This window comes from Zingiber officinale, chromosome 9B (genome assembly GCF_018446385.1).
Source record: "Zingiber officinale cultivar Zhangliang chromosome 9B, Zo_v1.1, whole genome shotgun sequence".
NCBI lineage: Eukaryota > Viridiplantae > Streptophyta > Magnoliopsida > Zingiberales > Zingiberaceae > Zingiber > Zingiber officinale.
In genome coordinates this window covers 7,675,268-7,747,356 of record NC_056003.1, presented here as the reverse complement: position 1 = coordinate 7,747,356, position 72,089 = coordinate 7,675,268, and the positions used below count along the sequence as shown (strand labels likewise).

Sequence of the window (72,089 nt, the reverse complement as noted above, 5' to 3'; positions counted from 1 at the left end):
AGCTTAGAATCAGTTCAGAAATTATAAAAACACTTGTGTGCTTTTCACTGTTTAGATTAGCTTCTTTCTTTTTGTGCTTCAACGCTCTAAGAGGCTTCTCCGCCTGAAGGAGATTGATAGTGCGCTTCATCTTTTCCTTGGATTAACAACCTTCCCGGTTGTAACCAAGTAAACAACTGTGCCTCTTTCTTTTCTGCTTTTAATTTACTGCTTTGATTATTTTACAAGTGTTAGTTCGAAAAGTCGGGAAGAGTTTATTTACTTTTTCAGGGCTATTCAACCCCCCCTTTAGCCGGCCCAACGGTCCAACAGAACAATGTATTCTATGGGAATAGTTCATTGAATAATAGTTTTTATATTCTTAACTTAGATGAACTGATTTATTGTATTGAAAGTAAGGAATAAAAATTTCATGACTCAAACTTGACATACCTTTGGCACTGTAGATTTAGTCATATAACCCAGAAACGTATTGTTAGATTACTCAATAATGAGTATTTAGTCTCTTTTGAATTAAAGTCCATAGATACATGCGAAGCATGTTTATAAGGGAAAATAACCAAGAAACCTTTCACCAAGATAGGTGAACATGAAAAGGAACTACTAGAACTCATATGTAGTAATGTTTATGGTCATTGCAAATTCAGGCTAGAGGAGTGTATACCTACTTCGTGACTTTTACTGATATGGATATATCTACTTAATGAGGCATAAATATGAAACTCTAGACAAGTTTAAGGAGTTCAAGAATGAGGTAGAAAATTAACATGGCAAGAAGATTAAGGCCCTTTGGAGTGATTGAGATGGTAATTATTTAAACCAAGACTTCATTGATTACCTAAAAAAGTGTGGGATAATTTCCCAACTTATACCTCATAGAACGCCAGAGTAGAATGGTATTTTAGAAAAGAGAAATCGCACACTCATGGATATTGCTAGATCAATGATGAGTCATGCAAGTCTTCCAATGTCATTCTGGGGCTATGCCTTAGAAACAACAGTACACACACTTAACTGAGTTCCAACCAAGACAGTAGATAAGACTCCTTATGAATTATGATTTAAAAAGAAACCAAATTTATCTTACCTTAAGATATGGGTTGTGATGCTTACGTGAAGAATGAAAATTTTAATAAGCTTGCAGCAAGATCCATAAAATATACGTTTGTAGGTTATCCTAAAGCTATAATGGGATATTATTTTTATCTCCCAAGTGAGCATAAAATCATTATTGCTCAATATGCTTCTTTCTTGGAAAGAGAGTTTATTTCTAAAGAAAGTAGTGGGAGTAAAGTGAGTCTTGAAGAAATTATAAACTCTACAAACATGTTGAAAGATGAACAATTGGACAATGAGACAATGTCACAAGTACAAGTGTCTCTTTCATCTGAGGCTGCTCAGGAAACGCGATAATCCTGTCTAAAATCTGCAAGAAGGTGCGCTGGCTCAGAGGAACGGTGGCTTCGAGGAAGATGAACTCATAGAGATCTGGAAAAGCTCCTCAACGATCCTGTGCATGGTGAGATGAGCCAACAAAACGTTAGTGACCTAAGATTGGGGTGGGGATCCTTGGCCAGACTCTCCGATGCTCAAGTTAATTCTCTCTCTCTCTCTCTCTCTCTCTCTCTCTCTCAAAAGTGGAAGAAGAAGAAGAAGTACAGTAATGAAATACTCAAAAGTAAAGTTTTGGATGCTAGAGTTGTTGGTTACTACTCGGAAAACCTAGAGGTTCCACTGTACAAAAATTTTGTACAAAGGTCTGAACCTTTTCCTAGCTACCATGTGTTCTTTTAAATTAAATTTTGGATCGCCTGCGAAACTTAACACGTTTGATCCAAAAGTTAATCTATTTGTTCTTTTAGGTTTTGACTTGGATCTTCTGCGAAACTTAACACGTTTGATCCAAATCACCTAAGTTATTAATTCCATTAAATATTAATTTTCAAAATTGGTTCCCAGTACTGACGTGGCGAGGCACATGACCTTCTTGGATATGGGAGCAACCACCACCGACTAGACAAAACCTTTTAAGGAAAGCTAATATTTAATTTCCTAAAATAACTTTAGGTCAACCGAAAAGAACAATCAAATCACAAGAAAAAGAAAAACAAAAGAACACTATATCGAAAACAAATTCGAAACACTAGAATCGTATGCCTCTTGTATTTAGTATTATTTCCAAAAATAACTAGTATGATGCGGAAAGAAAAATTACTAGTTATACCTTTTAGAAAGACCTCTTGATCTTCTACCGTATTCCTCTTCTAACCTCGGACGTTGTGTGGGCAACGATCTTCCAAGATGAGAACCACCTAGGCACCTTCTTCCTTCTTCCTTCAAGTTTCGGCCAAGCACAAGAACTTCCAAAGGATGAAGAATTTTCCACCAACCAAGCTCCAAGGGATGCATGCTTTCTCTCCTTCTTCTCCTTCCTTGATCCGGCCACATCCTCCAAGCTCCAAGAGATGATAGATTTCGGCCACAACAAGAGGAGAGAAGAGAAAGGGAAGGGCCGACCACCACGCCAAGGAAAAGAGGGAGAAAAATAGAATAGAGTCCTTAGCCTTGAAGCCTCCTCTATCCCCTCTTTTATAATCCTTGGTCTTGGCAAATAAGGAAAATTTAATAAAAACTTCCTTAATTCTTTTGCCATTGAAAAGGAAAATTTATTTAATTAAAACAATTTTCTCTTTTCAAATTACAATGGCCGGCCATAACAAATAATATCTCCAAGCAAATAAAATTTTAAACACCAATTAAAACTTCCTTATTTGCTTCCGAAAATTTATAAAAATTTCTCCAATAATTTTATCCCTTCATGATTGGTTTATAAAAAGGAAATTTAATAAATTAAAATCTTTCTTTTAAACATGTGGATAAAAAGAAAGTTATCTCTATAAATTAAAATCTCTTTTAATCTACAAATAAGGAAAGATATCAAATCTTTTCTTAATCTTTTGTAGAAACTTATAAAAGAGAATATTTAATTTTAAACTCTCTTTTAAATCATGAACATGGTTAAAAAGGAAAGTTTTCTTAAAATTTAAAATCCTCCTTTAATCAACAAATAAGGAAAGATTTCAAATTTTAAACTCTCTTTTAAACATGTAGATGATTTACAAATAAGGAAAGTTTTTACCAAAAATTAAAACCATCCTTTTAAACTACAAATAAGGAAAGAGATTAATCTCTTCTCTTAATCTTTTGTAGAAAGCTATAAAAGGAAATTTTTAATTTTTAAACTCTCTTTTAAAATCACGATATCCACATAAGAAATAATTTTAATAAAAATCCTTTTTAATATTCTAGTGGCCCCACATGGCTCATCCACTTGGTCTTGGCCGGCCCTAGCTTGGGTTCCAAGCTAGCTTGGCCGACCCCATTGGATGGGTAAGAAGGTGGGTATGCGGTGGGTATAAATCTCTATATACTAGAGGCTACGATAGGGACCGAGAGGAGGAATTGGTTTTGGTTTCCCGATAAAATTAAGCATCCCGTACTCGCCCCGAACACACAACTTAATTTTATCAATAATAATTCATTCCACTAGAGAACTATTATTGAACTACTACACCAATCCCAAATTACATTTTGGGCTCCTTCTTATCATGAGTGTGTTAGTCTCCCTGTGTTTAAGATAACAAATGTCCACTAATTAAGTAAGTTACTGACAACTCACTTAATTAATATCTAGCTCCAAGAGTAATACCACTCAACTTCATCGTCATGTCGGACTAAGTCCACCTGCAGGGTTTAACATGACAATCCTTATGAGCTCCTCTTAGAGACATTCTCAACCTAGATTACTAGGACACAGTTTCCTTCTATAATCAACAACACACACTATAAGTGATATCATTTCTCAACTTATCGGGCTTATTGATTCATCGAACTAAATCTCACCCATTGATAAATTAAAGAAATAAATATCAAATATATGTGCTTGTTATTATATTAAGATTAAGAGCACACACTTCCATAATAACTGAGGCCTTTGTTCCTTTATAAAGTCAGTATAAAAGAAACGACCTCTAATGGTCCTACTCAATACACTCTTAGTGTACTAGTGTAATTATATAGTTAAGATAAACTAATACCTAATTACACTACGACCTTCCAATGGTTTGTTCCTTTCCATCATGGTCGTGAGCTACTGTTTATAATTTATAAGGTACTGATAACATGATCTTCTGTGTGTGACACCACACACCATGTTATCTACAATATAAATTAATTGAACAACTACATTTATCACAAATATAGACATTTGACCAATGTGATTCTTATTTCTAGATAAATATTTTATACCAAAAGCTAGGCTTTTAGTATACATTCTAACAAGAGTTGCATACCTTGCCAATAGAGAGGATTCCCCTTTTTATACTATCTTATATAACCTCTGTAGTCATGAGGTAGTTCCCGGTTTGTTAGAGTTTGTTAGAAGATGGAGTACCACTTTAGGCTTTGTGCAATAATCCCTCAAAGAATCTTTTTTGTACCCCGTATGTATCTCTTTTTTCGTTTATGACTCATATTCCTAATGAAGTATGTATAGGAACACGTCCTATAACTGAAGAAGCTTCTAGAGAATATTTCCCGATAAATTTGCTAAGCTGTCATACTTGTATGCTATCTTCTGCTAAGTTTGAATTAGGTTGATTAATTGATTACTTTTTTTTTTAAAATTGAGTTTAACAAATTTTTACCTAAATCCATCTCACCCTTTTCTAGATTGTCAATCAAGGAGCCTTATAAGTTTTTGTGAGATAATTAATTTTATCTTTAGTTTAAATTGAAGTCTAAGAATTGATTCACATTTGAATTAGACTAAGGTTTAACAGTTAGTCAATTAAATATTCATTTCAATAATTGACTTCTAGGCTGTGGTGAGACATTAGACCTTCTTGGGTATCGGATCATCAACCACTTCTAGACAAAGTCTTTTAAAGAAATAAAATATTTAATTTCCTTTATGAAATTCCTAGGTCTAACTAGCCAAGTGTAAATCATGCATAAGTCCTTATCTATCCTATTCTAAGCATAAATAATAAAAAGCAGTAACGCAAACATCACACAAATTTATCTAATGAATATGGTCTTTCTAGTAACTCCCCCTAGATCATAGCCTCAATAGGGTCTATCAAGGTAATGTATTTGACTCTTGGGATCCAATATTGATCAAGTCTAATTTGATTAATCAAGTTAGACTTGGGGACCCATGGTTGAATTATTTTTCTATTTGTTCGGTTAACAAGTGATAAATAAGATCTAAACTTGCGGTTAGCCTTGTATCCAAGTCTGGATCGATTGTATACGGCTCTTTATTTTCGAAGAATCAAATCAAGATTCTTGGAACCCAAGATGAACTGTTCCAATGTATTCTTCAATCCCTTGACTTGATTTTTCAGCCTGGATTTTTTTTTTCTCAAGCTCTTGGACTTGAGTTGAAGTTCCAATCTAAACTGATTCAGTCAAGGAACTTGGGTTAGTTGCTTCCTTAAAGGTTGTTACCTCCTCTTGGAGTGACTTGACCTAGAGATTGGACTTAGCTAACTTTCTTGATAAGTAAGAAATCAAGTTATGTGATCTAATTAGAGAAGTACTTACATTGGTTTAAGAACCTTCTGAATCGGACACGGATCCGTAGCTTCACTCAAACTCGGCTTCTGATTCTGTCTCAGATTCAATGACTTGCTCTCGGATTGGAAGTGTGAGGAAGCTTGTTTGTTCGCAGTCTTCGTCAGAGTCTTTCGATGATGATTCATCCCATGTTGCTTGTAACACCTTCTTTTTCTGTTGCTTCCTTCTGATTTGGACAGTTTGCATTAATATGCCCCTTTTTGTTACAGCTATAGAAGGTTACTTCAAACTTCGTTTATGAGTTTAGGCTTGGTTGCGTTGTCTTTGCCTGGATCATCTTTTTGATCTCATGTTTGGTGAAGCCCTTCTTTTTCTTGTACAATTTTCGTACAAGATTGACGAGCTCGGTGGTGATCTCGTCGTCATCTTCTTACTTTGATTCATCTTCGAGCTCAGGTTCAATTAGGCGTTTGACTTTTGATTCCTTTATTTTGTTTGTACCTGTGATAAAGGCAATACTTTTCTCGACCGAATGTGTATTAGTCTGTTCATGTAATTCAAATTCTGAAAATAATTCATCTATTCTAATTGTTGAAAGATCCTTGGATACTTTGTAAGCATCTACCGTCAATGCCCACAAGGTATTCCTCAAAAAAGCATACCTGATGACATCGTGATTCTCCACTTTTTGTCTGATCACGTGGAGTCCATTCAGAAGATCTTGGATGCGAGCATGTAGCTAGCTCGCTGACTCACCTTCTTGCATTTTTATATTATATAATTTGTTTAATAGTAGATCTCATTTGCTTACCTTCGTGTTGGAAGTACCCTTGTGCAGCTCGATCAATTTTTCCCACAGCTCCTTTGCGCTTGAAAATGGACCGACTCTATTCAGCTCTTCTTTTGTCAGGTCGCATTATAGAGTACATGTTACCTTGGCGTTGATTTCGATCTTCTTCATCAAATTTGTGTCCCAGTTCTCGCATGATACTCATTTTCTGGTGCTGTCTAGTGGAAGTACCGTGCCAGTCTATATGATCATCCACATCTCGATTTGCGTCTAGAGGTGATATTCCATTCGACCATTCCAGTAGTCGAAATCATCGCCAGAAAAAAAAGACGGGCGTGCTGTGCTATACCCTTCTTAGTGGGCCATTTAAGAAATAAATCTTGCACACAAAAAAAATAATGAAACTTATTCCAAGACTTACTCTTGGATTAGTAATGCGGGAGATAAAAAAATTACTTGAGTAATATTACATGAATTTCGAAAAAAAAATACTAAAATAATAATAAAAAATATGCACTATTTCACAACTTTTGACTAACGATGAAAAAAATGAAAGTAAATTTTTTGAAAAAGGAAATTTAGACAGAAAACGAAATACGTAAGAATATTTTTTAAACAAACGCGATATATAATTTACTTTTTCAAAAAAAGACCCCCTATTCAATTGGTGGTTTCACCAATTCAGAGCGGCCTTGCTCTGATACCAATTGTAGAATCGATGAATGCTAGAGGGGGAGGGGGTGAATATCACTCATGACTTTTTTACTCATTTTGAAAAATATAGAATAACACAACAGAATAAAGAGAGAAAATAAAACTAACACCTTTACTTTTACTTGGTTTGGAGCATGTGATGACTCTTATTCCAAGGTCTGCGATCGTTGATCGCTTATATTGGGCAATCCACTATCAATTTGTAAATTCTTTACAAATATGCAAGTACAAGTATTGAAAAGACAAGGTATACCAACAACGAATGATTAGCAGTTGTTCGGTGATTGTCAAAGCAGTGACTGAGCATTGTTGAGTTGTTTCGAAGCAGCGCGCACGTAAGATGATTGTTTTGAAGTTGCTGGTCGACCCTCCTTTTATAGCCGAGCCAGACCTGATCCAAATCCACTGATCTCGGGATCAGTCTTCGACTCAACGCTGATAGATCGACCGATCCTGATGTTCGATCGATCGAACCCTCTGAACCTGCCCAGCTTCTCGTCCACATGCTTTTGCTCGGATAAGAGTCTTCATTCAGTCAACCAATCCTGCTGACCTCGTTGGCCTATCTGATCGGATCCACTCGGCCCGACCAAGTCGATGTCTAACCACCGTTCGGTCGACTGAACCCTAGGTTCGGTCGACCAATCCTTCCGTCGAACCCGATCAGTTGGCTAGACATCTACTCTACTTGCTTGGAGGTTCGGTTGATCGATCAAGGTTGTAACTTCAACCTATAAAATGTTAGTTTTCCTGCAAAATAGAGTTAGACAAATAGTAAATAATAGCAATATATAACTTTTGACAGCCTTCGAGCTGTCAAGTTTTGACTTTTGGATTCCCTTCGGCAACCCTAGGTTAAACTGAAGCTTACTATTTCCTCTTCAAGGAGCGCGTCCTCATCTATTCCTCTCAGGAGAAATTATCTTTTGCCAGATCAGTCCTCTAAACCGACTGGACTTTTGCTCAACGCCCAAGACTTCAGGACTTTCCAGCTGGACGTCCGATCCCCGACCCGTCCATTCTTTCACCTGGTTCGCGACCACCAGAATTTTCACCTAGAGTCCTCGACTCTAGGATTTCGCCCAAAGTACATGACTCGCCAAGACTTTCCATAACCTAGGGTTACCACCCCCCTAAGACCTAGGGTTACCTCCCCTAGGGTTTTCCACCTGCCTAGAATCCACTAGGACTTTTGCCTAAGTACACTTAGGATTTTCCTGCACACTTGGTTCAACACTTATTAGATCACAAGACTGTAGGATCGAAAAGAATTTAGATATCTCCACAATTGCATGATATTGTCCACTTTGGGCCTAAGCCCTCGTGGTTTTGCTCTTGGGCTCTCCCCAAAAGGTCTCATGCCAATGGAGATATCTTTTCTCTTATAAACTCATGATCTTTCCCATGTGTTTCCAATATGGGACTATGTTTGCAACCTTGCAACCCCAACAATCCCCCCTCAAACAAAGGACCATAGGCTTCCCACGTCCGATCCTCGACCCACCAGGTTTTCCTGCCCCTCGATCCACCCGACCTACTAGGACTTCCTTGCCTAGTCGCAACTAGGACTTCCTGCCTGGTGTCTGACCTTCTTGATCTGAACATAGGAGCCCCCACTTTCTTTGTTCGAGGTCAATATTGTACCCACATGGCTCAATCAGACCATAGCTCTTGTGCACAGTCGGCGGTTAAATCTTCTGGCAGTCCGGGCTCTGATACCAATTGTAGGATCGAAAAGAATTTAGATATCTCCACAATAGCATGATATTGTCCACTTTGGGCCTAAACCCTCATGGCTTTGCTCTTGGGCTCTCCCCAAAAGGCCTCATGCCAATGGAGATATCTTTTCTCTTATAAACTCATGATTTTTCCCATGTGTTTCCAATATGGGACTATGTTTGCAACCTTGCAACCCCAACAAAGACAACTTAACTTTAAACCCTTTGTCATTATCAAAATACATGTTCGATCATCTAGTGCTTCATACACCAACAAAAACCTCTTACAAGCTTGATTGCAATAATATAATAAGAACTAAGAATGCAAAGACAAATGAAATAAAAAATGATTTTACAATCAAAATATTATTTTGTTTGATCTCTTGTTTCTTCGAAATTCACTTGTTGACTCTAAAATGAACCAACACTTCACCGTAGAATCTCTAAGAATTAGTGCTTGCTTTCTCCATGAAAACCTTCTTTTCTAAGGTTGTAATCGGGCTGAAATATGCCTTCTAATCGATTGATCTTACTCCCAATCAATTGCTGTATCATATCCGACCGTTCAAACCTACAGAATGACTCTTTTTTACTCAACCAATCTATTGGTGAGTCACACCAATTGATTACCTCAATTGATTCCACATCCTTCCGTTTGCTCAAGAAAACGCTACCAATTGATTGTCTCAATCGATTGTTGGATGTCAATTGATTGTCTCAATCAATTCTGAACCCTTCTGTTTATTGGTCATCTCACCAATCGATTTACCGTACACCAAACCCAGAATTTCAAGTTTAGGGTTTGCCAATCGATTGACACTTCCAACCTGTTGGAGTGTATACTGAAAGCCTAAGCTTTGTAAACATTCATTATGAATAAAGAATCACATTTGGTCAAATTGTCTACATTTAGTTGTAGTTGTTCAATTAATTTATATTGTAGATAACATAGTATGTGGTGTCACATGCAGAAGATAATGTTATCAGTACCTTATAAATTATAAACAATAGCTCACGATAAAAATGGAAAGGAACAAACCATTAGAAGGTCGTAGTGTAATTAGGTATTAGTTTATCTTGACTATATAATTACACTAGTACACTCAGAGTGTATTGAGTAGGACCATTTGAGGTCGTTTCTTTTATACTGACTTTATAAAGGAACAAAGACCTCAGTTATTATGGAAGTGTGTGCTATTAATCCTAATTTAATAACAAGCACATATATTTGATATTTATTTCTTTAATTTATCAATAGGTGAGATTTAGTTCGATGAATCAATAAACCTGATAAGTTGGGAAATGATATCACTTATAGTGTGTGTTGTTGACTATAGAAGGAAACTGTGTCTTAGAGATACTAGGTTGATAATGTCCTCAAGAGGAGCTCATAAGGATTATCATGTTAAACTCTACAGGTGGACTTAGTCCGACATGATGATAAGGTTGAGTGGTACTACTCTTGAACTAAGATATTAATTAAATGAGTTGTCAGTAACTCACTTAATTAGTGGACATTCGATATCTTAAACACAGGGAGACTAACACACTCATAATAAGAAGGAGCCCAAAAATATAATTTGGGATTGGTGCGGTAGTTCAATAATAGTTCTCTAGTGGAATGAATTATTATTGATAAAATTAAGTTGTGTATTCGGGGCGATGCTTAATTTTTCTGGAGACCAAAACCAATTCCTCCTCTCGGTCCCTATCGTAGCCTCTTATTTATAGAGTACTATACCCACCTATACCCACCTTCTATACCCACTCAAAGGGGGTGGCCAAGCTAGCTTGGGAACCAAGCTAGGGCCGGCCTTGGGTGGCCGGCCCTAGCTTGAACCCAAGCTAGTGGGGGCCGGCCAAATTAAATTAAAAAGGAATTTTAATTTTAATTTTTATTATGTGGAAGAAATAATTTGTTAAAGAGAATTAAAATTAAAATATCTCTCTTGTAAAAGATTTACAAAAGATTAAAGAAAGAGATTAGATCTCTTTCCTTATTTGTAGATTGGTGAGATATTTTATTTTTAAAATTATCCACATGTTGATAGAATTAAAATTATAGAAATTTCCTTTTATCAACCATGAAGAGATTTTTAAAGAGAAATTTTAATTTTAAAATTTCCGGAAACAAATTAGGAAGTTTTAATTGTTGATTGAAACTTGTCCAATTTGTTCTTCATGATGTGGCCGGCCACTTGAATTTAATTGGGGAAATTTTATTTTATTTTTCTCAATTAAATCATGTCAAGGAAATTAAGGAAATTTTATTGTAATTAAATTTCCTAATTTGCCTAGGCCAAGGAATATAAAAGAAGGGGTGAGGGTGCCTTCACAAGACACAACCTCTATTATTTTCTCTCCCTCTTTTCCTTGGTGTTGTGGCCGGCCATCATCCTCTCCCTCTCTTTCTCTTGTGGTGGCCGAATACTTCATCCTTCTTGGAGTTCTTGTGGTGGCCGGATACTACTTGGAGAAGAAGAAGAAGAAGGAGAGAAAGCTAGCATCTCTTGGAGCTTGGTTGGTGTTTTGATCTTCTTCCTTGGTGAAGCTTCCTTATTGTTGGCCGAACCTAGCTAGGAGGAGAAGAAGGTGGTTGGTGATTTCTCATCTCGGAAGATCGTTGCCCACACAACGTCTGAGGTTAGAAGAGGAATACGGTAGAAGATCAAGAGGTCTTTCTAAAAGGTATAACTAGTAATTTTTCTTTCCGCATCATACTAGTTATTTATGGAAATAATACCAAATACAAGAGGCTTACGATTCTAGAATTTTGAATATGTTTTTCGATGTTGTGTTCTTTTATTTTTTCTTTTCCTTGTGATTTGATTGTTCTTTTCGGTTAACCTAAAGTTATTTTAGGAAATTAAATATTAGTTTTCCATAAGAGGTTTTGTCTAGTCGGTGGTGGTTGCTCCCATATCCAAGAAGGCCATGTGCCTCGCCACGTCAGTACTGGGAACCAATTATGGAAATTAATATTTAATGGAATTAATAACTTGAGGTGACTTGGGTCGAACGTGTTAAGTTTCGCAGGAGATCCAAGTCAAAACCTAAAAGAACAAATAGATTAAGTTTTGGATCAAACGTGTTAAGTTCCGCAGGCGATCCAAAATTTAATTTAAAAGAACACATGGTAGCTAGGAAAAGGTTCAGACCTTTGTACAAAATTTTTGTACAGTGGAACCTCTAGGTTTTCTGAGTAGCAACCAACACAACCAATCGATTATTAACCCTGATTTCAGCCTTTTCAAGGTTGAATTCACATCTTTCTCAGTATTTGATTGATCTCAATCTACCAAAACTTATTTTGCTTAACATTTGGTCACCCTTGACCTATCGAGACTTTTTATTGCCTAATATCTGATCAATTTTTACCTATTAGGACTTCATTGTTGCCTAGCATCCGGTCAAATTTGACATGCCAGGACTTTCAATTACTAAGTGTCTGACCACCCTTTGATCCACTTGGACTTTACTCTTATCAACTTCTCGTTAAACTTCCGATCACCAACTGTTTAATTTTTCTTGATCCACTTGGATTTTTCTCTTGCTAACTTTTCACTAGACTTCCGATCACAAGCGTCTAGTCCTCTTAAACCCACTTTGACTTTCCTCTTGCTAACTTCCAATTGGACTTTCGATCACCAAGTGTTCAGTTCTCCTTGACTTATTTAGACTTTTCTTTTGCCAATTTTCCGTTGGTCGTTGGTCTTTCCACTTCTAGTCAATTTTAACTTACTTGACTTTTTATGAGCATATTAATCAAACATCGATACTCAACCTAAGTCAACTCGAGTTTGATCAACCTTGACATGAAATCGATTGCACCATCATCTAAAATATTAATATTTGACTTAAATGACTGAGTTTAACAATGTTTAAATTTATTTATTTATTTAATCAAATTTATTTAAATTTACTAACAGCGTTATTGTATTTATAAATTAGGTTAATTATTTATGAGTTAATATTGTTTTTATATATTATAAATAATTTAAATTTATAAAACAAATGTAAATTTAAAATATATAATTAAATGTTATATTAATAAATAAATTATTGATGGATTAATAAACTAAATTTATTAATATTTAAATTTATTATATATATATATATAATTTTTATCAAACCAAATATTAATCACGAATATTCTCTTCATTTAAAGAGGATGTTTCGATAAATTACCCATATATTATTTATTATTTCATGAGCATACGTGTAAGGACAAATGCATGTTCATGATCTTACGTCTGAGTTAATTCAATTATTGTTGGAGAAACTCGGTCTATCTCAGCCTCCCTCACAACTCATCCCGAAATTATGGGAAGAGCTCTGTCTCATTAATGCCAATAAGAATTGTAACTATTTTTCATAAAATAAATATTTTCATATTTATTGTAAAAGGAATTAATAAATGCCGAATTTAATAAAATTATTATAGCAAAAGATGATTATCCTTAAATAAAGAAAGATAAAGTATCTTAATTATGTGAGAAAAATAAACCACTAGATAAATTTATAGTCTATTGTCAAATTGATTAGGGGTACGTCTATTGTAGTAAATCTTCCTCCTCTAATCAACTGGAAATCTAATAAAATCATGAACTTTGAATAAAGAATAATTATTTCTAATCTTTTTTAAATTATTTTTCTTGAGCAATTCTTTAAACCATGTAAATAATACATTCAACTCACCTCAAACGATCCTCTTCACATTAAACAAATTGATTGAGTTAGAGAAATTAAATAAATCAATTACATTAGCTAAGCAAAGTAGGTCAATCATATCAACTAGATCAAATAGGAAAGTTGGGCAGGTAAATCAAGACCCTGGTTGAATCATGCGAGTCAATCATGCAACACTTGGTTTGGACCCAATCTACTTAGCTAGTCCAAGGTCAGTACGTAGTGACCGAGTGTAAATTCACTAAGATTGAAGAGTCCCATTGAAGTCTAAACGGATAAATCTTTGTATTAAAATTATAATTTAAATAAGATTAAAGAATAATTATTTATAATATTTTTTTAAAAAAATCTTTAACAACTCTATCATTTAAATAATAAATCCAACTAACACAATTTATCCTCTCGATATATAACAAATTGATTGAGTTAGAGAAATTAAATAAATCAATCACCTTAGCTAAGCAAGTCCGTCATATCAACTAAATCAAATAAGAAAATTGTACGAGTACGTCGAGACCCTTGTTCGACCAGATGAGTCAATCATGCAACACTAAATCGTATGTGAATCTCTCCATTAAAAGGTTTTTTTTTTTAATATAGAAACGAGTCAATAATAGACACATCATTTGCATTCCCACCTTCCCCGTCCTCGCTCAGTTGCTCATCAGCTCGCCCATTAAATACTACCGAGTCCACCAGACGTTCCGCTACCCCAGCTTGCCGGCCCCGAAAAGCACCCACCAAAGTAAACCATTTAATAGGACAATGCGGAATGGGACCCCTCCATTATTTTTAAACTCCTATTTTTTTTAAAGTAATTCGAACCGATTAATTCGGAGGAAGATGACCTAAGATATTTAAATAAATATTTATAAAAACTTAAGTAAATATTGATTAACCATTCTGGGATAACTTGCTCCTGTAGCTTTAGTATAGTAATAAGATGTCTAATTATCACTAAGATTTTTATAATTCAATTTTTAATTATAATATAAAAAATAATTTATAGTTCTTAAAATTTTTTTCCTATTCTTACAATGTATACATGGAAAATTTTTTGGTAGGATCGAATCCTTGACACGTACGATATGCGTTTTAATAATTTCCATTCAATTTATTTTTTTTTATTATTTTCTAAATTTGTTTAGAGAATAAAAAAATAATAAAGTTTTCCACGAACCGAAGACTTGTAACTTAATTGTATTGTATTGTATTGGGAGCACAACACAATCGAACTTGCAGCGCTTGCTGGGAGAGCGTCGTTGGGTCTGCTCCAGGAATCGATCGACCCATCGCCACCCTTCCCGCCATGGATGCCGCCGTTCCCGCAGGAGACGGCGACGACCTCCGTCACTGCCGCCTTCTCCTCTCCTCCCTATCTGCCGCTGCCGCAGGCGCACAGTCGTTCCGCGGCCGCTGGACCTCCATATCGTCCGCTGTCGCTCGCCTTTCCGCCTCCCTTGACGACCTCGCTCCGCTCCCACCTACCCCCCTTGTCGCCGACCTCCTCCGTTCACTCTCCCAAACCCTCTCCTCAGCTCTCTCACTCGCCGCCATCTGCCGCTCGCCGGATCTCCCAGCGGCCAGGCTCCGTACCCAGAGCGAGATCGCCGCCGCCTCCGCCGCGCTCTACCAGCTTGCTGCCGATGCCGATCTTATCTTACGCTCTGGCGCGCTGGCCTACCTGCCGTCGCCTCCGATGGAGGCGGGGAGTTCTCGACGAGAGCTCGTGCGGGCTGAGGCTAGGAGCCTTGTGACTAGACTTCAGATTGGAAGCTCCGAGTCGAGGATTGCCGCGTTGGATTATCTTCTCGACCTGCTCCACCAGGACGACAAGAACGTCGTGGTCGCTGCTGGACAGGGTGTGGTGTCAGCGCTAGTCCGCCTCTTTGATTCTGTCACCGGCACGGTGTCCTGTCACGAGGCGAGGGAGAAGGCTGCAGCTGCGATCGCGAGGATCTTGGCGGTGCAAAGCTGCCACCATTTTATAGTGGCAGAAGGCGCGCCCCTCCTACACCACCTCGCTCGCGTCCTTGAGTCCGAGGGTGGCGCTGCCAAGGAGAAGGCTTGCATCGCCCTCGAAATTCTAACCCAAAATAGGGATAACGCCATCATCATCGGGTCCCGAGGCGGGATCGCCGCCCTCCTGGAGATCTGCTGTGCTGGAAGTTCCTCTGCGCAGGCCGCTGCCGCTGCGGTGCTGAAAAATCTCGCCACATCCCAAGAGCTCCGGCAGAACTTCATCGAAGAGAACGGAGTCCCGGTCCTCATCAGTCTTTTAGCATCAGGAACACCTCTTGCCCAAGAGAACGCTATCAGATGCCTCTGTAATCTATCTACTGGTGGGGAATCCGAAAGCATAAAGCTATCCATCTTCAAAGAAGGGGCTTTGGAATGCCTGAAGAACTACTGGGAAGCAGTCGACAGAGGAGAGGATCGAAATCTTGAGCCTGGGGTTTTCTTATTAAGAAACTTAGCATCTTTCAGGTACATAGCTGAGATCATTGCCGCAACTGGATTCCTTCTTCGCACCATCACTGCACTAGAGAGCGACAAGGCAGGAACAAGAACAGAAGCAGCCAGGGCAGTCACCGAGTTGGCTTTGGTTTTAGGGAGGACAAGGAAGGAGTTTGAGGATGCAGTGCCTCCTCTGGCGCGCATGTTGGAAGCCAAAGCTTTGGAGGAAAAGGAAGCTGCCTTAAGGGCTCTGGCTTCACTGATGTCATTCCCTGGCTATCAGAGACTACTAAGGAAGGAGGAGAAGGGGATTGTAAACATTGTTCAGCTCCTCGATCCCTTAGTCCATATAGATAAGAAGTACCAAATATCAATATTGTTATCAATTTCGCACTCGGGAAAGTGCCGGAAACAAATGGCGGCTGCAGGAGCTTGCAGATTCTTGCAGAGACTTGCCGACATGGAAGTGGATGGTGCAAAGAAACTACTCGAGAACTTGGGAAGGGGAAAGATACTGGGAGTGTTTCCAAGAACATGACTATGGAAGTCAGCTGTGAAGGATACCCAGCTTGAAGCTGCTTCATATGTATGTAAAATTAACACTACTTCATCCATTGTTCACCTTTGTGTAGATGATTTTGTTCTGATTCAATGTTGGTGTACATGCTTTAGATTGTTGAGTCCTTGATGAGATCGTTGGTGTTTAAGTAAAGATAAAGGAAACCTCTAAGATGATCTTCCACTCGTTTACAACAATTCCAAAGTACAACATCTATAAGTAGTTTCTGTGCTGCATTACAAGTTGTAAACACAATTGCCACAAGGGCAGTTCTCTTGCTTAACTGGACAATAGGTCAATTACTTGGTCGTTAGTGTAGTTCAGATACTTTTCTTTCAATAAAGAACTGGAAGATGTTAGGTGGAATTGATTATAGAACACTATACCCAGTAGGGGCCCTTGCTTTATGAATGAGAATAGTGAACCTGTTTCATGTGTGTGTGATCACTTGCTTTACTATTCTTCGTAGGAAAGAGCAACTTTAATCTGATTTAGTCAGGTAGGTGGCATTGATTTGGATCAGCCACAATTGGTCGGTTTCAAATTTAATAGCTGAGAACTTTCTACTTTGCCTTTTGTTTAAAATAGCAGTTGGCAGTTGTACTTATTTAACCTGTTTTTTTTACTTTGATTTAATTGTTGTTATTGTTATTCATAATTTCAACTAAAGACCTGATGAGTGATGAGTGACGAGTGACGAGTGACGATTGAAGACAAAGATACTTGCAACTTTCACTTAAGTTATAGCACTATGAAGTTATGCCATCTGGCTCTGATTGCCAGTATTGCTTTACTTTAAGAATTGGGTTTAGCTAGATGATAGTTTAGAAGTGGCTAAACCTTTCCCACCTGTCCCAGGCAAATGCATAATGTCTAGTGGTCTGCAGGACTTGAACTCAGAGGAAACCCAGCTACTTTAGGCCATAAATAATGACTTCTTGCTTCATGATATCTTTGACAAATCAAATATACATTTGTGATTTTTCTTGCACTTCAATTTAATTCCTTTGACTAGACTATTCATTTGCTATAGTTGACTTTGCTGAAGTCTTCCACAAGCACAATCCCAGGCAAATCCATTTGTCTTTTCTGTACTTAATTTTCCAGAATCATTCAACTATGTCACTTCTTAAAATATTCTGAAGTTCATGAGCTTTAAATACTGTCTAGATAGGTAACTTGCATCCAATACAATTCCTTCGCATGATTTTTTTAATGGAACAGATGCTTGTCCAACCAATAGGATTACGGATTTAGGTTTCTATGGCCATCTATGAAACATATTCCACACATGCCTGGCAGATGAAGGAGCTGCAAATGAGTTCTTAATTGAGAATGATGATGGACCCTCATCCCATAGGAAGCATGTGGTGCTTCTTTAATGGCAAATGTTAACTCCATCCCAGGGGAGATCCATATGCTAAGGCATCAGTGTAGCTTTAGCTAAAAAATTTACTTGTAAAAGGTGATGAGAATTTAATGGAGCTAAAATTAGTTGAAGTGGAAATCATATTAACCAGTTGGGAAGTCAAGATTTTGATTCTTCAGATCTTATGTGTCTCCACACTAAACCTTTTCAATGTGCAACTAAAATATGTTTACATCCAACTGCTATAGGATTCTGCATCAATAATAAAGGTTGATATGGTTGAAAAGTGGAAGGTGAGGAAACTGATGTGTGACCTAATATTATGGCACAACTTTAGGAATGTCGAGTGGTAGTAGCTAGGAGAAAATTTAAAAATCAGATAATTCTGAGTGTTTTGACAATTGCAGCTTCTTACATATGCAACTCCATCCTTGTGATTCAGGATGAAGACGACGGTTTAGGATGCCATTTAGAACACATTCATTCTTTACTCTGTTGGTTTGCGACTCCATACTTCTTTCCATGTCTGAAATGGATACGGATGGCTTCATCTTCTCAACTTTTATAGGCTTTTGAATTCCAGGCGAATTTGGAAAGATTTCTTACATGAAACCATCTGTACCGAGTGATGCGAAGTCTTCACATCTAGTCCAGATATTACTCGTGTGAAGATTAAGATAATGGTGATGTTGCCAGAGTTTGCTCCCGCATATGAACTAATCATAGCCTGAAAATACAACAACAGGATGTATACTTGCTTACTTGGGGGTGAAATAGTTTAAGGAATTTCAGCATCTGTAATTGATCGACAACATCAAGGTGGTGGAGGAACTCCAAGTTTATCTCTCGAGCCAAGATTTCAAGTAAATAGAACCAAATAGAAAAGTATCTGCAGAATCCGAAATTGATTGAAAACAAAAAAGGTTTCAAGTGTATGCTCGAAACACTCTACATCAAAATGGGGAGGAGTGTTTAATTATTAGCTATTCTCTTGGACTTGGGTAAGGATTCACAGAAGGATGAAAATCCTTCCAACAACTGGGGAGGAAGTGGAAGCGTAAATGGCGGAAGAACAACTGCTGGATCTCCTTCGTTACCTCCCCCGGCCAGGCGAGGAAGAGCAAGTGCATCTTGATTTTTATTGAGTCCTTGGATGAGAAATGAGAATGCTCCAAAGCTGAGGCAACTCTGCAGCAGAACTCCTGGTGAACCTGCCATTGGAACAAGTTTGAGATATAGCCATATACGCTTCCACTGAAACTATTGGTTGACTCTAACCAAATCAATGACAATACGAGGCCAATTCATAAACTTTTTGTAATGAATATTAGATAATTATGGTTCAAATAATAATTATGGTACAAATGACACAAGTAACAGAGGAGAAATAATATGTACCTGGTACACCGAAAGCAAGACCAGTACAACACCCGGCTATGCCTGCATTGATAGCTGCAAACAACATGATGATTAAACTTAAAACCAGTAGCTTCATTCCACTGAAATTATTCAACAGCATTTTATTAGTGCTATACCATCATCCTTTCCTCTGAATCTCTTTAGGAAACAGGAAACAAGACTATGGACACCAGCTAAAACTGCAAATGTCTAGCATACGAGTGTGCCAGTTAAAAAGAGGAACTAATGAGGAACCAAAACAGCAAATTAGAAATCATTACTAGTAATGGTACCTTAGCGGACGATCCCACATCAACCAAGGATCCCTTGAATCCTTTCTTCTTCATCAAGCCTGATCCTAAAGTGAAGAACATCAAAGAAGCCAATAATCATTTGTCGACATGGAAAAACAATTCAAAAAGATCCAGAAATCAATGAACTGATAGGACAAATAAATACATAATAATAGAACAAATTTTGCAACCCTATTACCACCTACTTTTTCCCCTTATCCTATTTCTCTTGATGTGTTGTTATAATGAGGAAGTTAGGTCCACAAACAATCTTACCACTTAATTGCCAATATGTAGCAATTAAACAAATGAACTCTTCAGTGAAGAAGTGAACAGTGCCTCTTTAGAAATTATATGATAGCTCTACAGCTTAAATATAAGTAGATATTTCACAGATGCATGCATTCTTGGATCATCATGGTAATACAATAAAAATTAGGTCACCGAAGGTGCAAAATAACTTGTAGAAATCACCCAAGGGAACAAAAGTTTTTTACTCCTACATGGAAATCCAAAAATCAGAGCACATTCATATCAAATAAACTATGTTACATTACAAGACGTTGGCAACACTATTTGACTCAATTTTCTCAGAATGTCAATTTTGTACCACCCTTATATATATGCTACTTCCATTGGACAGCTACATTTCACAACTTTTTATTGCCACACAAGTCCTAAGTGGAAATACACAAATCAAAGCACCTAATGCATCTGTCATTTTCTTCGAATTTCAAAGCCAACACCATTGGCATCTTGATCCTTCCACTTGAACAATCAATAGGGAAAAGATGCCTAATCTTCCTCCAACATCAACTTCTAAAGTGTTTCTATATATGATAAACCATAACCATTTGCTAGATGCAAATATGCTTAACAGTCGAAGGCAGGATGGCTCCAACAATTATTTAGGCCTTCGTACCGCATGCCTCAAATGTCCCAACCTATATGGAGCAAAAGGATGAATAATCAAGAGACAACATCTCTAGCTACCACTATAGTTCCTTCCAAAATATCAAAGAATCATGACCAGCTTCAGTATTATTTTAGTTTTTATTGTTTGTCACTGTATCTCATTTCATCAGGATATAGAAAATATAACGCACCAAAATCAATATCTTGATGGTACATGGTAGAAAATTTGGCAAAATTTATTGTGCTATCACTGACCTTCCATAAACAAGAAAATTTAAATATTTGGAGATGAAACTCAAATCCTTGTCTAATGACCGGGAGACTATATACTACATGGAAATCCTAATTCCATTGACTCAAGCATTCTTCAAGCACAGATCGTGATACAGCAGGATGCTTCCCGCGTCATTTACTCAACAATTCTACGTCAAAGACTAATTGCAGAAAGAATAATGCGCCGCCGCCACCAGAGATAAGAAACTACACAAAGATTGAGCAGGGAACAAAAGAACTATCATATCAAATTGGGAACAAGAACAGATGGAGATGAGCGGAGACTAAGATGGAGCCTACCGAAGCCAATAACAGATCCCATGAGAGCCCCAGCTGCGGAGTCAACGGAGAAGCGCAGGAGGCACACGACGGGCGGTTCGGCGCCGACGGAATCCGAAGGCTTGTTCTTCGGCTTTGGGCCTCTATCTCTGCCATAATCTCCCCCTTCCTCGTCGTCGTCGGTCTCGTGCTCCGGTGGATATCGCGCCGCCGCTTTTGCCATCACTGCTCTGCCGGAGTCTCCAATAATCTCTCTCGCCCTCCCTCTCGCCTCTCGCCTCTCGCGCAGTAGCGACCTCGGCTTCGGTCTACTCGTGTGTGTGGATAAGTCCGGAGCAATAATTCTTGACTCGATTAATATCTACCCTTACTTCACCGCCCTTGTGATTGGAGGAGAAGGAACAAGCTGGATATCTATTCGCGAGAAAGGAAGTTCTGGTGACTTCTAAACAATGAACGTTTCAAATTGTTTTTGGAACGCGATCCGTTCTAGAAGGAATGAATTATTAAATTTATAATGATTTTTTTTAGATTTTTAATAAAAATTTACATTTTTCGTTTTTTATTAAATAATGATATATATATCCTAGCGAAAATATGAGAAGACATAACTGTCAGTGTGACGTGTCTGGAATATTAATCGTATCTTTATAACCCGAATGGTGAGCTGTCTTCTGTGTTAATTAAGTCGTCAGATGTCCTCTGGTCAACAGTACCTGTAGCCAGCGACTGGGTTGCCCCAGTCCCTGGTACTCCGATACTCGAGGCGAGTCTCACGAATATATAAGCAGTCGAATAATAGCAGAACAATGAAAGAAATATAGGATGAGTACGGTAACGTACCCTGGCCCCAGGGGGGGCGCCCTCGGATGAATCGGTGAGCCAGTCGCACTGTCGATTGAGTCGTCACGACCATGAAGAGTAGATAAATGTCTACCAGAAGAGTAGCTGGCCCAGTGGCCCGAAGCCGAATAAGATATGGATCCGCAAGACGGCACGCGGTCTGACTACAACACCGGCTCGCAGACCGGATTAGGAGCACGAAGGCCGGAATACAATAACGGTATGAAGGTCGGACACCCTATCGGCTCGTAGGCCGGAATACAATAGCGACACGAAGGCTGGACACCCTATCGGCTCACAAGCCGAGTCAAATAAATAGTATGAAGCATAAACACTCGGGCGACGACTACCTGGAGGGTGACGACGACGTGTGGTGGCTACAGGATCCTGCGGTGACGCTGGAAAGGGGGAAGTGTAACGAAAAACGAAGTCACCCAGAAGGAAGACCTCAATGATCGAACCGCGAAAAAGAATATTAGAAGAGAGGAGAGACTTGAAAATACTGTTTTATTTTTCTTGCTGCCAAAACACTTACACCATCAACCCTTTAAATACACTACAAGAGATAAAGATAACATTATACTAATCCCACTAAACCATGTAAGTAGGAATGACTTGTACCACTAACCATGTAAATAGGAATGACTCGTACCACTAACTATGTAAATAGGGATGACTCATACTACTAACTTGATCCTAAGAAAATAAAGAAATCTTATCACCACGTGGCCAACATCACTTTAATTTGTAACACTCTCCCTTAAAGTGATATCTTCCGAATCAGCCCAAGTTTAGAACGTAGGTCTTCAAATGGACCCTTTGAAAGGGGCTTTGTAAAAATGTCAGCGATGTTATCTTCACTTTGAACAGCAACCATGTCGATAATCCCGCTAAGCACTTTTTCACGGATGAAGTGATGCTCAAGTTCAATATGTTTCGTCCTTGCGTGGAAGACGGGATTTGATGTAAGCTTGATCGCACTTAAGTTATCTCCATGAATAGGAACCGATCCATCAATGGGTTCTTGGAGATCTTCAAAAAGTCTACGAAGCCAAACACATTCTTGAGCGACATGGGCCGAAGCTTTATACTCGGCTTCGGTGGTGGACAGTGACATCGAACTTTGCTTTTTGCTGCACCATGAAATACTTGTTTTTCCGCATAAAAAAACGAATCCGGATGTTGATCTTCGATCATCTAAATCTCCACCAAAATCAACATCCACAAATCCTTCCAAAGAGAATTTTGCACCCTTCTTGTAAAATAAGCCCATGTCAAGAGTGGAATTAACGTACTTCAATATATTCTTTGCCTCCTCGAGGTGTGGCTTCCTCGGTGCTTGCATATATCGGCTAACAACGCCAACAGAGAAGGCAATATCCGGTCTTGTTATTGTCAAATAAATCAGGCTTCCCACAAGGACACGATAGAGATGGAGATCCGATAGTTGTGTTCCTTCGTCACGACGAAGCTTCGTACCTACATCGAGTGGCGTTGACCGCTTCTTCCCGTTTATCATTCCGAACTTCTCAACGAGCTTCTTGGCGTAGCTGGATTGAGACACAAAAATCCCATCATCCAAATTTTCAATTTGTATTCCGAGAAAGTTACTCACCTCGCCTAGCTTCTTCATGTCAAAACGCAAGGATAGTTCTTCTTGAAGTCGAGCAACTTCTGAATGATTGTTGCCCGTTAATATAATATCGTCAACGTATAGTAGAACAACCACAAAAAATCCTTGGCTTTTCTTGACGAACAGACTTGAATCCGAGTCGGATACCACATAACCACAAAATTGTAAAAATTCTGCAATTTTTCCGAACCAGGCTCGCGGGGCTTGCTTTAATCCATAAAGTGCCTTTTTCAGCTTGCATGCAAAATCTGGATGACTTTCGGATTCAAATCCGATTGGCTACTCCATATATATATGTCTATCAAGCTCTCCATATAAGAATGTATTTTTGACATCTAGTTGCCATAGTTTCCATCCGAAATTAGCTGCTAAGGCAAGAATGGTGCGTACCGAAGTCATTTTTGCTACTGGACTGAAGGTTTCCTCGTAATCTTCTCCATATTTTTGTGAGAATCCCCGAGCGACCAGCCTTGCTTTGAACCGATCTATGCTCCCGTCAGCCTTCCTTTTAATGCGAAAGACCCATTTACATGAAACCGGCTGCACTCCGGGAGGCTTCGGAACTAAGTCCCATGTTTCATTTTTCAACAATGCATCCATTTCTTCCTTCATGGCAACCTTCCACTCCTTTACTCCTTTGGCTTCTTCATATGAAGAGGGTTCTTCGTCATCAATTTGATTAGCAAGAAAGCATGAAAAAGTAGTGACGAAATTTTCATCTCTATAACGAGAAGGTCGATCAACATTTCTTCTTGGTCGTTGGTTGTTTTGAACATTCTCGCCTTGGTCCACACTCCCCCTTTCTTCTTGAGTTTCTAGAGAAGAATTTTCTGGAAAGCGAGACAGCGGCAAGGTAACCATGTCATTCTCTTCTCTAGGTGGATCTTCAAAGTGATAGGAGGAAATCTCGTCGAAGATGACGTTGCGAGACACAACACATTTATTTGTTGTAGGATCCAAACATCTCTAACCCTTTCTTCGTTCATCGTAGCCGACGAAAACGCATTTAACTGCTTTTGCATCCAACTTACTCCTTTGAGAATCCTGCAAATGAACATAGCAAAGAGATCCAAATACTCGAAAATGCTTCACGTTTGGTTTAACACCATACAACAATTCATATGGTGCCATGTTATTTGTCGAACTAAGGGGCGTCCGATTGATCACATGGGCGGCACAATTCATTCCCTCCGCCCACAACTCCTTAGGCAATTTCTTCACGTGCAACCAACTCTTACAAGTCTCCACAAGATGTCTGATTTTTCTCTCCGCAACTCCGTTTTGCTGTGGTGTATCCGGACATGACAACTCCCTTTTAATACCATTGTCTCGGTAGAAGGAGAGAAACTCATTTGAACAAAACTCGCCTCCATTGTCTGTCCGCAACGTCTTAATTTTTCTGCCTAATTCCCCTTCGACGATTTTCTTGAAGTCGAGAAAAATAGAGAATGTCTCTGACTTATGCTTCACAAAATAAACCCACGTGAACCGAGAATAATCATCTACAAACAACAACATATAATTACCTTCAGAGTAGGATGTAGTTTTTGTTGGACCCATCAAGTCACTATGGATCCGTTCTAAAGGAGTCGTGCATCGAGAGGTTGAGTTCTCAAAAGGAAGTCGATGTGACTTTCCGAATTGGCACCCTTCACAAACTCCTTCATTGTCAATCTTCATGGAATCAGGCAACCCTTCCACCAACTTCTCTTGGATAATGGCCCTCATTTTTGTCATATTTATATGACCAAGTCTCGCATGCCATAAGGAAGACGTATCATTGCTCCTCATTTTCTCGATATAAGAATTTGACGCCGACAAGACAAATAAATCTTTCACCCTCGTACCTGTATGAACAACATCGGCCTTGATTTCCTTGACGTTCCGAAGAAACTTCACATCTCGCGGCCCGAAGAGCACGAAATTTCCAGCATCCACCGCGTTTGCGACGGAGAAGAGGTTCTTTTGTATTCCTGGTACATGATACACACTATTGAGAGTAATTGATTCCCCATGGTCATTATCGACGACAACCGTGCCTTCCTTTCGAATTTTATGAACAGTATTATCTGCGGTCAAGATCCCACTCCTGCCGTCGTGTGTCCAAGAACGCGAGAGGATGGACTCATCTCCGGTAATGTGGTGACCGCATCCGGAATCCACGATCCACTCTTTGTTGGTAGAAATTTTCTCGTTTAAATTTCCTTCAGTCATCAAGCAAGGCACCCACTGTGAGTCTTCGATGATTGAGTCTGCGAGAAAACAATGACTCCAATCTTCTTCCTTTTGTTCTTCTCGTTTCTCCGCAACATCCGCATAATTCCCTGACTTCAACTTAACTCACAATTCCTCTTGATATAGCCGAGTTTGCCGCAACGATAACACTTGAAACTTTTCTTCGGTAACTTCGAAGATTCTCTTTCCGGTTTACTTTCATCTTTCATCGAGTCACCTTTCTTTGTGAACAAGGCATTGCTTGATTCTTCCTTGATACGCGTTCCGGCCATTTGTCTAGCCAACAACTCTTGCGAGGAGAGAAGATTCTCAAACTCTTCAAGCGACAGTTGTTGAGCCCGCCCTTGAATTGAGGTGACAAATGGAGTGTACTCTGGCCGAAGTCCACGAATGATATACCGCTTCAACCGAGCATTCGAGATCTTTTCTTCGGGATTTAGAAGAGAGATTTCCGAACACAAGTTCTTCACTTTCAGAAAAAATTCTAAACATGACATTCCATCTTGCTTTGCAACCGCCAACTCATTCTCGAGTAATTGTAGTCGAGCTTCATTCTTCTTGTTGAACAAACGATCAAGTGTATCCCAAATCTCTCGAGCCGACGCACATCCCATTATATGCTCGAAAATCTCATGTGAAATAGACCTCTTTAAAACAAACTCTGCCTTCGCATTACGTTGCTTCCAATTCTTGAGCGCTTCCGCATTAGCGGGGGCGTCCTCCGGAGCAACAACACCATTGATGACGACGACATCCCATAGATCTTCACCAACAAGATACGATTCCATACAGGTTTTCCAAATCCGATAGTTGGACTGATTCAAGAGCATCATACCAAGTCCCACAATACGACCACCACCTTCCATATTAAAAAAAAAACGATACCTTCTTCACGAATGCAACTTGGCTCTGATACCATGTAACGAAAAACGAAGTCACCCAGAAGGAAGACCTCGATGATCGAACCGCGAAGAAGAATATTAGAAGAGAGGAGAGACTTGAAAATACTGTTTTATTTTTCTTGCTGCCAAAACACTTACACCATCGACCCTTTAAATACACTACAAGAGATAAAGATAACATTATACTAATCCCACTAAACCATGTAAGTAGGAATGACTTGTACCACTAACCATGTAAATAGGAATGACTCGTACCACTAACCATGTAAATAGGGATGACTCATACTACTAACTTGATCCTAAGAAAATAAAGAAATCTTATCACCACGTGGCCAACATCACTTTAATTTGTAACAGGAAGACGATGCGACAGCTAGGCAAAAAGGGTGTGCCAACGTCGGCCACTGTCGGCAACCATCGATGAATGACGAAGGTAGCGAAATGGCTCACTGGGAGTGGTGTCGGTGGTTGGAGGCGGCATCCACAGCCGCTGGAGGCGGCATCCATAGCCACTGGAGGCGGCGCTAGCAACAGGAAGCACTGTTAGACGCTGCTCCTTGGCGATGTCGGCATGGAGAAGCAGAAGGGGGGAGGAAGGGGCAGCGACGCCCTCCTCATGAGTCTAAGTGGCGTCCACGACGTGAAATGGCGGCGATGCCACTTGGAGACGACCACGTCGAGAAGGTAGGAGGAAAGGAGACAGAGGAGTGGCGGTGTGCATGGTCAGTTCGCGACGGTGAATAAAAAGCCAAAAAGAGGCGGGTGAGAGATAGCGGCGAAGGAGAAGAAGAGGGGCTCATGCAGTGCCGATCGGTTCAATGAACGGTGGCGGAAGGAGGCAGCCCTCCCTCTCCTCCTCTCCCTAGTGGCCGTGGGAGACCAAAGCCCCCCTTGCTTGAACAATGCTTCTCCTCATTTAAAGCCTTAACATGTCGAATGACGAAAATGTCCCTCTCCATCCTTGTAATTTTCCTAATGCTCTGTGATACATCCATATCAAAATAAATAAATAAATAAATAAATAAATATATATATATATATATATATATATATATATATATATATATATATATATATATATATATATATATATATATATATATATATAGTAGGTCCACCAGTTCGCCTACTATCTGATTCTATGTATAATATAATGATAACAATAAGATATTAAATGAAGTACAACTAAATTAAATTAAATTAAATTATGCAAAGTGTGTTTATAAATTTCAAATGAGGTTAATTTCAAGTGATCCCACTCACCTAAAGATGGCTACGTTCCTGCACATGGTCCCTTATTCCTCCACTGAAACTAAATTATTGTTGAAGTCAATTGAGTTGAAAATCTACTTTACGAACTTCATCAACCTCTAAACAATCCTTCGATACTCTACTATGTCAATGTCAAACGCCACATATTTGTATCAAAATCTGGTGTTTCATAGTAGAATCAAGCATATGAAAGTGGAATATCATTTTGTTCCTTCTCCAAAACAACTTACTGGAGGGAGTTCATTGCATTCAAATGTCCAACTTGCTAACTCTTTCACCAGGCCTCTTAGCGTCGACGACATGCAACTAAAAGCTTGAGAATGCCTTTCCAAGTTGGCATGAACAGACTCTGTCTAAATTACTCACCACTCTGATAGACCAATAAATTTCAGTTATCAGAGTCAAAATTTGTCTTTCACTTATGCACTACCTGAACCTGTTCATAATCTGCCTCAACTGAGATGGTTTCAATGTTTCAACTGAATTAAAATGATCTCCAATTCCTATTTTAATGGAGAATAGGTCTACTTTAATGTTTGATGCTCATGCTATTACCCAGCAATGAAGGATAAGATTTCGGCCTTTGATGGAATTGTTTAAAGCCAATTCTGATGGTAAGCATGTTGAGCTGGATAGGATTCTCTCACTTTTTTTGTCATAAAGGAAACATAATTGGAAGATGCTCACAAACAATTGGAACAGCCTGTTTGTGCCTTATTCCTACGGAGTCAGATTAAATATGAGAGGAGAAATATTTTAACAAACAAACGGGAATACAAAAAGAATTTGGAGTTTGGACCACAACGAAATTCCAAGAACATTTTGAAAATGAAAAATAAACTTGTAAATAATATTTCTGAATAACTTTACCGTGATGACTGCAAAAAAAAAAAAAAAAAAAAAAAAGTTAAATACACAGACAAAAAGAGTCATACTCAGAAACCTAGTCAATAAGATTGTTCTACTTTTATTCAATAAACTTAACAGTCCATCCAAAAGGGGGAAAAATGGAAAAGACGAAAAGAAAAGAGGAAACTGGCAAGATGCCAAAGCCAACCAAGAATACAACTGATTAGTTGAATAGTTTAAATATCCAAGAAATTGCATTTGGTTTTATTAATTAAGAAATAACACATTACATTGTAGCAAAAAATTATTATGCTCACCTTAAACATTCCTCTCAGTCCGTCACAAAGTGACTAGGAGGTGAGGAAATTTTTTTCAATCAAAAATTAATCCCTACCCATTATAACAAATAAAGGAATAACAAATACGACAAGCAAAAGTTGAGTGCTAAGGCAGCACATTAGCATGCATAAGGGGGCCGATGAATATCTAACTTTCAAATAACCAAAAGGCAAATAGGAAGAAGTGCTCAACTTTAGGACCAACAGGAAAAGAACACCCAAAGCACCCGTGAAACCTACCCAGTCACCATTAAACACCTTTTCATATTTGAGAAAAAAAATCGCCATCAAGACCTGAAAAAAAGTCATAACATTATTCTTTATAAACAACAAAAAAGCCAACGAATTTGAACCATACACATGAATATGGCCAATGAACCTCTATATTTTAGAAATGAGTCACAATATGTAACAGTTATTTTGGGAACAGGAAGTAGCCCTGTAAATTCTCAAAGCTAACAAACCAAATCCTTGGTACATCTCAAACGACAAACAAAATGAAAAAGAAAAAAAGAAGAAAAATGAAGCCTGACAACAATGAAGCAGCATTTTTGCCAGGTGTTACAATAGTTTGCTGTTTTCCTTTGTTCCAGAAGGAATACTTGGTCTATTTGCAACAACAATTGCATAAACCTGAAACATTCTGAATGCATCCCGCAGTAAGATTACATCTCAAACAAACACTGAACCAAAACCTACTTGGCAAGTGGAACGAAACTTGAATTGCAAACCTTAACACAATATTCTTTATTTTGAATCTTCTGAATCTGTTTTTTTTAGCGCTGCCCTGATTAGCCCCTGATTAGCACTATAAAATTAACTAATTGACACAATTTATGAGACATGTAAAATTCAAAGTCATGCATCCGACTGCATGATTGTTCATCTATTAATGGTCTTGATCCTTGGAAAATATTGCTTTAAGTAGCAATCCCTGAAAAATAAGAAAAGTATAAGAATGGTAACAAGGGAAATGTTTTTAGCGTGCTGACTATAAACCAAGTTCTAACTCCTTTGACAATTTTGTAATAGCAAAGACATGAAGAAGAAAATAAAAAGCACTCTGCTACACATGAAATTAGCTTAAGTGTCTCATATTGACAAGTAATAACTGAGAAAAACAGAAGAAAAACTTTAGTTGAAACATACCCAAAAAAGGCAGGTATGACCTTAAGTTGCATACAAGTCATTTGTTAAAGATTGTACAATTAAAGTCAAAAGTTTCTACATTTGCAAGAAGCATTGTCCATCTCCTCTAAACAGTAGCCCCTTGAACCATATGGGAGCTCTTAAATTTCTTTTGAAGCACATTTTTCATTCTATGTCACTTCATATAAAGCTTCATATTGGACCTATGGAAGTAGGGAACACCATTCAACATTTGGTGAACCTTAGATATATGGATTCCTAATCAACCCTCCCAACTGTGTCAAACACAAAGTACCTCCGTTGACCACTTTTAAAATGAGGTCGACAAGGAAATCTATACTCAAGTCAGATACTGTATCTGAATAACATAATTGCTTACTCTAAATATGTCTTAGAATTTTGTGGAGTAAAGTTGATAATCCAAACAAAACTGGAGCTCCAAGTGGCATGATAAAACAAAGTTATTTTTTTTCAATGATCAAGAATTATTAAATTCAAGAAGGGATAATGTAATGCAAATGTTCCCATCCACTCCACGTGATGTTTGAAAGGAATAAGCTATGCAATATGCAAATCTAGATTTTGTTTGTTCCATGTAAATTATCTCCTAATATAGATATCATAAATGCATATGACTATCCGAATAATTGGGTAGAGCAATAGCATGAAGAACCAAGAAGTCCCCAAAACCTATTGTTAAGAAGAGGGTGACTTTTTCATTCACATGCACACTACTGGTTAACATTGCATCATCAGACAAAATGATTGGAAAGGCAGATGAGGCCCCAAGAAAACATTCCTAGAATCAATTGAAAAAAATAATCCACCTAAAGCTAGCCTAATTAATGCTTTGGTCTGTTGTCATCTTTGCAATGGCATAACACTTTTATTTTGATGGAACTCGTAAGTAGTATCTTCCACAGCTGACCTCTTAAATGGTGCTCTGATGATAAATAACACATTGACATTCCTAATTCTTGAAATGCAAATGTGGGCAATTTAGATTATGTACCACCAAGTTAAACTGAAGCTTGCATAGAATCACAAAGCAAGTCAATGGACCCGTAAGGGCAATATAAAAACCATTTATTGGTTGAACACAATGGCTTCCTCTTCTACTGATTTGTTTGAGGACTTCAAGCATTAAGATAAATGACTACATGAAACCTCTACCCATGACCATTCTCAGGCAAGAACAAAGATCAACCCAAGGTAGCTGGAATATGACTTCTTAGATAAGGAGGGCTAACTTAACAAAAATGATTATCCTATGCTAATTTAATGCAGCACTAACTTCTTTTAGTTGCAGAAAGCTTAGATGAGAAGAAGGTAGAGTTGTTAAAGAATGCCCTTTTCATTCAGAAGCTGAAACTTATTATTGTGACATGCAAGAATGCTTTTTAATAAAAATTTGAAAATCTAAAGTGTACAAGGTCAGCAGGAAGAGCTGAAAGAATGAGTCCATTACTGTAAAGTTTGAAGATACAAAACTCTGAATATTAGAGTTATAAAAGAAAAGACTTCTAGTTTCGAAAGCTCTGATCTAGGCAAACAAAATGCATTGCACATATCAGCATCATGCTAAGGACCACAACAAGATAGCTAGTACTTGAAAGCAAATGATTCTTCAGGTGCTTTTAACAACTGGGATTGTAAACATAAAAAAGTGCAATCATAAACAATCATTGTGAATATTCAGGAGTCACATCCCAAAGATACCAATGAGTCAGTTAATGCAGATATTTGGAAAACATGCCACATATGCCCACGTCCGCACAAGGCCAAGCATACCGGGTGCACAAAATGGAGTGGCAGGTTAATGAGGGATTATTTTTCACTGTTATATACATTACCATAAGGTTATGTGTCAAGGATAATGTATGTCTCAAGGCTAATGAGGGATTACTCTATCTCCTTTTCATATGTCCACTATCTGAGTTATATAATTCTGGAGCTTGAATTGTGACAAGGCAACTGTTTGAAATGTAGTTACAGCCTATGCTGTTTCAATCCTCATTCTACCATAATGAGATGGAGTGAAGTTGTTAGCATATTTGTAGTTAACTGATCCATAAAACCTGAATGTAATCTAGATGGTGGATTTGTTGACAGTTCATATCATATAATAGACAACTGAAGAAAACAATTATCCAGTTTTTGATAGGCCAAAAAATGTTAGTAAGATGGCTGAAATTGTTAGAATATTTATAGCTAACTGACCCACAAAATCTGAATGTAAAATGGGTTTGTGACATTTCATATCATATAATGATATGCCAAAAAAGGTTTGTTGTTTGGTGATTTTGAATGTTAATTATGTATGTTCCATGATACCATGAAATGGTCAATAAGCACCACAAAAATTCTATAATATCCATAGACGAACGAGATTGGTCTGATATCCATTTATAAGCACATAGGCGCATGTATTTATACATCTACTTGAAAAAATAAGTAGCAATTTTTATTATAACCATCAAGACAAAGAGGATCATTATGTAATCCACATCTAATGTACAGAACTAATCAACCTAAAGGATGAAGAATTGAAACATAGTGTGCATCGAAATATTAATTATTAGCAAAGTGTTTTTGAGTAATGATATCACAAATTGACAATTTAATATTTATCCTGAAGCTTTGGGCTATATCATGATTGTACAACAAAAAAAGCTTATACAAAAGTGAAATGACTAGAGTTGAAAAAGTTACCTCTATCTGGTTGTCTATTGGTAATGCTATAATCACCCATGAAAGCTGCAGAGCCCTTGCCTATGATATCTGAAGGCACATTATCAAGTGCATAACCAAATGAACCAGAACCTCCAAATTCAGGAGACGAGGACCGCCAAGATGGGTCTTGCCAAGTTGGGTCTCCATAAACTGAACTGCCACCATAGAGTTCCGGATAGGTTTCTTCGAATCCACCATTTGATCCAACACGGGAAGCTTTCAAAGCACTAGGACCATTGTTCCTTCCAGACCCCCCATTGATTAGATCAAAATTGTTGTCCACACCTCCATAACTAAGACTCCCACCAGTATAGCTTGAAGTGTTCCCCCCAACCTGAGATGAGATGGGAGCAGTGCTACCCCAATTTAAACTATTACTTCCAACTCCACCAAGATTCCCATTGCCATGAGTCATATAGGCATTGGAAGTTGCAGCATTTGTAGTATAATTAAGGCCTCCAGTGCCCCATGCATTACGAGCCATTGAGCTAAAAAATGAATTAGTGTTTGCACTACCACCACCATAACCAATTGGACTGTTGAACCTAGTTGAGTTCCCACTGAAATAAGGGCTCAGACCACGTCCATACCCAATATTGTTGCCAAAACTGGAATTCCCTCCAAGGCTTGGGATCAAACTCGGTTCAAAATTCATTCCCATACCAAAACTAGGATTGTATGATGGGAAGGTATTTCTAGCACTACTAGGAAGGCCTAATCTACTATCCATCCTCATTCCATATCCACCAAATGAGCTTGGATTATATCCCTGAGTATAGCCATTAAGAAAGTTGTTTACTCTATTAAGACCATAGTTATATGCACCAACAGGAGAGCGCATATTGGGACCAGGGGAGAGTTCTTTAGGAACAGCTCTCTTGACCTCAACAGTCTTACCATTCAACTCGTGAAAGTTTTTATAAAGCACCTTATCCACCGCATCCTCTGAGTCATAGGTGATGAAACCAAATCCCCTAGGTCTCTGGGTGTTGTGATCGTACATCACTACAACATCAGTAATTGATCCAAACTGATCAAAGTACTTCTTGAATTCACTCTCTGTTATTGTAGATGGCAAGCCACCAACAAATATTTTCTTGGTACGACCAGAACCTGGAGAGCCATGGACACTACTGGCGCTTCGATTAAGGATCTGTTGGTCATCCCTTGGAACAGCCTTCTTAGCCTCAACCTGAGAAATTGATCGACTAAATAGTCAATATAATCAATTCAGTAACAATGTGCCGGTTAAATAGGGTTTGTCTGGAACCAAATCCAACAAACTGTAGCTACAGCCCATAATAATTTCACATCATATGCAAGGAGTAAAGGATATTGACATGTAGATCTACATGGATGCTTATGTACATATTAATGGCTGAAAATAGGACACAAGGTTAGACAATTACCATTCTGCCATCGATCATGTGTTTTTCCATGACAACTCGCTCAGCCACTGCTGGGTCTGAAAACACAATGAATCCAAAACCACGAGCACGGCCAGTGTTCCGGTCCTTCATGATCACAGCCTCCACGACCTCACCGTAGTTTTTGAAGTACTCCCGGAGTCTCTCCTCATTAGTGTCCCAGGAAATCCCGCCAATGAACAGCTTCCCAAGATCCATCTGCATTCTCTTTTCTGCAAATTAAATGTTTTTAAGCTTCGATTGTAAAAAGTTGCTGTCAATGAAGCCCAATTTCATCAATTATAAACAAAAACGAAAAAGGTCAACATAATGTCCTCTCAATCGGATGAAACAGCGATTAAAAAATCACTTTGAAGTAGGTTATCGATGCGAATTAGATCGAATCAGACTTGAACAACAGTTCGGAGACTCCCCCCACTCCAGCGAAAAATCCGGCAGCTTCGATGAGATTCATGAGAAGAGTGAGGTAAAGACGTTACCCATGACGTAGATCTGGCCCAAAAACAGTCATCGAAGAAAGCTCTAGATCGACGTTCGATCAAATCAGACCGGCCAAATCAAAATCCAACACCGCGGATGAAACAGCACCAAATCCACCGGAACAAAATCACACAAACCTGATTGGATTCAGGTTCTCCAATCCGGCAAAAAAAAAAAAAAGAAAAAAAAAAAACGAAGAAGAAATCGCAACTCACCGATCTGAAGCTGGTGCGTCAGATGCGAAGGCGAGAAAGGGATCGGAGGGGCGCGTCTAAGATCTGCGAGGCGGCATCGCGGAGTTCAACAACAAGAAGATCGCGATCGCCAACCGGACAATCTCCTCCTTCTCTCTGCTCTCCCTCCTAGATCAACCGATCGACAACAACCGTAAACAAAGAAAGAAATAAAAGAGGGAATCGTTGGCTTTAATGCTCGCTTTTTCTTCCACCGTTTCCGCCCAACTCATCCAACGGGAGATGGAGAAGGGAAGCAGAAGAAAGGGTGGTGGAGGTGGAGCTGTTGTTCACATCCAATCCAATCCAATATATATGTGTATATAAAAATCTATCTGGCTATCCAAAGAGGAGGAGGAGGATGAAGCGAGAGCACATGCTGGAGAGTGAAGGATATATAAAGAGAGGAAGGGAGAGAAAGGAAAGGGGTGAGATGTGGGTCGTCGTGTGGTGCGTAAAAAATGGAAACAAAAGTTGGTAAGACCATTTTTTTGCTTTTTTTTTTTTTATTTTCTAATATTCAAAATTAATTAAAGGTCAATTTAATTGGAAAATAAAAGCCTCTCCACATTTCAAAATTAATTTGAAGCTGGATTTATTTTTTATAATAAAAAACATTTTTTTAGTTTATCTAAATTCTCACCTAATTTGTTATGAGATAGAGAATATTTAAATTTATAAAATTAATTTTAAAAAATATTTTTAAAATAATCTTAATACCATGATTTATCAAATAAGGTAGATGAATATGTATTTTCTTTAAATATACATGCGATTTTGAAAATATCTAGCCGCTCTTCTTTCAGTGTTTATATAAAAATTACACCTAACATCTCACCTCTTTTATCTATTTCTCTTTTTTCCATCTCTTTGTCCTCTTAGGATGATACGATGATTAAAATATAAAATATTATGATATGAAATTTTGATGTTAAAATTTGATATGTATAATTTACCTTCTCTTTATTGACCTAGGGACAGATTGACAGAAGCATTGGGGAGCGAATCATCTTTTGTTGTAAAAGAGAGTTTCCACATCTCTTTGCATATTTTTTTTCTATTTCCTTTTTTCCATGCAATTGAGACTAATTGAGATTATCATTTTTCTCTTTTATATATAACTAAAATAATCATTCTTCTTTAGTCGATTAGCACGTGTTGAATTTCAAAAATTATCAATACAATGGTAAAAAAATCCAAACAAAATTATTTATGTGTTATCGATTTTCCAAACAAAATTATTTATGCGTTACCGATTTCTTTTTACTGTTCATCTGAACAAAAATTTCAAATCATTTTTTACTGTATTTCTGATTTTCAAAAATCAACCACATGATAAAAGTGATTTGAGATTTATACTCAATAATATTACTAATTTTTAAAAATCAATAACATAGTGCTGCTAAAAAAAATAACATATTGTTGCTGAAAATAAGTAATACAATGAAAAATGACGTTATTATTTTTTTAAATCAATAATACATGTTAATTTTTCGTGTTCTTGGTTTTTTGTGGTACTTATTTTTGAAAATCAGCAATATAACAACAAGAAAATCAATCATGTGTTACTAATTTTTAAAAATTAACAACACAACAATACAGAAAATCAATCTTGTGTTATCGATTTTCAAAAATTAACAACATAACAATACAGAAAATCAACCTTGTGTTACTGAATTTTGAAAATCAGCAATACAATGTAATGATGTTGATTTTTAGAAAATCAATAATGTTGTTGCTAACTTAAACTTTGAGAGACATAACTTTTGATTGGATTGAATCACGGGATGCACATGTAGTTATAACAGTTATGGTTTCATAACTGTTATAATATATTACCATGTAAACTTTGAGAGGCAATAATTTTTATTAAAATAGTAAAAATATATATTGTGTCCTGTGTTACTAATTTTCAAAAATCAATAATATCATTTTTCACTGTATTATTAATTTTTAACAACACCGTGTTTCTTATTTTCGCAAATTAACAGTAGTATGATGTATAAACTTCAAATCATTTTTTAAGATGGTGTTCGATTTTTAAAAATTAGTAACACAATGAAAAATGATTCAGAATTTATTTTTATAAACAGTAAAAGAAAATTAGCAATACAGATTTTTTTTTTCGCCATTGTTTTACTAATTTCGAAATTCAATAACATAGGGATGATTGCTGCTAAAGGGAAAAGAAATTATTGAATACATGCATACAAAAGAGAGAAAAGGGCTGAAAGATTGTATGCAATTTTGTCAGAAAGGAAGAGAAAGTATATGTTATTTGGATATTTTCAAAATCAGATACATGTTCTGGAAAAACACATGTTAGTTTGTTAAATCGCTGTTTTAATAGACATATTTTAGAGAATAATATTGGACTTTTCTATTAAAATTATTAATTGTGTTTTTTTATCAATCCCAGAATATATTCGGATTGCAGCTCGAATCTAGCCTTAATTTTAAAACAATTTTAATCAAAATATTAGATGAATTAAAATATCAAAATATTTTGACATAAGCATAGAATAGCTATATTTCTTGTTTTAGTTAAAAATAAAATAAAATAAAATAAAACAAAACAAAATAAAACTATGGTATGTATTAAATTTTTAGATAGATAATTGAAACTGATACATGGATTAAAATATTTTTAAAATAAAAGGTTAAAACCAAATTAAATAACTCATGCTTTCATAATTTAAAAAAAAAAAGAGAAAAAATATATATCTTAATAAAAATAATAAAATATGGGACATTCTGTGAAAAAAAACTGAAATCTAGTAGCGCATTTTAAGAAACCTACTAAACATCTAAATTCTGCAGAATTTGAATTGTAGATTTTCTTTCTATTTGAAGTACGTAACCAAGGTCTCTCTTAGATAATTATACAGACATATCCTTCTAATAAAAAATTATTATCAACTGTTTGTCATTTTTCACGTTTAACAATTTTATATTATCAGAATTTAATATGTTTAAGTGTATTGATGTTTTTCTAGATTAATTATAGTACAATTTTAATATAAGATATTATTTATTAAGTTATTAGATAAAATAATTAATTTTATAGGTAAAATTTGCGGATTTTGTTTTAGGGGTGCGTTGACAATACAGAGTAACTCTCTATAATGAGATTTCTAGTGACTCACCATCAGAAGTTTGCACCTTGTTCAATGAATGAATTATCGGTGAGCTGTTTTTGATATTGGCCAGGTTGTCAAATGTTAAAGATGGTGGATCGTAGGAGGAGGTAACACAGATGGAAATATTAGTCTTTTGGAGGCTGGCTAAAGGAGGATGAATAGTCCTATAATTAAAAGTTGATAATTCTTTTATTTTCTACTTTAGCAAAGGCAAACACACAATAGTTAATAAAAAAGAATGATATAAAAGTAAGAGAAAACTCTAAGTTTATTTGCTTACAATATAGGTGGTTATTAATCTAAGACAATGAAAAACTCCACTAATATTCTCCTTTCAAGTAGGTGGAGTAGCCTCTTACAATCGTTGAAGGCATGAACACTTAAGACAAGAGTTAGAAATTAATACAGAGTGTGTTGTACATGACTACTGAGATCAGAGCTGTATTTATATCCCTGATTGGGGCACCTGGATATAGATAAAACTTTATCCGCATCGCAACGGATTGCGACAGCTCACGAATTGATAAGTTTTCTGGTCTGGGCATTTGGACTAGGTCCAGGCGTCCGGACCGGGCTGAACTTCTATCCGCGACACCATCGAGCCGAGGCGCCCTCAGGCTGTCCCGAGGGTCCGGGCGTTTGGACTGAAAGTCAATAGAATTGTTGACTTTTGGTCTAGGTCTTCCGCTCTGGTTCTGCTCACTTGAGTTTGAGTCTTCCGCTCCGACTTCGCTTGCTTGGGTGATTTCGGTCATTCGGAATAGGGCTCACCCGAACTCATTTTCTGGCCTTCTCGAGCAATCTTACGCTCCGGCTTTTCATCCCTCGGAAACACCACGTGCCTCCTCATCCGCTAGCGTACTCTTCCGCGGCGCCTCATTCCTCGAACGCATTGAGCCCGTCAACTCTCTCCCATGTCGTCCTTCTCTCTAGCTGCATTTTTCGTTCGACTTCCCGTGCTCCTAAGTTTCTGCACACTTAGACATAAGGGTTAAACCACAATAGAACCTAACTAAACTTGGTTGATCGCATCAAAACTATTATGTGGTACTTACAATCTTCTCCTTTTTAATGTGAGCAACATAAGTTAAGTTAGGGTAAACAAACAATAAATAACAGTAAGATAATAAATTTTGTAATTAAATAATGTACAAAAATGAATGATACCTTCCTTAGATTTAATCTTTATTTCTCCCTCTTTAATCATATTAAAAATAGAGGTTTTCCATGATAATAACTTGAAATAAATGTAAAATAGGGTTAAAAAAACATTGATTATCTTCCAAGAAAAAAAATCAAGAAGTTTAAGTTTCGCAAATATGAATTTTTCTGATTTATAAACTATTTTTAGAAAATTAATTTAAACATTAACTAAGATTTAGAAAAAATTTAAAATTTTTTATAACGGCTGAACAGACATATTTAAATTAAAGCATATATAAAAATTTTCATAAAAGATTGAAATTATTTTAAGCACAAATAAATTCTTTTTGACATAAATACATATTTTCTAAACAAATTTAAAAATAGTTATTAATCTCGTGAAATTTTTCTAAAATGTATAATAGTAAGTAATTTGCATATTTTTAAAAAAAAACTAAATTTTCAAGAATTTTTATTATTAAAACTTCTTATTTAGATAAATAATTTATATAAAATTCAATAATGATAAAAAAAATTTCAAAAATATTTTTTTGGATGGATAATATGATGAGTTTTCACATAAAAATAAATTTTACAAAAATTAGCTTTGTGAAATAATTTTAAATTTAAAAATATATTTTAAAAAATAAAAAAATAATATAACAGTAAAAAATTTTAAAAATATTTTCTTATTTAAAAATTTTAAATAATTTAAAAATAAGGCATGCATAAAAATTTAATCTAAGCATGTTTTTGGAACTCAATATAAGTTTCGACATACTGAATTAATTATAAATTTTCTCGGTACATATTTTGGCAATAACTTTCTAATTTGGCTCTTAAAAAATCATAAGTACCAGTTTAGTCCTTTAAATTTTAAATTTCGATGAATATTTGAACATGCATAGTCATTTTTTCAATTTCTCTATTTGTTCTTTTTACATTTTTATTTTCAATTTTCAAATTATCAAAATCTTCCAGTCTACATGCATTTGCTAAAGTTAATTTTAACTTTGTATTTTTTTTTATATAAATTAAACATTTTTTTAGAAAGCATTTTAATGAAGTCAAAAAGTTCTTCTGGGGATCGGGAACGTACCTTATATGTCATTATTATTTACTTGCCCGATGCTCCCCCTTCATCGCTGCTTTCTTCTGAAGACTCTCCCCCTTCATTGATGCTCATCTCGGAAGAAGCTTCTTTGTCTTCATGTAGTTACTCGTCTATTAGAGTTGTTCCGACAATTTCCTCGATTTAAGATTTTTCTGATGATGACTCGGTGTCCATTGAGGAGTTACATTCAGCTTCTTTTGATTCTTCATGGAGCTTCAAGAATTTTTCCCAAAATTCTTTTGCACTTTTATAGTTGTCGATTCTGTTGAGATCTTGAGCTGCCAGAACACTCAGAAGGTGGAACTTAGTCTTACCATTTGTCGTAAAATCATTGCGCTGCTTTTTAGTTCATCGATGCTCCTCAAGTTTTTTTCCTTCTTTGCTTTTGGGCATTTCAAAATCATACTTAATTGTTAGTAAAATATTGAAATTGGTTTAAAAATATATCTCCATTCGACGTTTCCAAAACGTGAACTCTCCCTCAAACACTAGTGGGTAGATGCTAGCTCCGATCATCTCTTGTGCTTTGATCGGCTATTAGTCCTCTTAAAGCGGTTGGGCTCTGATACCACTTGTTGGTCCCTTGGAGGCCGGCTAAAGGGAGTGAATAACCCTGCAATTAAAAGTTGACAATTCTTTTACATTCTAATTTAGCAAAGACAAACACACATTAATTAATAAAAAGGAATGTTGTTAATCTAAGGCAAAGACAAACACATATTATTGTCCATTTTAGGCCTAAGGCTCATGGTTTTGCTCTTGGGCTCTACTCAAAAGGCCTCATGCCAATGGAGATATCTTTCTCTTATAAACCCATGATCTTTCCCATGTATTTTCAATGTGGGACTATGTTTGTAACCTTGCAACCCCAACAATCCCCCCTTCCCACATCCGATCCTCGACCCACCAGGTCTTCTTGTCCCTCAATCCACCCGACCTACTAGGACTTCCTGTCTGGTGTCTGGTCCTCTTGATATGAACATAAGAGCCCCTACTTGTTGGGTTTTTCGGGCCTCAAAAATCGCTTTTTGCGTTGCGGAAACCCCGAAACCCCCATGCCATGGATCCGTGCGAAGAAATAAAATTTCAAAAAATATTACGAGTACGAGTTTCTTACACTAGTTCTAAACTAGATCTACAAGGAGAAAGTATTTACCCTTGATGCGAAGCCCTTCGCAATCCCGCTCGTCCTCGGTTCGCCGGATCTCGAAAGTGTCAAAGTAGACACTTCTCTATATGTATCCATACAAGCAAGAGATGGAGAAGTGTAACGACCACCCTTCTTACTACTACTCTCTAAGGGTGACCATTACTTAACTACTATAAATTCTTATTTAACTAGTATGACAAACTGTACTTAACTTTTTTCCAGAAAACTTAAAATTTGTAGAGTGTATGCAGTACATCAAGACTAAATGCAATACAATACTGACATGCATATATAACACATAATAACAGAAACCATACACACTATATCTCAATGCAAACACAACAGTATCTACTTATTAAACAGAACTCATCTCAGCATACAATCTAAAACAAGAATGAACTCAAATGACATGGAGTATAAAATACAATCTCAAATGTCATGGAATATAAAATGCATCTCAAATGTTTCTTATCCACTAAAACACGAAAACTCAATAACATCCCAAGTCTCTCTCATAGTCTTGATATCACACACCATCCGCACCTCCTCGTTGCCTTCCATTGCTATAGCTTTTCCTTTCCTTTATCTGCAGTAAGAGGAAATGCAAACTATAAGTAAAATTGCTTAGTAAGCGCTATCTAACTCACAAAACTCGAATATGCATGTGAATATACTAAAATCTAAAAGCTGAATGCTCAAAAGGAAAACTACTCATGCTCATCTACAAGCAAAAGAAACATACTGAAATGCTAAACATGTAAAACAAATCTATACAATCATGCTAGCATAAAGAACTAAACTTACTGAATTTTAAACACTTTCTGAATTTTATTTCTATTGTTTAAAAACTTATACTTTAATACTTCAAAATAATAATCAACTTCTCTTGGGCCCAGGCTTAGTACCATCTTATGCGCGTTTCCTAATAGGTTGGGGTAGCGAGCCACCAATCCTAAAAGAGCAGACCTTGGTCTACCAGGGCCAAGACCTTGGAATTGGACACCTGGATTTGTTTAACGACAACCTTGGAAGTCGGGTACTAGCCTCTTCAAAGTAAAATATCTTATTATCTTAATTATTTCTTCTTTAAATGTCTTGGCATTTTAACAAGCACCTTGTGTGCCAAAATCCCTAAAGTCTTGACTTTGGGATCTACTTAAGGCCTTGGCCTTTTTCTTTCTTTTCTTTATCTCTCTTATACTTGTTAATACCTCTAATAAAAGAATGTCTCATACAAAACTGCACTAAAATGCTTATTAACATTGCACTGAAATGCTTAACAGAATTGCATGGAAATACTTAATAAAATTGTACTGAAATGCTCAATAAAACTGCATATTATGCTAATCAAAATTCTGCATACTTTGCTAACCAAATTCTGCATACTGTGCTAAATAAAATTCTGCATATTAAGCTAACAGAAATCTGCATACTGCACTTATAAAAATCTGCATACCATACTTATCAAAATCTGCATACTACTAATAAATTTTTGCATACTATATCTGTACACTAAATTTCAACATTTACCAATCTATCACAAGATTCCAGCAAGTATAAACATGTTCATAAAGAAAATTCTAGTACTACTAAACTGTGCTTATAACTCTAGCAATGCCAACAACTAACTTGTTTCCAGAAAGAGTTCAATCTAATACATCTGTACAGGAATGCAAACCGAGCCTCTTCCATGGAAACAAGATCTGTAGTAAGAAGGGATCTCAACTGCATACTTATTTAATAGGGCTATCCTTTTTCATTGCAGCAAGGACAAAAAGAAATAGAAAAACATCGGAATGCTGCACATTGGTTGTGCCTGTGCAATGAGTTAATCAAGGAAATCTAAACTGAGATTCCACATATTTCAACCATTTTATGATCATTGCCTAGCAACAAGACCAAAATCGTAAGGCTAATTGTGAGCTGATCGTCTCCAATGATATAACAAAGAAAAGTTAAAATATGAGATGCTAATTAATGTAACAAGGAAGTCTAAGTTTAATATGCTAACTTTAAGGGATGCTCCCTTCATTGCAGCAAGGAAGAACATGAATAAGTCTGAAACCAAGATTCATGGCAGCATGCTCCGAAACTAGAGAAGGAAAGCAAGAATTCGAAGCTACTCCTACTGCAGGTGAGAAGCAACTTACATTGGCGTTCTTGGTCTTACAACCGAAGCAAAGGAGCTGTTAGGGTTCCGGAGATGTGCTTCCTCAATGATCTCCTTGTATCCACTTGCTCTTCTCGACGAGGGGATCACGAAGGTATGAAGACCTCACGGAGAAACACCCTCGCCGGCCGCCGGAAGTGATGCCCTAACCCTGCTGCATTTTCGCCCGAGACGAGAAGCGCCGACGCGCCGCGAGAGAGAAAGGTGAGGTAATTTTAGGTCACGGGAATAAACTAAGCTCTCCCTTAATAACTCTCATATCCCATTACCAACTACTTCTTAAATAAAAGTAGCTCCTTTCTTAATCAACAACATCCGCTTGGACACTTGGTCAGTCGGATTCGCTTAAGAGTTGGCTCGGCCGGAGGTCTCCAGTTCGAATTTAAGCTTGGACATTATTTTTGTCGAAACTTCTTTCGTTTAGTAAAAATACCAAACGACCTCCAAAAATTACATAAAAATACTCTAAAAATTTCTAAAAATCTCTAGAATATTTCTATAGCATTTCTAAATATTTTTAAATACTATTAAGACTCAAAATGAGAAAATTTGGGTTGTTACAAGAAAAACCTCTAAGGATGTGCTAGCAACCTTAGAGATCAGTAATGGAGGAGAGGGAGAGCAAGAAGAAAACTAGAGAGGAAGAAGATGATGAAGTTACTCACACAAGCACACAAAAATGCACTTACTACACATCAAAAGTGGTTGGCCACTTTAAGGGGAATTGTAACCTCCATGGGATGCCAAGAGTCACAACTCTTGGTAACTCCCATGAGGTGGCATTCCACTTAAGCAACCATGATGATATAGAGCATCATCATTGGACCACTTAATTCCAACTCACCAATGAGATGGCAAATGGTCAAGTCAAAATTGACCCTTCATCTTCCTCTCAAGTCAAGTCAAATTTGACCACTTCTCTCCCTTGGTTGATCTAATCTAACCATTGGTTCAAGTCAATTTTAATTTAATGAATCTCTATTTATTGAATTAAATTAATTAAATGAGTCTAAGTCCAAATTAGACTCACTTAACACATGAACCAAATTGAGTCCAACTCTATTAGCTCAATTTGGATTACTCTTAATCCAATTTAGTTCATCACATGAACCTAATCCTTTAGGTTCATCAAATGAACATAATCTCCATCTAATTGCCCTTTGTGTATGACCCTATAGGTTCTTATAACGTTGGCAATGCTCCTAAACCAATTTAGAAGCATAAGTAATGAGCGGTATCTAGCAACACATTATTACTACCCAAGTTATAAGAATGTTGAGATCCAACATCACCTTATGACTACTAATTGTGACTCCTCACAATATATGACATTGTCCTTCTATCATAGACATCTAGATTGATCAATATGAGGCATAGACCGTGTCATCCTCTAATCAATCTAAATCTCGAACTCCAAGTAGACTCACTCGATCAAATGATCTCAATATCTTATATTGATTCATTTGTGCATGACCATGCACTTAGTGGTCTCACTCTATCAAGAATATCGATGTCTCTCCCGTCATATAGGAGGGATAGATCTCATCTACATCATTCACATCCCTCCGCATAATTTATTACATACCAGTAATCGCCTTTATAGTCCACTCAGTTACGGGTGACGTTTGACGAAACCAAAGTACGTAACTCCTTATGTAGGGAACCATGGTGACTTCAGGTCCAAGGACTAGTAGTCATACTAATAGTCACATGAGAAAATATATGACACTCATATAACGATCCATGATACTTTCTCATGGCGGGTCATTCAGTATACATTCTCCAATGCATACCCATGTGTCAACTTGATATCTCCATATCCATGACTTGTGAGATCAAGTCATCAAGTTGACCTACATGTTAGTCTCATCGCATTAACATTGTCCCTAAATGTTAATACTTGACTAGGAATGATTAAGAGTAGTGTTCCCTATATCATCTCACTATCGATTCAACCAATCGATTGATATAGGTAAGAACCTTCTACTCAAGGACGCTATTATATTTAGTTATTTGACACTAATACAAGTAAGTATAATAACCAAAACAAATGCCTTTATTTATATACAAGAATATGATACAACGAGTCCATACAACAATCATCAAATGATTGGCTCTAGGGCTCTAACTAACAATCTCCCACTAGCACTAATGCCAATCAGTGTAGGATCTAAGGCCTAATGACCTAGTGTGACCATCATGCTTTCTCTGTGCCAAAGTCTTGGTCAAGGGATCTGCGATGTTAGCCTCTGTGGGTACTCTGCAAATCTTCACATTTCCTCTCTCGATAATCTCTCGAATGAGATGGAAGCGCCGTAGTATGTGTTTGGTCCGCTGGTGTGAGCGAGATTCCATAGCCTGCGCAATTGCTCTATTGTTGTCACAATAGAGCTCAATAGGGTCAGCAATGCTAGGAACCGCCCCAAGTTCAGTGATGAACTTGCGGATCCAAACTGCCTCCTTTGCTGCTTCTGATGCAGCAATATACTCGGCCTCTATCGTAGAATCAGCTACTGTGTCCTGCTTCGAACTCTTCCAGCTCACAGTACCACCATTTATGCAAACACAAATCCTGACTGCCATCGATAATCATCCTGGTCGGTCTGGAAGCTGACATCACTGTAACCCTTTACAGCTAGCTCATCATCGCCTCCATATATCAAGAAATATTCTTTAGTCCTTCTCAAGTACTTAAGAATATTCTTGACCGCTATCCAGTGACTTTCACCTCGATCTGACTGGTATCTGCTCATCATGCTCAAAGCATACGAGACATCAGGACGAGTACATAACATGACGTACATGATAGATCCTATGGCTGAGGCATAAGGGATCTGATCCATGCGGTCTCTCTCCTCTCTAGAAGAGGGACCTTGAGTCTTCGAAAGACTCACGCCATGTGACATCGGCAGAAATCCCTTCTTGGAGTTGGCAAACCGTAGAAGTACCTTGTCAATATATGTACTCTGACTTAGGCCAAGCAACCTCTTAGATCTATCTTTATAGATCTGTATGCCTAGAATACGGGATGCTTCACCTAAGTCCTTCATTGAGAAATAAGTCCCTAGCCAAGTCTTGACAGACTGTAGCAAAGGGATGTCTTTCCCAATGAGTAGTATGTCATCCACATACAATATAAGGAAGACAACTATGTCCCCTACAACCTTCTTGTAGACACAAGGTTCATCTTCATTCTTGATGAAACCAAACTGTTTGATTACATCATCGAATTGAAGATTCTAGTTCCGAGAAGCTTGCTTTAGTCCATAAATGGACCTATGCAGCTTGCATACTCTGCTAGTATGCTGTGGATCTACAAACCCTCAGGTTGTGTCATGTACACATCCTCGAGCAGGTTTCCATTCAGAAACGTGGTTTTGACATCCATCTGTCATATCTCATAGTCATGGTATGCTGCAATAGAAAGCATGATCCGAATGGACTTAAACATCGCTACTGGAGAAAAGGTTTCATTATAGTGAATACCATGAATCTGCTTGAAACCTTTAGCTACCAAGTGACCCTTATAGATAAGTCCATCCATGTCAGTCTTTCTCTTAAAGATCCACTTACACCCTATGGGTTTTACCCCTTCAGGTGGATCAACCAAAGTCCATACTTGGTTAGTGTACATGAATTCCATCTCGGATCTCATGGCTTCTAGCCATTTCTTGGACTCTGGTCTCATCACAGCTTCTTGATAGGAGGTGGGCTCATCCTCTATGAGCACAACGTCATCATGGTCAGACAAGAGAAATGAATATCTCTCAGGCTGACGACGTACCTTATCAGACCTGCGAAGAGGTATGTCTACTTGAACTGGTTGTTGTTCCTCAACTCCTTGTGGAACAACATTGATCCTATCCGAGTGCTGAGTCGACGGACGCTGGGGACGTGGCACGCTCCGCTGTCTCCGACTGGTGGTGTAGCTCTCCGGCAATCCTGCAAAGAAGCCGAGCCGGGAGGGGTTTCCCGACGACGGCCCTCCGACGCTCAAGTCAGGCAACGAGAGAGGCAGCGTAATGTGACTACAGTAAAAAGTTGCGCATACCTTCGTCGACGTCTGGGGGTCCTTATATAGGACCCCAGGGAAACGTGAGCACGCTTCTTGATGCATGCACGCTTCCCCAAACCTACCTTAACGAGCCTGTGTCAAAAAAGTACCTCTGGCGCCATTCCGCAATCGTTCGAGCATATCCTGGATGTGACGGTGGAAGCTTCCACCGTATGATCCTGTGTACGGCTCGGCCGCCAACTCTGCTGCTTGTCGGCGGTAGGTGTCTCGAGGATGATGTTATCTCGTCTCCTTTGTCCTCTTGCGTTCCCTGTCTGTTCCAGGGCCGAGCGGGTAGGCCACTCGGCAGGCGTATTACTTCTGCATCGGTCATATGCTCGGATGAGACTGCTCCTACCTGTGTTGCCTTGTGCACCGGACGAATGGACATCCCGCTCGGCCTTGAAACCCTTTTTACCTATGAGCATCGGAAACTCGACCCCCAGTCAGGTTGTCTTCCTTCGGTTCGGGGGATTCACGGCCGGTCGGCCTGCGGTGCCCGGTCGGTCGGCCTGCTTCGTCCGGTCGGCCGGTCTCCGGGTTGAATCTCTAGACCTTTGACCTCCACGTGCCGTTGACCTACCGCCAGTGAGGGCCTCCCGTCTTTATCACCGGATCAAACATCATCCACAACACTTTGTGGTTCCAGTTCAACTTCCATCGAGGCTTCAGTGCTATTGTTCACATCTTGAACTTCTTCAAGATCGAACGTACTCCCACTAGTCTTTCTAGAAACAAAATCCCTTTCTAGAAATACCCCAGTCTTAGCCACAACTACCTTGTGTTGATTGGGAATGTAGAAGTAATATCCCTTCGTTTCCTTGGGATATCCAATAAAATAACACTTGTCGGATTTGGGTCCAAGTTTGTCCGAGACTTGACGTCTAACGTAAGCCTCACAACCCCAAATTCTCATAAAAGATACCTGGGCATCTCTCCCAGTCCATATCGTATATGGTGTCTTTATTACAGCCTTAGATGAAACTCGGTTGAGTATAAAGGCTGCCGTGTCTAGAGCATAGCCCCAAAGGAATGTAGGAAGATCTGTGTGACTCATCATAGACCGTACCATATCTAATAGGGTACGATTCCTCCTTTCTGATACACCATTCCATTGTGGTGTTCCAGGAGGAGTGAGTTGGGATAGAATCTCACACTCAGCTAGATAGTCACGAAACTCATGGCTAAGATATTCCCCACCTCGATCTGATCGAAGTATCTTAATACTCTTGCCAAGCTAGTTTTGTACTTCATTCTTGAATTCTTTGAACTTTTCAAAGGATTCTGACTTATGTGTCATCAGGTACACATAACCATATCTACTGAAGTCATTAGCAAATGTAATGAAGTACCTATAACCACCTCTAGCAGCGACATTGAAAGGGCCACATACATCACTATGTATAAGACCTAACAAGTCAGTCGCTCTCTCACTGTGTCCACTAAAGAGAGTCTTGGTCATCTTTCCTAGTAGGCATGACTCACATGTCTCATATGATTTAAAATCAAATGAGTCTAGCAAACCATCTTTATGGAGCTGGATAAGCGCTTGTCATTTATATGACCTAAGCGACAGTGCCAGAGATAGGTTTGGTTCATGTCATTTGACTTGAACCTCTTGGTACTTATGTTATAGATAGGGCTCTCAAGGTCTAGAATATAGAGTCTGTTCATCAGAGGTGTACTACAATAGAACATTTCATTTAAATAAACTGAACAACATTTGTTCTTTATAATAAAGGAAAAACCTTTCTTGTCCAAACAAGAAACTGAAATTATGTTCTTAGTTAAAGCAGGCACATAACAACAATCATCCAACTCTAGTACAAGCCCAGAGGACAGAGATAGAAAATAAGTCCCTACAGCAACAGCAACAACCCGTGCTCCATTGCCTACTCGTAGGTCCACCTCGCCCTTCGTCAATGCTCTGCTATTTCTCAGCACCTGCACATTAGTACAAATGTGAGAAACACATCCGACATCTAATACCCATGATGAAGAAATAGATAGATTGACTTCTATAACATATATACCTGAAGTGGAAGTCTCACTTCTCTTCTTCTTAAGATCTTCCAGATAGACTTTGCAGTTCCTCTTCTAGTGTCCGGTCTGACCGCAGTGGAAACAGGTAGCATCCTTGGCGACCCCTCCTTTAGGCTTCAGTACTTTGCCTTTGCCCTTGGCTTGGGACTTTCCCTTGTCTTTAGGCTTGCCCTTGCCCTTATGTTTCTGAACCATCAGAATAGAGTTGGGCTTAACCTTCTTAAGGTTGAGCTCAGCAGTTCGTAACATACTAAGCAGTTCGGGCAGTGGCTTGTCAATTTCGTTCATGTTGTAGTTCATGAAAAACTGACTGTAGCTCTCTAGCAAAGACTGCAAGATCAGGTCAATGGTTAGCTCTTGGCCAAGTGGGAATCCCAACCTCTATAGATTCTCTATGTACCCAATCATCTTGAGTACATATGGACCTACGGGAGCCCCATCTGACATCTTGCACTAAAATAGTGCCCTTGAGATCTCAAATCTCTCGTGTCGTGCTTGTCCTTGATATAGTTGACGAAGATGTTCAACCATATCATAAGCACCCATTAACTCATGTTGCTTCTGAAGCTCAGAGTTCATGGTTGCAAGCATAAGACATGACACATCTAATGCGTCATCTTGACGCTTCTTATAAGCATCTTTGTCAACTCGTGTGGCATTGGCAGGAGGAGCCTCCGGAATGGGCTGCTCCAAAACATACAGTTTACATTCTTGGGTGAGAACTATTCTCAGATTCTTGTACCAGTCCAGGAAATTTGCTCCGTTGATCTTGTCCTTGTCAAGGACAGAACGCAGAGAGAAGGTGTTCGTGTTTGACGTCATGGTAATCTACAACAAAAAAATGCAGAAAATAAATAAACATCATATTCTAGTAATCACTTAATTAGGCCTTTTAATTAAATGATGCTCCCACTGAATTCTATAATTCATGTGGGACAAGATCCACATCATACTACGCCTTGAGTTAGCTTTGGCTAAATCACCCAAGACTTAGTATGATCGGTAGGTAACTAATTTACCAATTACATCTCTATGCAACTCTTGTTTATAGGATCAAAATCCGCATTTATATTAAAACTCGAGTTAGCTTTGGCTAATACGCCCAAGAGTTAATATAAACGTGATTTTTGTCCTATCTTCCAACTATTGGATAATGCCTACAGTTAAACTCGATTTAACTAGTTGTACTCAATCAAATTGAGTCTCTACTCACCCATGCGTTGATAGGCGGGACCAAGATTGTCCCTCCGTACCCTACCAAGATAATATGTGTTGCTCTGCTTTGGCAGATTCAAAAACAACATGTGATCGAGGTAGTGATAGGTATCATGGCATGGTAGGTATTAGAGTTGACATGATTTAGATCTAATCTAATCGACGATGTGTATCATATACGCGATTTAGATCTAATCTAATCGTTAATTTTATATCATATACGTAATTTAGATCTAATCTAATCATGGTGCATTATATAAGCGATTTAGATCTAATCTAATCGTTATGCATCATTTACGCGATTTAGATATAATCTAATGGTCGAGACGCTAATTAACTACTTTACTAGCATGCATCAAATACACACACACAAGCAATTAATTATACTATTTGTGATTAGTCATGGCCCTACTACGATCTTCTCAAGCCAATGAGAAGATCGGATGGTCAACCTAGGGTCAACAGCTTCTTCAAGCTCCTCCCTTTGACCACCTTGTGTTGATCGCGCCCTCCTCGTAGCTCCGTCTCGAGTGGACCATCCACCGGCTCATTTTGTACATTACAAAAGGGTGAAACTCGAGTTACATTCGAGTCTAAACTATTTACAACAAGAATATAAATGAAGGAAGGCACGACGCGCAGGTCGCGAATCAAATACAACACGCACAATCACATGATGGCACACAGGCCGTATTATGAATTACAACACAAATATTCCAATCAAATTGGGTCTTTTGGGGCCATGACCATCACAAATTATACATAATTCTAAATTATGTAATTTTCATAATTTTCTGTAATTTTAATACTATTTTACAATTTTTATGAGTAAAGAATTCCCGACGGTCCCGATTAGTAGTTTTCAGGCGCAATCGCGGAACGAATCCCCTTGCGGGGTTAGGGGCAGTACCCCTACCCGCGATATAACCATCGCGAGTGTTCCTTAGCGATCCTACAGCGCCTTAGCCCGCTGTCCCAAGACGTTTTGGAGCGAAACCTTGCCGTTTCAGAAAAATCTTCTCGGTAGTCGAAGCCTACAAGTGTCTAAACACTTGTGCTTCGCTTCTACGAGAAAATTACCCATAAAAACTATAAAATTTGAAAATTCACATAAACTTACAGATCTGTTATTTTTCATAAAAATATAAATTAAACTCATACAAGACTTCGCACGTGGCTCTAATACCACTGTTGGGTTTTTCGGGTCGCAAAAATCGCTATTTGCGTTGCAGAAACCCTGAAACCCCCATGCCACAGATCCGTGCGAAGAAATAAAATTTTGAAAAATATTACGAGTACGAGTTTCTTACACTAGTTCTAAACTAGATCTACAAGGAGAAGGAATTTACCCTTGATGCGAAGCCCTTCGCAATCCCGCTCGTCATCGGTTCGCCAGATCTCGAAAGTGTCAAACTAGACACTTCTCTATGTGTATCCACATAAGCAAGAGATGGAGAAGAACCTCTAAGGATGTGCTAGCAACCTTAGAGATCAGTAATGGAGGAGAGGGAGAGCAAGAAGAAAACTAGAGAGGAAGAAGATGATGAAGTTACTCACACAAGCACACAAAAATGCACTTACTACACATCAAAAGTGGTTGGCCACTTTAAGGGGAATTGTAACCTCCATGGGATGCCAAGAGTCACAACTCTTGGTAACTCCCATGAGGTGGCATTCCACTTAAGCAACCATGATGATATAGAGCATCATCATTGGACCACTTAATTCCAACTCACCAATGAGATGGCAAATGGTCAAGTCAAAATTGACCCTTCATCTTCCTCTCAAGTCAAGTCAAATTTGACCACTTCTCTCCCTTGGTTGATCTAATCTAACCATTGGTTCAAGTCAATTTTAATTTAATGAATCTCTATTCATTGAATTAAATTAATTAAATGAGTCTAAGTCCAAATTAGACTCACTTAACACATGAACCTAATTGAGTCCAACTCAATTAGCTCAATTTGGATTACTCTTAATCCAATTTGGTTCATCACATGAACCTAATCCTTTAGGTTCATCAAATGAACCTAATCTCCATCTAATTGCCCTTTGTGTGTGACCCTATAGGTTCTTATAACGTTGGCAAAGCTCCTAAACTAATTTAGAAGTATAAGTAATGAGTGGTATCTACCAACACATCATTACTACCCAAGCTTGGCTTGGCTGGCCACATAGATGGGTAAGAAACTGGGCTTTAGGTGGATATAAGACTTTATAAATAAGAGGCTATGACAGGGACCGAGAGGAGGAATTGGTTTTGGTCTCCCGATGAGCTTGAGCTTCCCGTGTTTGCCCCGAACACCCAACTCAAGTTTATCAATAATAACTCATACCACTAAAGAGTTATTATTGAACTACCGCGCCAATCCCATATTGTTATATGGGCTCATTCTTATTATGAGTGCGCTAATTTCCTTGTGTTTAAGATATCGAATGTCCACTAATTAAATGAGTTACTGACAACTCACTTAATTAATATCTAACTCCAAGAGTAGTACCGCTCAACCTTATTATCATGTCGAACTAAGTCCACCTGCATGGTTTACATGACAATCCTTATGAGCTCATCAAGAGGACATTATCAACCTAGATCACTAGGATACAGTTTCAATCTGTAATCAACAACACACCATATAAATAATATCATTCCCCAACTTATCAGGCCTCTTGATTTAACGAAATAAATCTCACCCTTTGATAAATTAAAGAAATAAATATTAAGTATACGTGCTTGTTATCATATCATGATTAAGAGTACGCGCATCCATAATAACTGAGGCTTTGTCCTTTTATGTAGTCAGTATAAAAAGAAACAACCTCAAATGATCCTACTCAATACACTCATAGTGTACTAGTGAAATTTTATAGTCAAGATAAACTAATACCAAATTACACTACGACCATTCCAATGGTTTGCCCCTTTCTATTTTGGTCGTAAGCTACTATTTATAATTTATAAGGAACTGATAACATGATCTTCTGTGTGTGACACCACACACTATGTTATCTACAATATAAATTAAATGGAAAATTACATTTAGCATAAATGTAGACATTTGACCAATGTGATTCTTATTTCTAAATAAATGTTTACAAAAAGCTAGGCTTTTAGTATACACTATAATAATCTCCCACTTATACAAAAGACCATGCTGCCATATACACTGCCATACATCTGATTCTCATCCCTTCAACATGCCGATCAAAAGCTCTCGCCGAAAGGGCCTTAGTGAAAAGATCTGTCAGGTTATCTACTGATGTAATCTTGGCGACAACAACTCCTCCTCGCTTTATGATATCTCGTATCAGGTGGTACTTGCGCTCAATGTGTTTACTCGTCTTATGCGCTCGTGGTTCCTTCGAGTTCCCAACTGCACCACTATTATCACAATAAATTGTGATAATTTTGGACAAACCAGAAATCACATCTAAGTCAATCAAGAAGTTCCTGAGTCATATACCTTCTTTGGCTGCCTCAGAGGCTGCCGCATACTCAGCTTCCATGGTGGAGTCTGAAACACATTTCTACTTAACACTCCTTCATGATATGGTTCCACCTCCTAAAGTAAACACATAACCTGAGGTAGACTTACTATTGCCCCTATCCGATTGGAAGTCTGAATCCGTGTAACCCATAGGGAGCAAATCATCTGCTTGGTAAACCAGCATATAATCTCTAGTCCTTCTCAGGTACTTTAATATATGCTTTACCGCAATCTAATGTCCTTGTCCTGGATTAATTTGATATCTGCTAACCATGTCCATGGAAAAATAGATATCCGGTCTCGTACATAGCATTGCATACATCAAACTTTCTACAGCCGAAGCATAAGGAACTACTTTTATGTTCTTTATCTCCTTTGATGTCTTCGGAGACATCTCTTTAGATAAGGGTACTCCATGCAGAAAAGGTAATAAACCTTTATTGGAGTTTTGCATGCTAAAACGAGCAAGGATTGTATCAATGTATGAAGCTTGGGATAGGCATAACATCTTTTTCTTGCGATTCCTTATTACTTTGATCCCAAGAATATGTCTGCATTCTCCCAAGTTCTTCATATTGAATTGCTTGGACAACCATACCCTTACGTCTAATAACACTTTGACATTGTTGCCAATTAATAAAATGTCATCTACATATAGTACAAGAAATACCACCACATTTTCGTCACTTTTCTTGTATACACAAGACTTATTCGGACACTGAATAAATCCATAAGACTGGATTACTTCATTAAACCGGATGTTCCAAGATCTTGAAGCTTACTTCAATCTATAAATGGACCGTTTGAGCTTGCAAACAAGATGCTCTTTGTCCTTTTCAATGAACACCTCTAGTTGCTTCATATGGATGTTTTCTTCAAGACTTCCATTAAGGAAAGCTGTCTTGATATCCATTTGCCAAATCTCATAATCCATATGAGTGGTAATAGACAAAAGAATCCGGATAGACTTAAGCATGGTTACTGATGAAAAAGTTTCCTCATAATCGATTCTCTCTTTCTGAGTATACCCTTTTACAACAAGCCTTGCTTTGAAGGTTTCCACCTTCCCGTCTGTCCCTCTTTTTCTTTTGTAGATCCACTTACATCCAACGTCTTGTTAGTATTAACCCTAGTACCAATTATGAGATGATTATTGGGGAGGATACTATTAAATGCGCCTAAGAGTACACCATTACTTGATACTTAGTCCATTAAATAGGATTGTGTCCCTTCAGTTGGAGAAGATCACATGTTCCTAAATAATTTCCTATAATCATCCAAAGAAGTTTGATCTAATGATCCATAAACAAACTCATCCATTGTAGAGGAAGGCACTCAGAGCCAATTCGCAAGTTTGTTTGCTTCACTTACAAACCAGTAATGGAGACCGTGAAATTTATTTAAAAATCCCTCTTCCACTTAGTTATTTAAGGTGAGGAATTTTATCATGCAAGCACACATCACACACATCACAGCAAATAAAAGCAATAAATATGAAAAATATTTTTCCAACTATTATGGCATATTTCATCACTGTCCTCCGTGTGCTGCCAGCCCTAAGGTTCATGTCGTCGGGTCTATCGAGCTTCCTTTTCTGCTCCGCCTCTGGTCCTTCAATAGTACCACACCTCGTAAGGATACGATCCACGACAAAAATAAAATTTTAAATATATCGATCCTATATTTCACAAGGGAATGTACATGAAGTCTAGATCAAACAAAAATGTAAAATCCTAGGTCTAATACAGCTCCTGCTGTATTTAATAAATACAATCATGCACACATATAAAATGCCCTTGACATGTCCAAGGGTCCAATCATACACAATCACAATAAGCCATAATAGTTGGAGCCTGCAACCACAGAGTTAATCTATTTGTACATCCTACTATTATCATGCCTAAATTATGTATGACATGTGCATAATTAAACTGAAAACCAAATACACAGAGGCAAAGTACTAGCGCTGATACCAATTGTTGGTTGGTACTGGGAATATCGTACTGGTTCCACTGTATAAAAATTTTGTACAAGTGCCGAACCTTTCCTAACAACCTATTATATTCTTTAGAAGTTAAATTTGGAATCGCAAACAGAACTTAACATTATTAATTCCAAGTTTAACTTCTCTGTTCTTAGAGGTTTGGACTTGGATCGCAAACGATGCTTAACATTATTAATCCAAGTTCACCCATGTTACAAAGTTGATTAAATATTTATTTCTAAAATCGGCTTCCAGGTTAAACATGACGAGACACTAGACCTTCTTGGTTATGAGATCATCCACCACTTCCTTGACAAAGCCTTTTAAAGAAATTTAATATTTAACCCTCTTGTAGTAACCCTAGGTTTAACCACTAAGAACAATCGAATCACGAGATCGAAAAGAAAAGAAACACAAAATCGAAAAATAAATTTGAATCCTAGAATCGATAGCCTCTTGTGTTTGACTTTCCAAGATCTATACAAAAAGAATGAACTAGTATGATGCGGAAACAAACTACTAGTTATACCTTTTTGTAGCTTATAGACCTCTTGATCTTCTGTCGTATTTCTCTTCTTATCTTGGACGTCATGTGGGCGACGATCTATCAAGATGAGAACCACCCAAGCCTTCTTCTTCCTTCTAAGCTTTCGACCACCAACTAATCTCCAAGGGATGCTAGGAAACAAAGCCTCCTTTCTCTCCTTCCTCTCCAAGCAAAATCCGACCACCAAAAATCTCTCCAAGATTAGATGCCACCGGCCACTAAAGAAGAAGAGAAGAGGAAGAGCAATGGAAGAGGGTTGGCCACACCAAAGAAGAGAGGAGAGGAATAAGAGATGTGTTATGTCATGGGGCAACCCCTCCCTCCTCTTTTGTCTTGGGCGGCAACAGAAAAAGGAAGGGAAGAGGATTTGTGAGGGAAAATTAAGAGAAAGAGAAGGAACGAAGGATCATGGCTCTGATATCATGTTAAAAGAAGAATATAAAGAAGATAAAATAGGAGAGTAATAATTAATCTTATTGTTTGTTGATATTTGTCTTTAAGACAATACAATATATAGGGTTTAAACAAATACTTGGTCAAATAACCAATTAATAAATAACAAAATAATTTTAAAAATTATTCTGAGAATTATTCTAATAATTATAACAGAATTATTAGAATAATCCTAAAATTAATTTGATTTGATGATTTAATCTAATCAATTATGATAATTCTCCTTTATCTTTTTTACCATCAACTCTGATGTCCGAATTTGCCCACTCTATGATCTCAGAGGAGTTATCGTCTACCAAAGACTTCTTTGAGCTTAAATTTATTTTTAGAAGACTGGGCATCCTTTGACTGATATTCCTGGTGCAGTTGGACATGTTGCCAGTGGGCAGTGATCAAGCTCTGTGCCCCACCAGTGCAGGTTGCGACCCTCATTCTGGAGGGCAAAGAACAATAGCACCCCCATGAATGCCGTGCCGGCATCCAGAGCTGCAGATAACACATAGTTGTACCTCTGCCACCAGCCCTTTCGATATCGGAAAACAAAGTAGTTGAAGACGGCTCCGGTCAGGAGCCAGCTAGCTTTGTTGGTTGGCGCTGCAGGCGGCATACCAGCAAAACCAGCAGTTATGACAGGAATGTTGATGAGCCGGATCCACTTCTTCTCTGGGTACATTTTGCTTAATATCCATATTGGAACCGGCAAGAAAGCTCCGATGAGGAACAGCCACACCAAATTCCGGTATAGGCCTCCATGCCCAAAGAGGCGACCGGGGCCTATGAGACCCCATATGACCGAAGCATCAAAGGTAACTCTATACTTGGGGCAAGTCCATGGGCTGTCAGGATGTAGAGATTCAACATCACAGATATTCGTAATTTTTTCGAGCATCCACCAAGCCACTGAAAGGTTCAAGACTCCAGAAACAAGAGTTCCGACAAGCTGAGAGGAAAAGATTGAGCCTCAGATGTAACAATCATAATCATTCAACCTTGTTCATTCAGTGAAAGAACCTACAATAAGAATGGAGAATTTAAGTCACCTGAGCAGTGAACATGCACCGAGGTGGAATCTTCATATAATGGCCAAGCTTCAGATCAGCAAGAAATGCAAGGGCATGGATAGTGCTGATTCTCCCATAGACCTTGAACAGAAGATTAGAAATCGGTTTTCCAGGATGGGCATACCCAATCATATACTGGGCTATGACATCATATCCAGGTTGCTGTATGCAATTATGAGAACGGTGATTGCCAATGCCTTGATCAGTTATTTAAAGAAACGAACATCACACAATTCTTAATGTCATGCGAAGTTTTCTTTACCTGATTTGTAGTTGCTTGAATTACTCCAATGGGAAGTGTAAGAATCCAAGCCAAACCAAAAGCAAATAGCATGCCCCACCATGGAAGCTGCACATCTCGTTTCCAAATGAAGGACGTCATTAGCGATAATACAACGCTTCCGAGTAGTAGAATGAGGAACCACCACTGAGGTACTTGCTTGTATTTCCTCATCAGTTTGGCATGGATGTCCAAGTTTGCTGAGTTCATTGCTGACTTGCTTTGCCTCCAGATGTCACTGCACAGAGAGAAAGAGTTCGTGCTTTAAGAAGGGTTCCTATACAAGTAGGTTAGCAATTCACTTTGGAGCCAATGAAAGATGTATTGATCATTAGGATTTATCACGAATAAATTTTAGCTATTGAGCACCTTCCATGGAAGAGAATAACATGGGTAATGGTTGCTGTGAATCTTGCAAATCCTGATCCTATCGAGAGTGCAAAAAGAGGACTAAGATAGAGCTTTCCGTAACTCTCATATGCAGCGACATTCAGATCAAAATTCGGTGTCAATATCTTGGTAGTGTTATATTTCTGGCCTGTTGTAGTGTAGAGCTGATTGGAGAATATTGGAAACTTCTGCGCATTGAATGTGTTAAATTTCCAGTAGCATAAAGGGACTATTATGTAGATAAACATAATGAATCCAACAGCCACATTGAGGATAGAAAACCATGGAGTCACTAGAGGACTCCCATGGTACGCTGAGATCCCTGCCCAATCGAGTGTAAATGCACCAACCCCAAGTCCATGGTACGCTGATCCAATCTGCTGTGCAGTGATACTATGAGGCCATACCCAACACATCCATGAGAAGAAGGTCAATATTGGCAAGAGGTAGCCAGGAAAAATGTAGTAGCCAAAGCTGGCAATGAAGAATATGAGAAAGAAGTTCATCCGGCTTAGGCCTTTCGATTTCTCATCCTTCTCATGTAAAGCTCTGCAATGCCAGTCAAAGAATAAGTAAAGTTCATAGGCATCTAAAGGCTTGAAAGAACAAGAATCGCATCTGTTCAAAAATTCAGAAGCATTTTGTAACTCTGAATTTTGCATGTTGAATGCCAACCATCCATGTAAATAGAAAAGCATCTTAAGCATTCAATCCTGAGAAAGAAGATTGAGCCTTCTAAAAAGGAACTATAGCCTTCTAAAAGGGCCTTCTAAACACTTTTTCCCCTCTAATAAACTACAAGTATAAATCTGACTTGGTTTTCATAAAGTTAGTAGTTTTAGCTTAGAAAGTCTCACTGTTCCTGCAAAGTGATTGAGATTGATGCAGATAGTGCAACCATTCTATCCCACTTTTTGCACAGCACTCTCAAAACAGATAATCAGCTTGTTGTGGAAGATTGAAAGGAACCATACCTGTAGAGGGAGACTTGAGCAAGGTTAGCAGGCCACCACATATCAGCTGGATCCACCAGATACTTTCTCATCATCCCAGCCCAGCCAAAACCCAATAGCTAGACTCATGAACCATATGCAAAAATCAGCTAACGTGATGTCATGCTCGACATGAAACGACGACATAGTTTATTCACTTATATTCTTCGAAATTTAAACAGAGGAAATCGATAAATAAGTCTTATTTAGTCAATTCATCTAACATTAGATATTTTTGCTTGGGATCTGTGTGGAAAAATAAAACAGTAATTTATCAAACAGCGCACCTAAAATTTTAAATTTACTAAAAGACGTATGTTACTTTACTATTTACCAAAGGAAACACTTTTTTAAATGTAATTCTTATTTTACCCTCCTGACAATCTGACTTTTTCTACCGTTTTTCTTTTCTCTAACATTTTTCTCTCCCTTCTCTCACTTCTCTTTTTATATAGACATGCATAACATATGAATAACATTACATAGATTTAGTCAATTTTTTAATAACATTTTAATACATTTGAAGAAGTCAAAATAAACAATGGATAATATATTTGAACTCCTTACAATCTCAGAAATCCACTGGAACTTAAATGAGTGTAATCGGAGCTCTCTAGGTCCAGTAATGGGTTTCGGTCAAAACTCACTGATGGACCTAGAGAGCTCCGATTGTACCCATTTAAATTCCTATGAATTTTTGAGATTTCAAGAAGTTCAAATATGGTATCTATTAGTTATTTTCACTTTTCATAGATGTTAATATGTAAAATGGAGGAATCGTCAAAAAGGCCCACATTGGGCCTGATATGAAATATGTGCCTTTTTGACAATTCTTCCATTTTACATATGAACATCTATGAAAAGTGAAAATAACTAATGGATACCATATTTGAACTCCTTAAAACCTCAAAAATCCACTGGAACTTAAATGGGTGCAATCAGAGCTCTCTAAGTCCATCAGTGGGTTTTGACTGAAACTCACTGATGGACCTAGAGAGCTCCGATTATACTCATTTAAGTTCCAGTCGATTTCTGAGGTTGCAAGGAGTCCAACGGTGTTGTCCATTACATATTTCGACGTCTCCGAATGTTGAAATATTATTAAAAAGACCAGCTAAAATATAAACTAATTCATATCAAGCTCACATTGGGCCTGATATTAAATTATATCAGGCTCACATGACTCTAAACTGTAATTGCATAAGATAGACTCCACTATATTGCTATGGAGAAGAGATTTTTTTAGCCATTACTTTTGTTGATGTGATTCTTACTTTTTGAACTTGGCATTTAGTTACTACAGAATTAGAGCATAGACATACTTTCCTTAGTCAACTATAAATTCAAGTATTATCTATATGTAGTTTGAAAACATAATGTTTTGTAGGAATTTTTTTTTTATTGAAAAGGAGATACTTCATCTGGTTGGATTCATTTCACAAGTTGTTTATCATATTTATAGGTTAAGATTGAAAGAATTGTTGAAAAGGTTTCTAGAGAGGAGTCTGAGCAATATTTCCATAGTCGTCTTCGAGGAAGTCAACTTGGAGCAATTGTCGGCAAGCATGTATGTTCTATTTATCTTTATTTTTTTCATGCATGACAATAGAAAACTATATTGTCCAACATGGGCCTGATATGAAATGATATCAGATCCAATATGGACCTGATATGATTCCATATCATGCCCAACAACATGGGTTTTTTTGATGATTTTTCCATTTTACATGTTAACATCTATGCAAAGTCGAAATAAATAATAGATAGCATATTTGAACTCATTGTAATCTCAGAAATCCACTAGAACTGAAATGAGCGTAATCGGAGCTCTCTAGGTCCATCAGTAGGTTTCGGTCAAAATTCACTAATGGACCTAGAGAGTTCTGATTGCATCCATTTCAGTTTCTATGGATTTCTGATGTTGCAAAGAGTTCAAATATGTTATTCATTATTTATTTCGACTTTTCATAGATGTTAATATGTAAAATGGAAGAATCATCAAAAAGACCCATATTGGACCTGATATGCATGTAATGTGACAACGAATGGACAAGAAAACCAGAGAAGCATGTGCCTTTTCTGCAAGAAACTACAAATTACATGCATAATGTGTTCAGATCTACATGAATCAGTTAGTGGATAATATGATAATAGCTTCTTAATATGTGAAGAAGCAAGGGAAAGTATTTCTTGTTGCTAAGCAAAAAGTCGTTTGAGAAAAGGGTACTGATACGGCGCGCAATAGGGAGTGGGGGCCCATGAGGAAAGGATCAGGGCTATGTCGTGGCTATAAGTCAAGGTGACTTGGCAGTCAATAGTCAAGATGGCGTGGCAGGCAAAGTCAAGCATCTGTGGCAGTCAGAGTGCGGGTAGACCTGTCGATCAAGGGGGCAAAGTAGTCAAGAGACAAAGGGCAACGACAGGCGGAACACAGGGTGCAGGTTGGGATCGGCAGAGCTGTTCAGAGACAGCTCGATCTACAGGCCTGCGTTCGAGGGCCCGGAACATAAGTCACACGGTACAGGTCGGGATCGGCAGAGCTGTTCAGAGACAGCTCGACCTACAGGCCTGCGTCCGAAGGCCCGGAGCATAAGTCACACGGTACAGGTCGGGATCGGCAGAGCTGTTCAGAGACAGCTCGATCTACAGGCCTGCGTTCGAGGGCCCGAAACATAAGTCACACGGTACAGGTCGGGATCGGCAAAGCTGTTCAGAGACAGCTCGATCTATAGGCCTGCGTTTGAAGGCCCGGAACATAAGTCACACGGTACAGGTCGGGATCGGCAGAGCTGTTCAGAGACAGCTCGACCTACAGGCCTGCGTCCAAAGGCCCGGAACATAAGTCACACGGTACAGGTCGGGATCGGCAGAGCTGTTCAGAGACAGCTCGATCTACAGGCCTGCGTTCGAAGGCCCGGAGCATAAGTCACACGGTGTAGGTCGGGATCGACGGGGCTATTCAGGGACAACTCGACTACAGGCTGCGCTTAAAAGCTGGGGAGCAGGTCTGACAGGAGGATGTGAGGGGGTAATCATCACATACCAGGGGATATACGTAAAGGCGGAGATTCCTAAACGAGAAGATGCCTTCATAACTAATAGTAACCAGACAGGTGTCTTTCACTACATGACAAAGCCCCTGCGCAAAGGCAGAGGTTCCTAAACGAGAAGATGCCTCCCTAACCAATAGTAGTCAGACAGGTGTTCTTCGCTACATGACAAAGTCCAGCGTCTAACGCTTGCTGAGATGCTTGCAGGTTCTAGAAGCCCTAGCTGGCGCATAAAAGGGGGAGGATTCCTCGTACACGGGTACGTTCTCTCATCACTTTTTTCCACAACTTTTCACTTTCAGTCATTTTTTTTTCCTCTCTGCGTTTTATGGGGAAAAAGGTCCTGACTTGAGGGTCGGAGGGCCTAATCCGGGGACTTTTTCCCTGGGTTTTGGTCTCTAACGTGAGGAGGGGGGATCGTCTGAGTGTGTGCAGGATCCTGCAGCATCGTCAGCCACCCGTGGGAGCCGGATCATCCACGAATTTCTGTCAACAACCAGGTCGCTACGACTAGCCTTCGTCTGACTCAGCTTTCGGACAGGATCAGGTACACGTATCCACAAAAAATGGAGAAGAGAAAGGTTGGAAATTTGGCCCAAAAGTGGCAGATTTTAAGCTAAAATCTAAGAAAAGGTGGTCAGATATATAAAGGGGGAAGAATAAAGAATGAAATAAACGTAAAGGAGGCATTCATTTTATAGTAACCTGCGTCGTGAGCACGATAACGAGGGCGCAGAGGAAACTCAAGCTCTGCTTGTAGTAGGCTTTCATCACCGTAATGGCGCCGATGGAGTAGGGATCCCCTACTCCGATGGACACGCCGCAGTTGGCGAAGACGGTGATGATGACGTGCTCCTTGATGTTGAAAGGGCCGGGGTTGAGGTTGAACCCCCAACCACCGGGGAAGAGCCTCACCTCTCGATTGGGCAGCACGGAGGCCATGAACTGGCCGATGGGCAGCACCGCGATCTGCACGAGGATGGCCGAGATGGTGAGCGGCTGCGTGCGGTAGGTGAAGAAGGTGTTGAGGAATATGAGGAGGGAGCAGGACGTCAGGCCGAGGAACCACGCGCGGAATGTCATCACCGGCATCGTCGGGTCGTCCGTCTCCGGCACCACCAGCGCTACCTCCTCCACCGGGCGCCTCTCCGCCTCCTCATTCCCCTCCGGAGGGGACCCCTCTCCCTTCCCTGCCATCAAAGAGCACGAACCGAGAGAAAGAGAGAGAGAAGGGAGAAAAGTGAGACCTTGGAGTGAAGAAGCCTGAGAGAAAGGAAGATGGATATATAAAGTGGCGGAGTTTGGAGGTGTGGCAGCGGCCTAGCGTGGAGGTTACGAGGAGCGCGACAACCACGCGCGTTTGTTCGGGCGCCAAACGGGCCCTCGAACGACGACGTGGCACGGCCACGTCGTCGGACCACACTGCCTCCGCTGCTCCCGCGAGTGCAACGTAAAGACGAGCCCCGCCTTACATCTCTCGCCGGGACCCCTGAGATTTGACTACTGCAACTGTAGCCCCGCCTTGGTCTTCTCGTGGACGGGATGTTATATTCTGAGAAGTCGGGACCTCCAATTGAAAAGTAATCTTTTCAAAGCTTTCCCAGCAGGACCGGGTGGGCATCTGCATTCTGTACCGTATTATGGATGGTAATCTATATTATACTACTACGATGGTGCCATAAATGGATAAAAACTTAATACAACAATTTTTTTAAAATCCTTAAAAGGACGTCAATTTTTTTTTAAAAAAATCATCTTAAAATTGCTAACTAAATATATCCTTTCTGTTTTACTGGCCGAATTTATAATTATTTTTATTTTGGCTAAAATTAAATTGAGGACTAGATTACTATAAACAGCGTAAAATCAATTTTCCAGTGTAGCAAAGCACAAAATGCTTTGATTCACTCTGCGAACATTGACAAATGAATATTAGGAAAATTGGCATCGTTATCAATTTAGTTATCTATTGCTGAATGATAACGAAGATGATGTGATTCTGTGAACCTGGATGATAGTAAAATAGGAGGAAAAGAATTTAAAAGGATGACTAGGGATTTTCGAGCACAGATATTTTGACGCTCAAATTAGAAGACGGAGAAAAAAAGACAATATTAGAGCTTTAATGTACGTAAAAGTGCGTATGTACCTTGGATGCCGAATAGAATTACTTTTTTTATAGAGAGACAATAGATTTTTTTTCCTCCTGTTCCAATATTTATGTTATCATTATTTAATTTCTTAAATAATATAAATCTTTCAAAAATAATCCGAGATTTGTGTGTTGATTTTTTCCCCTAAAATAGCCCTGCATTTTGATGTGTGTCACCAAGAAGTCGAGAAGCCTGGGAGCTAGGGTGTTAAGCTGGGAGGCTTAAAGCCAGGAGACCAAGGACCCTTTGAGCGAAATGTGGCAAAAGGAAAGAAAATCCATAGACTGACTCCGTCGTCTCCACCCCGTAAGAACTACGAGATCACCCCAAGGACGCCTTCGGCGTCCAGGGGTCACAGACCGACCATAGACCCTGTTCAATAAATGGAACACATTAATTGTCCGCTCCCCGGTTGGGCAGTAAGGGTCGGAGAATGGCAATCACTCGTTCTTAAAACCAGCATTCTTAAGACCAAAGAGTCGGACGGAAAAAGGGGGAGAGCTCTTTGTTCCTGGTGTTGGGATCGGAGCGCAACGGAAGACATATAATTAATCATGGATCTTTCGTGGTACATATAGTTTTGCACAAAATTATATAAAACATACCTCGAGACCTCGATAGGTGTGAATAATATCACGGACAAATAAGACAGATAAGAGCCCCACGTGTAACTCCTCTAGCGGTATCCACGCGCACTAGATCACGAACTTGACACGATCCGTTAGGTGCTAGCCACTTGGATCGACAAAGTCTTGGAAGCACTACCGATCTCTTCCGGTGGAAGACGAAGTTGACGAAGGAGAAACTGAGAGAATGAAAAAATTCCCTTGATTCTTTCCGAGGATGGCTATTTATAGCTTCCAAGGAATACGAAGAGTTAAGCTTTCAATTAATTCATTATTTATGATCTTCATTAATAAGGAAGATGAAGAGTTATAGGCTCCATAAATTCTTCATTTATAACCTTCATTATGATAACTCTTCAAATTCTTCATTAATTATCATTATGATGCCTCTTCGAATTCTCCATTAATCATCATGATTATGGCTATTCGAATTCTCTCTTCTTTGTATCAAATAAATCCATATTTGATCTTGATTTCGACTAGCTTCCGATACCATTGTTCATGTCTACGTGCTATGCGTACGCCCCTCTAGGTTTTATACACGAAGGCAGTGTAAATCCATACACAGACTAAGGTAACCGTCTAGCAACAGTTTTTAGCCACCCAACGCGATAAAATTAATATCAGTCATAAACTGTAAACCACTATGAATTGATTACTGTGTAATTCAATCTCTTCATCTAAAGCCTACATCCTAATTAATTCGATACATTATGCATCATTACCAAATTAATTGTTTTACTTGATTTCCAAGATATAATAGACTCCTCTTGAATGATAAATCATTCCTCCCATGGCCATGGATTTTGAGTCACTAATATCTCTATCAAGCGGTCAGGATGTTAACTCCTAATCCAAGAGAGCGATGAATCCTCTATTGACTCAACACTATTCTCTCTACGTTTTGTCATACACCCAACTACCGTATTAATCACAATCCGATTAAAGACTACTTTTAACGGCGTCAAAGCACATAACTCCACGCATAGAATAAATGAAGGTCTCAAGTCAAAAGATTAGTTACACTCGTTCATAAAAGGTCTCCTCTTGAGCGGGTCGTGTCCAGTGTGCCTCTAAACTCAAGGCACCCCCAAGTACAACTTGGATATCCATCCCTCCGGTCTATCTCGACCTACTCATACTCAGCGTTGATCTAGATATCCATGTCCCCTCTAGATATCTATCCGATCAAGGACTGTTTTCAGATTAATATACCCATTAATCTGTGGGACTTTATCATTAATCATATACGTACAGAAAAGTAAATAATTAATGATAAATTCTTGCCTTTATTAAATAATTATCCACAAAATACATAAGGAGTGTCTTGTCACATAAGTGCACACACTAACAATCTCCCACTTGCACTATTGCCAAATACTACGGACTCTCAGTCCTAGGCTTCTCACATGGGTCTCATGTTTCTGTAGAGGTAAGGCCTTTGTGAGTGGGTCTACGATATTCTCGCTGGTATCTACTCTGCTAAACAACACATCACCCCTATGAACAATCTCCCTAAGGAGGTGATACTTCCTTAGTACATGCTTGGATCGTTGGTGAGACCTTGGCTCCTTTGCCTGTGCTATGGCCACATTATTGTCACAGTATAGCACAACTGGATCAACAATGCTAGGAACCACTTCAAGCTCCGCTATGAAGTTCTTGATCCACACAGCTTCCTTTGCTGCCTCTGAAGCTGCTATATACTCGGACTCAACTGTTGAATATGCAACTGTCTCCTGCTTAGAACTCCTCCAGCAAACAGCTGCACCATTCAGACAAAACACATATCCTTGTTGCGACTTCAGATCATCCCGATCTGTTTGAAAACTTGCATCAGTATATCCTCTGACGACTAATTCCTCATCTCCTCCAAAAATTAAGAACATGTTCTTTGTTCTTCTAAGATACTTGAGGATAGTCTTTACCGCAGTCCAATGACCCTCTCCAGGATCTGACTGATATCTACTCGTCATGCTTAATGCATACGAGACATCTGGTCGAGTGCATATCATAGCATACATTATGGACCCTATAGTCGAAGCATAAAGTATCTTGTCCATTCTACTTCTTTCCTCATGTGTTCCTGGACACATAGCTTTGGAAAGATGCACACCATGTAACACTGGTAAATATCCTCTTTTGGAGTCCTGCATACCAAATCTATTCAGCATTTTATCAATGTATACACCTTGACTCAACCCTAGTAACCTGCTTTGTCTATCTCTGTATATTTTAATACCTAAGACATAGGTTGCATCTCCAAGATCTTTCATTGAGAACCACTCTCCCAACCAAGTCTTGGTAGATTCTAGGCTAGGGATGTCATTGCCTATAAGAAGTATGTCATCAACATACAACACTAGGAACGTAATCTTGCTCCCACTAACCTTCTTGTAAACTCAAGGTTCTTCTGGATTCTTGACAAAAGAAAAATCTTTAATGGCTTCGTCAAATCGCAGATTCCAACTCCGAGATGCTTGCTTTAGTCCATAAATGGACTTCTTGAGCTTACATACTTTATTGGCGTTCTCGGATTTTATAAAATCGGGAGGTTGTACCATATATACTTCCTCCTGTAACCTTCCATTTAGGAAAGCAGTTTTAACATCCATTTGCCAAATCTCGTAGTCCTTGTAAGCTGCTATAGCTAGCAAAATTCTAATGGACTTAAGCATTGCAACGGGCGAAAATGTTTCATTATAGTCAATTCCATGACGTTGATTGAAACCCTTTGCCACAAGCCTAGCTTTATAGGTACTTATGTTCCCATCCATGTCAATCTTTTTCTTGAAGATCCATTTGCACCCTATAGGTTTTACCCCAACTGGCACATCAACCAACTCCCAAACTTGGTTGGTGTACATGGAGTCCATTTCAGATTTCATGGCTTCCAGCCATTTCTTAGAATCATTTGAAGCAACTGCTTCCTCGTAAGTCGACGGTTCATCATCTTCGATGAGTAGCACTTCCTCATCTTGGGTTACCATCCAACCATATCTGTTTGGCTCTCGGTGTATTCTTGTAGACTTACGTTGATCTCGCGTTTCTTGAGCAGTCCCGGATGAAGGAGACACTTGTGCTTGTGGCACTATCTCATTGTCCAACTGTTCATCTTCCAACCTGTTTGTAGAGTTTATAATTTCTTCAAGACTTACTTTACTCCCTCTATTTTATTTAGAAATAAATTCTTTTTCCAAGAAAGTATCATACCGAGCAACAATAACTTTGTGCTCACTTGGGAGATAAAAATAATATCCCATTGTAGCTTTGGGATAACCTACAACATACATTTTATGGATCTTGCTGCAAGCTTATTAGAATTTTCATTCTTCACATAAGCATCACAACCCCATATCTTTAAATAAGACAAATTTGGTTTCTTTCCAAACCATAACTCATAAGGAGTCTTATCTACTGTCTTGGTAGGAACTCGGTTAAGTGTGTATGCTGCTGTTTCTAAGGCATAGCCCCAAAATGACATTGGAAGACTTGCATGACTCATCATTGATCTAACCATATCCATGAGTGTGCGATTTCTCCTTTCCGAAACACCATTCCACTCTGGCGTCCTAGGAGGTGTAAGTTGGGAAATTATCCCACACTCTTTTAGGTAATCAATGAACTCTTGGCTTAGATACTCGCCACCTCGATCACTCCGAAGGGCCTTAATCTTCTTACCAAGTTGATTTTCTACCTCATTCTTGAACTCCTTAAACTTGTCTAGAGTTTCAGACTTATGTCTCATTAAGTAGACATATCCATATCTACTTAAATCGTCAGTAAAAGTCACGAAGTAGGTATACGCTCCTCTAGCCTGAACTTGCAATGGTCCACAAACATCACTATGTATGAGTTCTAGTGGTTCCTTTGCCCGTTCACCTATCTTGGTGAATGGCTTCTTGGTCATTTTTCCTTGTAAACACGCTTCGCATGTATCTATGGGCTCTAATTCAAAAGAGTCCAAATACTCATTATTGAGTAGTCTAGCGATGCGTTTTTGGGTTATATGACCAAGTCTACAGTGCCAGAGGTATGTTAAGTTTAAGTCATGTAATTTTTGTTTCTTACTTTCAATACAATAGATCGGTTCATCTAAGTTAAGAACATAAAGACCATTATTCACTGAACCATTCCCATAGAATATATTATTCAAATAAAAGGAACATAACTTGTCCTTGAATTGAAATACAAATCCCTTGGTGTCTAAACTTGACATCGAAATGATATTCTTTGAGAAACTAGGAACAAAATAACAATTTTCTAAGTTCAAAACAAGTCCGCTAGGCAAATTTATTGAATATGTTCCTACAGCTAACGCAGCAACTCTCGCTCCATTAGCTACTCGTAGGTCCATTTCACCCTTGGACAACCGTCTGCAGTCACTTAGACCCTGCATGTTCGCACAAATGTGAGAACTACTTCCAGAATCTATGACCCATGATGAAGAAACAGAAAGATTGCACTCTATCATAAAGATACCTGAAGCATCCGCTCCACTGGCATTCTTCTTCATGAAAATATAGCAGTTTTTCTTCCAGTGACCTTTCTTGCCACAATGGAAGCACATGGCATCCTTCTCATCGGATTGGGGTACCTGCATCCCTTTCTTAAGCTTCTTTTGAGCTTGATATTTAGGATTCTTCACTGCATTAGCCTTAGGATTAAACTTCTCGGTGCCAGAGCGCTTGTTGGTCTTTCTGACCATCATTGCATGCAGTGAAGGATTTACCTTCATATCCTTCTCAGCGGTTTTCAACATTACCATCAGATCAGTCAAACTCTTGTCCATGCTGTTCATGTTGAAATTCAACACAAACTGAGAAAATGATGGAGGTAGTGACGACAAGATTAGGTCAACAGCCAAGTCTTGGTCCAACTTGGAATCTAAGCTCTCGAGCCTCTCTATGTACCCGATCATCTTGAGTACATGAGACCCAACTTGGTTTCCTTCCTCCAGCATGGTACGAAATAGTGCTCGATAGGTTTCATACCTTTCTACTCTCGCACTCTCTTGGAAGAGCTCACGCAAGTGCTGATCAATCTCCCTAGCACTCATGTTCTCATGTTGTCTCTGCAACTCGGGAGACATAGAAGACAGCATGATGCATTGCACATCCAGTGCATTTTCCATATATTGTGAATAATATGACTGATCTTCCTCTGAAACATCGGGTGTAGGCTCTTTCAGTGGTTCGTCTTCTAGCACATAAATTTTTCTCTCATGTCTTAAGACGATTTTCAGTTTCCTATACCAATCTAGGTAGTTGGAACCGAGGAGGATATTCTCTTTCTCGAGAATGCTTCGCAGTGATAAGATACTTGTGTTTGCCATCTAAAATTTAAAGCAGAGTTTTAGTATTTGTGGAATTATTTAATAAAGGTCTTTTATAACTCCTATTATTTTATTCAAGTCCAACAGCCCTCACTATCAGAATCGGGAATTAGTTGGTAACAATTCCTAATAGGACCGAAACCCTGAATCATATAAAATGCACACAGCTGAGCTGTACCTACATGCTACATTCATCAAGTAGGCCTTAACTTGCCAATCACAAATCTATGTGACTTTTGGTATATTCTTGTTGAGCCTTATATTCTCAACACTTGCCCCTCAAATCAGTTAACCTTAGCTGAGCTAAACAAGTCAATGAATTTGAGTTAAGTCAACCCACTAATAATCATGATAAATTATAGATGTTTTGACACGAGCCCACAGCTGAGCTGTACCGACTTATGTAAAAACTCTAACTATCATCATAGTTATTAGCGGAGGGCATTTAACAAATCTTGACTTTAATATATTTAAGGGATTTTATAATTATTAAAAATGTCTCACTATAATTAACTTCTTGTGCATTTGCACAATCTCATTATGAGATTTATCTCCATTAATCCTCTTAGTCTT

The 72,089-nt window shown here is 38.5% G+C and overlaps 4 protein-coding genes across 5 annotated transcripts; 1 reads left to right on the top strand and 3 right to left on the bottom strand.

Moving 5' to 3' along the window:
• The first annotated feature begins 14,676 nt into the window (after positions 1-14,676).
• Positions 14,677-18,736, top strand: LOC122023686. Of its 2 annotated transcripts, none has more exons than XM_042581945.1 (2): positions 14,677-16,534; positions 18,319-18,736. In XM_042581945.1, exon 1 carries the CDS (start codon positions 14,801-14,803, stop codon positions 16,484-16,486), a length of 1,686 nt encoding a protein of 561 aa, XP_042437879.1. In that variant the 5' UTR covers positions 14,677-14,800; the 3' UTR covers positions 16,487-16,534; positions 18,319-18,736. The 2 variants fall into 2 exon arrangements, with proteins under 2 accessions (XP_042437879.1, XP_042437877.1); XM_042581943.1 differs by lacking the exon at positions 18,319-18,736 and adding an exon at positions 16,621-16,683.
• On the bottom strand, positions 18,715-21,375 carry LOC122023687 (chloroplastic import inner membrane translocase subunit TIM22-2-like). Its single transcript, XM_042581946.1, has 5 exons — positions 21,056-21,375; positions 19,568-19,632; positions 19,412-19,484; positions 19,275-19,328; positions 18,715-19,087 (listed from the first exon to the last, which is right to left on the bottom strand). The coding sequence occupies exons 1-5, from the start codon at positions 21,255-21,257 to the stop codon at positions 18,849-18,851; spliced, it is 633 nt and encodes a 210-aa protein (XP_042437880.1). The 5' UTR covers positions 21,258-21,375; the 3' UTR covers positions 18,715-18,848.
• Positions 21,376-29,468: 8,093 nt separating this feature from the next.
• LOC122023697 (heterogeneous nuclear ribonucleoprotein 1-like) lies at positions 29,469-35,498 on the bottom strand. Its single transcript, XM_042581966.1, has 4 exons — positions 35,111-35,498; positions 34,398-34,627; positions 32,968-34,180; positions 29,469-30,040 (listed from the first exon to the last, which is right to left on the bottom strand). Exons 2-4 carry the CDS (start codon positions 34,617-34,619, stop codon positions 30,027-30,029), a joined length of 1,449 nt encoding a protein of 482 aa, XP_042437900.1. The 5' UTR covers positions 34,620-34,627; positions 35,111-35,498; the 3' UTR covers positions 29,469-30,026.
• Positions 35,499-57,954: 22,456 nt separating this feature from the next.
• LOC122024331 (oligopeptide transporter 3-like) lies at positions 57,955-64,651 on the bottom strand. The gene is made up of 6 exons (XM_042582944.1): positions 64,108-64,651; positions 60,335-60,432; positions 59,340-59,909; positions 58,953-59,208; positions 58,670-58,852; positions 57,955-58,569 (listed from the first exon to the last, which is right to left on the bottom strand). The coding sequence occupies exons 1-6, from the start codon at positions 64,597-64,599 to the stop codon at positions 57,955-57,957; spliced, it is 2,214 nt and encodes a 737-aa protein (XP_042438878.1). The 5' UTR covers positions 64,600-64,651.
• Positions 64,652-72,089: the final 7,438 nt, after the last annotated feature.

What these genes read in the sequence shown, in the direction of transcription:
- LOC122023686 (XM_042581945.1), top strand. Translation starts at nt 14,801, where the DNA reads ATGGATGCCGCCGTTCCCGCAGGAGACGGCGACGACCTCCGTCACTGC.
- LOC122023687 (XM_042581946.1), bottom strand. Translation starts at nt 21,257, where the DNA reads ATGGCAAAAGCGGCGGCGCGATATCCACCGGAGCACGAGACCGACGAC. An exon ending in GGGATCTGTTATTGGCTTCG is followed by an intron (nt 19,633 to 21,055) that starts GTAGGCTCCATC and finishes TCTTCACTTTAG; the next exon opens with GATCAGGCTTGATGAAGAAG. An exon ending in TCTTGCTTTCGGTGTACCAG is followed by an intron (nt 19,088 to 19,274) that starts GTACATATTATT and finishes TTCCAATGGCAG; the next exon opens with GTTCACCAGGAGTTCTGCTG.
- LOC122023697 (XM_042581966.1), bottom strand. Translation starts at nt 34,619, where the DNA reads ATGCAGATGGATCTTGGGAAGCTGTTCATTGGCGGGATTTCCTGGGAC. An exon ending in ACATGATCGATGGCAGAATG is followed by an intron (nt 34,181 to 34,397) that starts GTAATTGTCTAA and finishes TCAATTTCTCAG; the next exon opens with GTTGAGGCTAAGAAGGCTGT.
- LOC122024331 (XM_042582944.1), bottom strand. Translation starts at nt 64,599, where the DNA reads ATGGCAGGGAAGGGAGAGGGGTCCCCTCCGGAGGGGAATGAGGAGGCG. An exon ending in GTTATTCTCTTCCATGGAAG is followed by an intron (nt 59,209 to 59,339) that starts GTGCTCAATAGC and finishes CTCTCTGTGCAG; the next exon opens with TGACATCTGGAGGCAAAGCA. An exon ending in TTCAAGCAACTACAAATCAG is followed by an intron (nt 58,853 to 58,952) that starts GTAAAGAAAACT and finishes AATTGCATACAG; the next exon opens with CAACCTGGATATGATGTCAT.